The sequence below is a fragment of the Haliotis asinina genome, chromosome 11, assembly GCF_037392515.1.
Source record: "Haliotis asinina isolate JCU_RB_2024 chromosome 11, JCU_Hal_asi_v2, whole genome shotgun sequence".
Classification (NCBI taxonomy): domain Eukaryota; kingdom Metazoa; phylum Mollusca; class Gastropoda; order Lepetellida; family Haliotidae; genus Haliotis; species Haliotis asinina.
In genome coordinates, this window is record NC_090290.1 from 46,033,192 (window position 1) to 46,105,280 (window position 72,089).

Sequence of the window (72,089 nt, forward strand, 5' to 3'; positions counted from 1 at the left end):
TAAGACTAGCATAAGAAGTTAAAAATAACACCACTATTGGGACAATAGATAACATAAAAATAGGTTCTAGATCACCAACAACTGAAGATAGATCACCACACTAGGGACCAAGGGACTTACATTACTTTTGCAACTTGTATGGTCCCTAGCTGGATTTACACAATCCCATCAGCTGCTGGCGATTGTAGGAAAATGTAGCCGAAAATTAATATGACAAAAATACTACGTTCACAATATTGGTTAGTTTAAAATTTATCTAATAGTTCTGTTTTCTTCAAAAATTCAATGATTAAATGCTAATTAGCATTAAAAAGATAATTCATTGTTTTGACATTAAAATATTTCTCACTTGTGTTGGCAAAATTCGTGTGCATACCGCGTATGGTCAATACGGGTCAATACGGGTAACTAGGGTCAATGCTACATTTAGAACGTACTAAATTTAGACAAAAAGATCTGGAGAGTTATGCAGCATGTTACGCATAAATTGTAGTATATATAGTGGGAACTGGTTATAGCCTCTTGTCTTGGATGACATCTGAAATTACAAAAAGACAGGCATTGAATGTGATGATCCTGATCAAAGATGAATGATATATCGTACTCTATGGTACTGCCACCTGTAACAGAAACAGATTATCATTACAAAATCCTGTATATGATGTTTGTCTCGAGCGTCACCTGAGATCTAAATTCATGCTGCAATAAACTTGCATGTAAACACATTTGTATAACAAAGTTGTAATATACCTATTAGTAAAATAATTTACGGACAATATTCTGTCATTATAAATTCAGTTGCGAGTTGCATTACTTAAAGGTATACAAGCACATTAATTATAGCTACAATCTTTGTCTCTGCAATATTGTTTTAAACTGCCATTCTATTGTCATTCACTGTAATACCATTGAAAGAGTTATATTAAATAAATAATAGAACAAAGATGAAACATATATTGCATTTTGTTGTTTATTGATTTTTCAGAGTTAAAGAGTCCATAAAATCAATAATTTCATCATTACTTTGACCCATCGCATCCCAGTTGCGTAAACCTATGATCATGCTGTTGATTACTGTATCGTGTGGTCCAGACTCAATTATCTTCAGACCGCTTGTACATATAGTTTGAATATTGCTGAAGATGGCGACAACAAAAAAACCAACAAATCTTCATATATATGTGCAAAAATATCACCACCATATATATATATTGGTTAATTGATTATATTGGTTAATTGGTTACCAATACAATTTTTACTTAAATTGCACTGCCTGTTTGTTTTGTTTTCACACAGAATAATTTGATGATATTTAACCATATACATTGTACATTCATATCCATTAAAACCTCATTCCAGCATCAACCTCCCAGTAAAGATGCCGTTTGTCAGACTTCCACAGACTGCATTGGTTGCAAATAATTCCCGTGTCTATGAGTTGGTTGATACCGCTGAACGGAAGGTAGAAGTGATGTAAGTAATTAACCGACATGTAGATTTGAGGGTTTTTTGTTTTTCTGTTTTTTTCTTATTAATCAGTTAAACGTTGCACTCAGCAATATCCCTGCTAGAACTTGTTCAGCTTGACCTGAGCTACTCTTCATATGCATATCATGGGAGGTAAATTGGCACAAACGGCAGGTCGATTAGCTTCATTAAATGGGGGAGCAGAGAATGTTATGAATGTTTAGTTCGTGTGAAACATGCATAGATGGATTCGTTACGGTCAAAATAGGAAACATTAAACCATCTACAGCTTCTTTTGTAAGAAGTAACTAGGGACATTGCGAACAATTTCTCGACACTCGGATATCAAACAGCGACTTTGTCTCAGCTATTCGGACATGTTGGCAATCAACTGACAAAGGAATACCCCTTCAAAACAACATACCCAACCAGTTGTGACACGGTCACGCAATGCGCTAGTCTTCACTCGATCAGTCGCCTCTTCTGACCACCATAGGTTGATGATGACCCAGGAAGGGTAGATGTAGTCCCCGTATTTAAGGAGTCGGCAAAAACAGATGGAGTAACTAAAGATGGCCTGATAAAAAAGGCAACAAACTGATTTCTGGATGTTTTACTTGTCATCGTTTGTCTTCTGTCGTAACGATCTGAAACGGAACGTCCTTAAACACGTCACAATTTAATTCTGGACTCACAAAAGTCCAGAAACTCTCCGCACTGTGGCCACTCTCTCACAAGGGATTTGACAAAAATAAACATGCAGCTGTTATGAATATGTGCTAAAGATGAAAAAATGGAAAACATTTTTTTCGTTGACTCAAAATTAAGACTCACTCGTATATTTGGGTTATCTTCAGACGGGATCAGAGAACCTTTACTGAACACATTATGTGTGAATGTATTACTCAGTAGTTTTTTCATGTTCACCATTATCAGATTATCAACATCCTTGCCAGTAGAAGGAGTGGGGTCACATATTTGATGGATAGAATCATAAGAAGAAACGTCTTTCCTCACATAGCTCTGATATTTCGATTCAGCCTCTTCAAACCTAACATACAAAGAACAATAACGTGCCGTAAACATTTTGGCGTATGTATTCTCACTTATGGTATACGAAAAGCACTCTTCAGTTAGAGTTGCAATGAATGTTAAGATAGGTCCGGACTCCAACATTTACATAACGTTGCCATATTGTTGGAATATTTCTGAGTGTGGCTTTGGAAAACAAACCAGCCAACCAGGTTACGTACCATAACACCAAGTGACAGCAACGTATTCCAGCATTGTAAAGACAGCTACGACAAGAAGGCGTGGGCATACCAGTCCACAAGGGTCAAAATGTAGATTCCACCCTAAAATAAGACATCCATGTGTGTTACAGATTGATTATATATACCAGCACATTGCATAGCACACACCAAAGCCACGATGCAATACGATAACGTATCAATAACTACCATAAAGTACATATAGTCTGGTCTGTGCCCGAGAAAGGTTGAAATTACTTTATGAAATCTATAACAACAAGCTGAACATGAACATGAACAGAGCCTAATGTGTATGACACTAATGTTTCTAAGTTGTCCGCAGGGTAAAAATGATGTAGACGCATGATGCAACAATACGTATATGCAGGACGATGTCATCGAATGTTTTTTGCGTTAACGTCCTTTGGCATCACTTCAGCGATCCATTCGTTTGTTTCGTCGTATAAGCCCTCAATCCAAACCATCAATGTTAGACGGTCCCTGACTGGAACCTCAAAAGAGACATGACGGACAAGTTTACTATATCATGTTCGCACTTTTGATAAAACTATACGTGATCTGGTTCAAATGTTTCCAGATGTACCATACGTTTGTAAACTGGAAGTTGCTCAAAAGAATCGACGTCAAGGAAATATGTCTTCAACGGCTGCAAGTATGATCTCGAGCCTGAGTAACAATAAAGCGAGATCTACAGAGCAAACTCATTTGGATCCTCGGTCTTTTCCGTTTCAGTGAGATACACCAGGTCACTAACTCTGTTAAATCTTACAATGTGAATACTACTCAGCCATAGCTTCTTGTAATATGAACTAATCATGATCTTAGCTGTAAGCGTCAACCGTGACACTTTGGTATTCACGGTCATACACTGTTTATCATTTCAGAGTGTTTTCTTTAATCATCTTCACATTAGAAATAATTGAGCGAGCTGTGTGTTCCCCCAGTTTACCCGTATGGGGAACTGAACCCGGATATTTGGCGTGACGAACGAACACTTTAGCCGCTAAGCTACCCCACCGCCTCTCAAAATACAAATAAATTATATAGTTCACATGCTGAGTTGCTGCATTAGCCCAACAGCAGCGATACAACTGACTTCAAGCCAGTGCTAATTTTAAGACGTAATTTACCATCGAGTACTGGTGACATGAACAAAGGTATGTTATGGTACCCACAGATGTGTTTTTTACATTCATGCAAGACAAACATACCGAAGATAGTGAGTGAGTGAGTTAATATTTAACTTAACATCGGCAATATCTCAGTCATATCGTGACGAGAACATTCAGCAATGAAAAAGATCATATGTATATTATAAAGCCTGTCAACGAAGGACAGTAAAACAACTAGAATATCACAGTTAGAATTAAAACTAGCATGGTAAGTTAAAATTAATATCACTATTCGGACACTACAATACAAAAACATTCTATAGATTGCCAACAACTGAAGGTAGATCACCATATTAGAGACCATGGGGACTTACAGTGCCTTCGCTTCCTACATGGACCCTCGCTGGATTTACACCATCCCTTCAGCTGTTAGCAATTTGATCACATCTAGCCAAAAATTAAAAATACACGTATACTGCGCTTAAAAACAGTGGAAAGTCTAATTGTACTTGGAATGTTTTTGGACTTACGTACCCTCTCAGGAGGACAATAATTTTACATTACTTCAACCCCTTTGAGGGTACAATGACTAACAATTCAAGTTAAAAATCTAAAGTACCAATTATTAAAATACATCTATTTACAGAAACATATAGCTAAAAAATTCAACCATGAAATCGAATTCCTTTAAAAAACCAATGATTAAATGAGTACTAACGCTGCTAAAAAGATCCTTGATAGTTTTGAAATTGAAATATTTATGCCTTGTGATGGGGAATTCAACACAGTCAAGCAAAATATGCTTGACCGTGACTTACCGGAGATAGCTGTAGTATGAATAATATGTACAATGCTCCTGTAACAAAAGCAGAAATGTAAAATGACAAAAACCTGTATATGATTTTCTTGCTTGGGTGTACCTTGATCTAAATTCTTGCTACAATAAACTTGAAATCAAACGTATTTGTACAACAAACTTGCAATGCACAATACACAAGCACAATATATATATGGACAGTATTCTGTCATCATAGAATCAGAGAATTCCATAACTTGCATGTGGCTTAATGTAATGGTGTGCAGACTGCTTCAAAACTGGATCTTGAAATATTTTAGTTGCGCTTCCTTTAGCTAGGATAGCTCAACTACAGCCAACAGTCACAAAAAAGATATGTATCTAACCCACAACGACGACACTTTTAACATGCATCTCAGCGTTACATATTATCAGTTTTCATTGTGCTCTGAAGACAACAATGAAGACAGCAACTACAGTGAGCAAAATAGAATCATGTTAATTGTCCTACCGTTATCTTTTGAGCTGTATGGTCAGTATCAGCATAAATGCAAACACAAATGTTGGTCGAAATCTAGGATCAGGAGCAAACGGTTTTAAAGCCTATGCGATGGCTTAAAATCCTTCAAAGCGGAGCCCGAACACAGTTTTAACTCGCCGAAATAGTCATAACAAGAGTTACCCCCCTTAGACCACTGCTACACTCTTACGTTTTTCCATGACCAGAACGAATGAGGAGAAAGAGTTCCGGAGAAGAAAGAGCCCATTCTTTTACAGGCTGTAGCTGCGTTGTCTAGGGCAAAAACAAATACTGTTGCACACCTTCATCGTTATGACAGTTTCACGCCATCTCTTCTACAGTGTTCCCAGAAATTATTGAGAAAATCTTTGTTTTTTTTCTAATGATGCTAAGATTAGAAAAAGGGCTTTCACTATGCACTAAGCATACTAAATGAGGGAGACAACTCTTGAAGGCTTAGAAGGCAGCTCATTACGTCAAGAGTTATCTCCCTTGTCTGAGCAGACGGCTTCCTGTGTTGACATGGCAGAATTTACAGCAAGAGAGAAAAGAAAGCTCATTCTAGATGATTTTGAAAGGGGTGAGGCTGATGCTAAAGTGTTAGCTTGTAGACATGGTATTCCTCTGTCTACAGTATACAGAACTTTGAAGAATATTCAAACAGGAACCGGGATAGAGCACAAAGCAGGGGCAGGTCGGCCTAGGAAATGCAGTGTTGTGGATCGCCGAAGACTTGGGCAGATTGTGAGTAGGGGCAAATTGAAAAGTGTTGAGAACATCAGAAATGAAATGATTAGCAGAGGAAGTCCTCAGGTATGCAATGAAATAGTTAGGCAGGAATTACAGAGACTTAATTGGGTGAAGAAACGTGGAATTCCCTCGCCGTTGATGAAAGATGCACAAAAGGAAAAACGTTTAAACTGGTTTCGGACTCATGAAAATCAAGATTGGGATAATGTTTTCTTTTCGGATGAAAGTTCTGTTTGGCTTTTCCCTAACTGTGTGAAAATTTGGACCAAAGATACTGTCAAACCTATCTACCAGCGACCAAAACATAGCCCGAAGTTTCACATGTGGGGTGGCATATCGGCTCGCGGAGTGACGCCATTGTGTGTTTTCACGGGAAACTTGACAAAAGAAAGATACGTTGACATTCTAAATGGTCACCTTCTTCCGACAGCACAAACATTGTATGAAGATGATTGGATTTTCCAGCATGATAATGACCCAAAACACACGGCGCGCTACACAAAACAGTGGTTGTCGGGCGAAAATGTTCAAGTTTTAGTCTGGCCCAGTTACAGCCCAGACCTAAACCCAATTGAGAATGTGTGGGGAGTCATGAAGGACAGAATAAACCAAAAGGGACTGAGAAATATTGAAGATATGAAGGCCGAGGTGGTCCAATATTGGGATACCCTGTCACACGATTACCTACAAACTTTGATGGGTAGTGTGCCTAGGCGTATTCAGGCATGCACTGTTGAGCGAGGAGGTCTAACAAAGTACTAAAACAAGACTGAGACTGTAAAAGGATGATGTTTTAACATGTTTATGTAAGTAAAACGCCAGAAGTTAATAAGCGTAATGAGTTACATGACGCAACATGATTCTCAATAATTTCTGGGAATACTATACCGACGGCAGCTGTCAATAGTGGCGATTGAGTTGTCAAAGAGAACTACACTCTACAGTGGACTCTCGCTAATCCGACATTCCCTGACTACCGACATGCATATTTGGCCCCGAATGTGTCCCTACATGATATATAACTCTCTCTAATTCGACATATCCTATTCCGGATTCCGACTCTTTAAAATTAGATACAAAAACATGTTTTACTGCAAATTAACTGTCTCTACACCGGCATAGTAATTTGCATTGGTCAAGACATCGTGTGTGATTAAAGGTAAAGTGTAGACTAATACAAATAACGTTTCTGCTTATGTGAAACACAATCGAATTTTTCAATAAGCTAACAGCAGTGCTGCAAAGTATACTCTCAATCTGTCTTACAATCAAAGTATAACGACCAAAATAAATGATGAAACGTCGTGTCATTTAGTGCCACCAAAAAAAAAATGATTGTTTAGTTTTACGCCGCACTCAGCGATATTCCAGCTATATCGAGGCGGTCTGTAAATAATCGAGTCTGGACCAGACAATCCAGTGATCCATTACACGAGCATCGATCTGCGCAAATGGGAACCGATGACATGTGTCAACCACGTCAGCGGGTCTGACCACCCGATCCTGTTAGTCGCCTCTAACACAAGCACAGTCGCCTTTTAGGGCAAGCACGGGTTGCTTAAGGCCTGTTCTATCCTGGGACCTTCACGGGTGGCCACCAACACATATTATGTTCAAATAAATAGTCATGATCAGTTGCTGCTGGGTTGAGGATAGAGGTAATTACACGGCCAACATGTTCAGTGGAACAGGTTTTAAGTTGGGTGAAGACATGTCGGTGGTGTTTACATTAGTTGATAATTAAAACGTGACTGTGATTTTTTTTGTTTGATTTTTCTATAGCATAGAATCCATACCTGCAACTGAATTGAGAACCCAGCATCTGTCAACAGATTACCAGCCTATGCTCAGGCTGAATCAACTACACCTACCTTACTGCTCTTCCAATGACATAGACCCGTGAAGGTCTCGGGGTAGAATAAGCCTTCAGCAGCCCATGCTTTAAACGTCTCTGGAATTGGCTGCCAATAAACCTGATCTTGTTCTCTTTTTTTTGATAAAACCAATGAAATTATTTATATGATTGAATTTTCTGTCCCTTTTCACAGAAATGTGATTGGCAAGATTCAGGAAAAGTATGATAAATATGCGGACCTCGCCTATGTTTCTCCGCTTCACGCTTAGGTGGTAATGGCCAGTTACACATGTCGTAATTTAGAGTTGACAAAAGCTATAAAAGATGCATACGTTAAATACTTAATTAAGTGACTTGAACGCATATGAACCTGCGTCGAATAGACATAATGTGAGTCCAACCTCAGTATTAACTAATTAACTAACAGCATTTGCCAAATCCTGACTGTCTGAGGTTCTTATGCAATGGATTGCTAATTTATTCTTGGTTCGTTTTCTTCTCAAAATGCTCGAAAATCAATACAGACAGATCTCTACCAAATCACATTAGCTTGTTTTAAGTAATATTTTTGACAATAGCATAGTTTTCTTGTCAAATATTAATAACTTCAAGCTAAAATCGCCAAACCTCTCAAGTTGTTAGGACATATTCCTAAATCAAAGTGGGGAGCTGATCATACACACTTCTTGTACTCTTATACAGATCACTGACTCGCTAAACACTTGATAACAGCTCCCGCGTTTATGGTGGTTCATATACGTACAAGTAATGTTCCGCTCTATATGTTTATCATAAGTTGACGTCAAACGTTGAGTGCATGTAGTACTTTTTTGTTTCTATTATAGCTACATCTCATTGCATATACGGGGTTTGTAAATAACATCTGTCGACTAGTCTTGGCAAGTTGGCTGGTGTAAACATTGACAGGTGTAAAGGGATAACTAAAATGCAGCACCATAAAAATAATATAAATGTTTATATGATTGCATGAACATTTTGCTTTCGAAAAGTACATGTCAACAATTGCTTAACCTTTGGCTTGTAAATAACCCACCATGGACTTAGTGGAGAGGACGAATGTGAACAGATAAGGATTTGTGCTGATAATTGTGCCATTCTTTACTTTGTAATTCCCGTTTCCTGGCATTTCCTGTTTCCTGGTGAAACGTTTCAAGTAGGTAACGCCTTGATTTCTTAAAGGAGCAGAAATTTCATCTTCTGTCATCTCAGACAATTACCTCTTTCCCGAACAATCCCTTGACATGAATTCAGCGATCTGTGCACCTTGACACCCGACTTGGTATTAACGAATGAAGACCCAGCAAGTTAACAGATTGCTGTCTTCGGGCACATTTGGATCACTGCGAAATCTAGCTACATTCTTCAGTTTGAATGCTATTCGATACAGCGGAATGCCTGCTTTTCTATGGATGGCCATCAGCAGAAGATAGTACAGTAAACTTTGACAAAGATTTTAGCAGTACTTTAGGAAACTTCTTCATCAGAGGACAAAGATGCTACATGACGACGTTTATTTGTTTTCTGTGAACCAGAGTATTCAACACCCTTGATCCCCACCCGCCATCAAGTGTCAACGGCGACGGTGTTGCAGAGGCAACCACCTACAACGCCAGGGCTACAAGGGTGTTATACTCAAATATATTGAACTAGAATAGCCACATCTACTTACAATAAAAGACACACTATTGGCTCGTTCGACCCATAACAGGTAACTGGAGACATAATGTCAACACCGGTTGACATTACCAGATAGGCCCATGATCCACCACTTTCTGGCATAGGACTCAAAGCAATATAAGATCACGAATGATTGGAAAATAACTTGTATACTACTTGTATCAAATTCACGAATATCCACTAAATGACACGTTAAAAAATAGTATGTACAGTGCATGATTTGACCAGCCGATTGATAGTACCGGGCCAGTTCTATCACCCGCCTAGGTGAAGTCAGGGCAAACATGCTGGTGGACCACGTATAATCCGGGTCCACAAGGAGGGACCCAGCACCCACCACAAGGAGGTGGCTCATCATGGGTGCCTCGGACCTCTGAGGCCCATGAAGATGCAACGTTCAAGTCAAATGAATCCAGTGACTGACACGCACTTTTATATAAACACTGTTCATGCATGCACATGCAGATGGTGAAGCAATACGTGGATGTCTCATCAACATGTCAGTGTTCAGTGGTGCAGCGAACGGTTCTATATCAATGTGTTCACTGATGCCAAGCATAGTTTGATTACTCACACTGCACTTGGTAAGTATGATTAAACATTTGAAATATCGGAAGAAATACAACTTGCCAAGACACGTCCACAGTTGTCATTTACAAGGCACATTGAACCAATGACTGACTTTGTATTTTTCGAAACCATAAGGTTCATGCATTCATATGAACATTTAATGTATTTTTTTTTTATTGATTACTCCCTATTTAAATATCGACAGTCAACTTAACAAGACATGTTTATGTTCATATGTTATCTACAACGCCCATATAAGCGGTGAGATATAACGATCTCGTTCTTGTAAATTACTGATATGCTTATGTTTCACCATGCACGAGGGAGCTGTGATCGAGTGTTTCAGTGATCAGTGATCTGCACATGTATATGAAAAAGGGTGAACGATCAGCTCCCCACTTTGATTTGGGGACAAGTCCAAACAAATTGAGTGGTTTGGAGCTTTTACTGTTACTTAAATGGGGCAAGAAAATTATATGAGTGTCAAAAGTATTACTTAAAAAAAGTTAGTTTTAGATGATTAGGATGGGGATCTTTACTGTATTGCAGTAATCTGTATATATTCATTTTCGAGTATTTTGAGAAGAAACAAGAATATATTTGCAATACACCTTAACGCAATGTCTATTGTAGAACAACAACAGACTAGTAGGATTCGACAAATCCTCTTAGTCAATTACTTAAGAGTGAAAATAGCTTTATAGTGCGCAGGATGAATGTGCGCTCCAGTAACTTAATTATGTATTGCATGTGAGCATCTGTTGAAATCAATTGTTAAACATCTTTAATGGCTGCTATTAATTCTAAATTATGAGAACTGTCCAATACAAGCTAAGCTAGCAGGGCAGAAACACAGGATTTCTCGATTGTTCTAAATTTCGGCCTTTATCTCATCCTGGCAATGACACCTGAACGATGGCGGCATCACTTGGACTACCTCATCACCCTCCTTGGAGGCAGCATTGGTTCTGGTTCGCTCATCAAGTTCCCATACTTATGCATGCGGAACGGCGGAGGTAAGGGCCGTTTAAACAGTGAACGTTTTGTAAGAATGGAGTCCTCCGCTGCTGTTTTCGTTTCATGAAAGGTCATTCTTGAAGACCATGATACTTACCAACATCGACAATTCGTGTGATGATGCTTGAGTGACTTAGACCAGGCCTCGTGTGTCTGAATAATATATATATATGTCAGGGTAGAGATTGCGATCTGGTAGAATCTCCGTAGAATCAGAGATTCTACCAGTAGAGATTGCGATCGGAGTCTCTACCAGTAGAGATTGCGATCGGAGTCTCTACCAGTAGAGATTGCGATTGGAGTCTCTACTGGTAGAATCTCCGATCCTACTAGTAGAGATTGCAGTCGGAGTCTCTACTGGTAGAATCTCCGATCCTACTAGTAGAGATTGCAGTCGGAGTCTCTACCAGTAGAGATTGCGATTGGAGTCTCTACTGGTAGAATCTCCGATCCTACTAGTAGAGATTGCAGTCGGAGTCTCTACTGGTAGAATCTCCGATCCTACTAGTAGAGATTGCAGTCGGAGTCTCTACCAGTAGAGATTGCGATTGGAGTCTCTACTGGTAGAATCTCCGATCCTACTAGTAGAGATTGCAGTCGGAGTCTCTACTGGTAGAATCTCCGATCCTACTAGTAGAGATTGCAGTCGGAGTCTCTACCAGTAGAGATTGCGATTGGAGTCTCTACTGGTAGAATCTCCGATCCTACTAGTAGAGATTGCAGTCGGAGTCTCTACCAGTAGAGATTGCGATTGGAGTCTCTACTGGTAGAATCTCCGATCCTACTAGTAGAGATTGCAGTCGTAGTCTCCACTGAATTGTCAATTTCCAATTCAGCTGGAAGAAATGCTGATTTATCTGTGGGACAACAACAAAGACATTTGCTGAACAATAATATGCACTTTACTCAGGTATGGGCTGTTTCCCGTTACCGATACATTTATTGCTATATTTACACATCTTTCTTTCAAATAAAGTAACTATGAAGAGACTGAACAAATTATGCATTTTACTAAGGTATAGAACGTTTCCAGTTAGATACATTTATTACAATATTTATACATCTTACTTACAAAACAGGTAAGAATGAAGATATTTCTTCTAGACTGGTGACATCCATAATGATGGAAAGCAAACATTACGGATGTCAACCAGCTGCTCTGCACCAAAGGTGTTTCTCAGACGACCATGTGCTGTATATAGCTTGTGTGTTGCATCTTTCCCTGCACATTGAGCTTGTAGGACCTTGCATGGCAGAAGTCGAGGATCCACTTCGTGAATGTGTACTCAAACAGTGTCCCTTTCATTGAAAGAAGTACTTTTCACCTTGGCATCATAATGAACTTGCTGCCTGTTGGCTGCCTTCAGATAGTTATCTGTTGCAGTTTTCCGAACCTTGCTGTGTGGTGTGTCAGGTTCTAGTAGAACTGCTTGAGCGATGTCCCAAACAATGAACTGGCCAACAGAAAGTGGTTCATCAAATGGGTGACCTCCAGCTGCAATGAAGTCTGGATCCTCCACAGATGTTATCTGGAATACTCTCTGCTGTTGTGGATCGACTCTTTCACAACGTACTGTGGTCCTCCCAAACACTTCTATTCCAGTTCCGACTGTTCTTGCACCATCCAGAAGCTGGTACTCAGTGGTCTACTTTGTCAGTGGGCCGATGGGATCTTTAGCTTGTCTGCTCTCCAAATGGTTGAAAAGACCTGTTAAATCGTCCTCATTTTGAATGCCCTGCTCATCGAGTATTTCCAGCACAGCACAGTTAGTTCGTGGAGGTTGGCCGAAGACGACTTCATACGGATGTCAAAGGATGCGTATAGCTGAAGTGGTCACACATATGTAAGATCCACTTGAAGTCACTATCTGGTCTGCTGGTCATGTCAATCTGGACTCGGGTCAGGAATCCAAGTACGATAATGGGCTTCCTGATGCAGGTTTCTTGACTGGCATGCGTGTAGAACATTCAGGGCAAGTGCTGAGGAAAGTTTAACCAAGTCATGTCTGATCCATGAGTAGTTAGCCTTGATTTCATCCCATGTTTTGGCACGTCGTGAAACTCTTATGTGACATCTGCAAAGAAAACCAAGGATTTAATTTTCTGTTTCATTCAAATCCACATAAAGAGGGAAATGTATAAACTGTTGATTAAATAATGTATTAATCATAATGAATACTGTGAATGTATAACATACCGTTTAACTGTGTCAAATATATCCTCCTTGGTGATGACCCGTGAAGGTCCCGGCGTAGAATAGGCCTTCAGCAACCCATGCTTGCCATAAAAGGCGACTATGCTTGTCGTAAGAGGCGACTAACGGGATCGGGTGGTCAGGCTCGCTGACTTCGTTGACACATGTCATCGGTTCCCGATTGCGCAGATCGATGCTCATGTTGTTAGATCACTGGATTGTCTGGTCCAGACTCGATTATTTACAGACCGCCACCATATAGCTGGAATATTGCTGACTGCGGCGTAAAACCAAACTCACTCACTCACTCACCTCTTAGATCCTATCTGTTGTAGCTTGAAGTGCTTAGCACACGAGAACTTGAAATGGCTGCCTGCTGAACACTTTATACCTTTATCCAACTGTAGAGCTTCCACAGCTTTGTCACATGCTCCTTGGGTGATACAAAAGGTTTCTTGTTTCTTCTTGTTAAGCTGCGCTATGTGGTCATCCAGCAGTTTGTAAAACGGCCTTCTCTTCCTCCTCTTTCTCTATCTACAGCCCAGTATATCTACATTCCCTATACTGCAAACCCACAGACACACACTCCTATTTGCTGTACACCTCATGTCACCCGCGACATGTTAACACTAAAAGCCCCTATAGCCAGTTCTTGCGCCTAAGAAGAATCTGTTCCAATGACGCAGAGTACGAGAAACACAGCCTCAATCTTGTTAAATACTACCTCCAACGAGGGTACCCTCGATCCATCATACAGCAAAACAAACAAAATCTATCAGGGATCTCCTCCAGGCTGGGACTAAAGTACTACGCTCTAACACAAGTCAAGCACTTGTTTGCGACTATAACTCTCTGAACCTAGAGCTCAAACGCATTATTCAGAAACGATGGCACTTACTCAGTGGCTCAGAAATCTGCAACCAAATTTTCCCTTCACCTCCTATCACGGCCTTCCGCCGTAACAAGACTCTGAAAGACATCCTAGTCAGAGCCATTACCTCTTACCCTCGCCCCCACCCCTCCACCCCATCCCGCTGGCAAATCAGTCCAATTTACTGACGATGCATGCAACACTCACTCCTGCAAAGTCTGCAGAAACATTAACTCTTCCCGGTACTTTCACAGTACCCACACTGGCCGTAAATACACGTCTCATGAACATCAATATGGTGTACCTCCTAACTTGCAACACTTGCAAGAAACAATAGGTAGGTGAAACCAAAAGTGCTTTCAGAACAAGACTGTCTGAACATTTTGCAGATATTACACATAAGAGAGACAAGACGGTCGCTCATCATTTCAATCTCCCCAATCACCAAAAGAGTGATCTTCGTTACACCATCATCACTCAACTCAAGGCAAACCCTGAGCGGGAGACCATCACTAAAATCCGCCGCTCCACGGAACTTAAGTGGATCTTTGAGCTCCACACGTTCAATCCGCACGGTCTCAACGATAAAATTGTCGTTTGAAATTCACACTGTCGAAAAAGATCAATTTTATCTTTTCTGAGAATTTTCAACCACCATCCAGTGGACTAATCCGGGGCGTCACTCGCATCTTCTCACGTTAGCATCTCATTCACCTAGTCAGGCATATTGCGAGGTCACTCCACCGTCATGCCACCGACTTGTTCATGACGTCATAAGCACTGACGTCATATACACACTCTTCACAACGGTTCTTCAGTCTACCACCCTCACCATGGCAGACCGCTACCCGTGCACTATCTGCGGCACAAACCTAGGTCGCAAAGATGCCCTCACTCGACACGTCAGGACTCAACACGGGAACACCTCGTTCCAGTACATAATATGCAAACGGATCTATACCACTGTTCCAATGATTGTCGAAAGCATGTGCTCAACAAACACAGCATTGCCGGTAAACCCACCCAGTTTATCACAACAACCTCTCGCCGCAACCTGGACTTCACCGAAGCACCCCACAATGAGGAGAACAACTTCCTTCCGGCTGACAGTCTCATTAACCTTGCCACAGCCAAGCCAAGCAATGTCATCCCCGAGAATCTCTCCAGGGATCTCGATATCGACGCGGAAAACATCCCGCCAGCGGACAACTGGAAACCTCACCTTCTCCTCCAGGTAACTTCCATCGTTCATGGACATAAAAGATGCCCTTTTATGCTACTCAGAGGTTGCACGCCAATCCCACCACTATCTAATTGGTCAGTGGATATAAACCCATCACACCTGTACATTACCGCAATACAGTTTATATACTTTCGCCATTACTTGTGTCGTTACTGGCCCCTACACTCAAATCCTAGAGTGTCGGGGCCCCAGGTATTTATCTTACTGAACACCTGAATTTTAATTTTGAACTGTTTGAAGCACTTCTGTTGAATACGAGGCGAATCGCCATTTGCAGACGACACAAGGTAAACAGATTTAGAGTGATCTCCCTTCCGTCGATTTTCAATCGCAAAACATCGGTAATTTCCGTGCCTGGTGCGTGATTCAATGTTATTCGAGGCAAAGAGGTACTACCATGAAGCACCAGAAGAGTTCCAACTTCCCAGCGGTGTACATTGAAAATAATACATCACCTGTAAGCGGAGTACATTGGAAATAATAGATAGCCAATCAGAGAGCGACATTCATTTGTGAGGTAAGATAATGGGGATAGGTCACTCGCTTGATTGTGAATGAATGAAATGGATGAGAGAATATATGATACACCGCTGCCTTCCCTCCCAAAGAATGTCAAAAACCGCAAAAGTATCGCCAGACCACATGTTGTAACATCAGATGTCCTTTTTTTAAAATCTACATTGACACATTTTTTAAATTAATAATTCAGATATCTTACTGAACGAGGGCAGTTGAATGGAAATTAACAAAATGTTACTAAAGGTATGTTTCCCTTCTATAAATTAAACGAATGTGTGAAAAAAGTATTATCGACATAGTTTAGTATATCATTACAATGGAGAATGGAAGCCAGTGAGCTATAACATACCGACTTGAAACCTTACTACAGATCTTCTGTCCTAACACTGACACTAGTAACAACTATTTGATTTAAACTGAGTTTACAAAATAGTTAACTTATCTTCTACATGTAGGTTTTCAGTTGTCACAACACTCAGCGAATTTAATCAACCGGGCTCAATCTAAATACTAACCTGCCGCCATATTGGCTACACTGGTCACGTGACGAGGTGAGGCATGCGTTCAGGGGCTTTTTGGAGAGTTTCCTCTTCCTCTGTATAAAGTCTCTCTGGTGTATATAAAGACTGGTTGTTGTGCTGACGATTCACACACGGACTTACACATATAGTAATATTCGAAATGTGATTCGAGATAAAAACTACCACGGAGTACCCAACCAGCTGCTATTTTCATCGGGGTGTACTTCAATGCACCACACTTGTACACGGGGTACATTGAAAATAATAGAAGAGCGCTCAGAGGATTACATAGAACACGTCACAATTTAATTCTGGACTCACAAAAGTCCAGAAACTCTCAGCACTGTGGCCACTCTCTCACAAGGGATTTCGCAAAATTAAACAGGCAGCTGTTATGTATATGTGCTAAGGATGAAAAAATGAAAAAAAATTTTTTCGAAAACTCAAAATTTAAACTCGCTCGCCCATGGGCACGCCCATGGGCGAACAGTGGTCAGTGGGTAGGCCCATGGGCAGGCCCATGGGCGAAAGTGTTTCATTTCATCCAGAATAAATGTTTTGGAGGTTGTAAATGAATGAAAAATGTTAATAAGTATCATGACACAAATGTCAGCTTGTTGTGACTTGACTCTGCTAACTGACAGCGATTTTAAAAAATCTCGCCCATGGGTGAAAAACATATTGGCCCATGGACGAGAATAATTAATTACATTGAAACTACATGTTTTTTTCCAGGCTTTGCAGTTTTTCAATAAATGAACGTGTATTTATTAGTGTGTTGACACGAAATTAAGCTTAGTTTGACTTAATTCGGCTAATTAAGAGTGATTTTTCAAAAAGTCTCGCCCATGGGCGAAAACCATTTGGCCATGGGTGAGAATATTTACTTTTACTCAAAATACACCTTTTCCCATGTTTTGGAGGTTGTGAATGGATGAAAGTATGTTCATAAGTATCATGTCACAAAATTCTACTCATTTGAATTAATTCCGTTAATTTAGAGCTATTTAACAAAATCTCACCCATGGGCGAAAAACATTTTGGCCCATGGGCGAGAATATTTCCTTTTACCCCAAACACATCTTTTCCAATATTTGGAGGATGTAAATGAATGAAAGTACATTTATGAGTATCATGACGGAAATTTCAACTCATTTTGACTTAATTCCTCTAAATGAGAGCAATTTTGAAAACTCTCGCCCATGGGAGAAAGACAGTTTGGCCCATGGGCGAGAATATTTGCCTTCACTCAAAATACATCTTTTCCTGTGGCTTGGAGGTGTAAATGAATTAGGATATATTTATGAGTATCATGGCAGAAAATCCAACTCATTATGACTTAATTCTGCTAATTGAGACCGATTTTCAAAAACATCTCGCCCATGGGCGAAAAACATTGGGCCCATGAGTGAGAATATTTCCTTTTCACTCCAAGTAATCTTTTCTAAGGTTTTGGAGGATGTAAATGAATGAAAGTGCCATTATGAGTATCATGACACAAAATTCAACTGATTTTGACTTACTTTTGCGAGTTCAGGAAGATTTTTCAAAAATATGCCAGAATAATTACTTTTACTCAAAATACATCGTTTCCTGTGTTTTGGAGGTTGTAAATGAATGAGGATATATTTGTAAGTATCATGGCACAAAATGCAACTCATTTTGACTTAATTCTGCTAATTTGTAACAAGTACAAGAATCTGGACTTCCACTTAAATTTTCAAAGTTTTTTTTATTGTCTTGGGGGTTGTAAATTTATAAATGAAAGTCTGTTTATAAGTATCACGACCAAAAAAATGAAATCATTCCGGTCTAAATTCGACTAATCTCGCTCGTGGACGAAAATATTTTCGTTGGCTCGTTTTCTTTATTTTGCAAACATGTGGTTTAAAAATAGATGAAATTCTAATGAAAATTCAGTTTAATTTCGTGAGTTTAGTTTATGCAATATCCCAGGAATATGGCGGCGGTTTCTAGATAATCGAGTTTGGATCAGACAATCCAGTGATCAACAGCATGAGCATCGACCTGCACAATTGGGTACTGATGACATGTGTCAACCAAGTCAGCGAGCCTGACCACCCCATCCCGTTAGTCGCCTCTTAGAACACGCATGGTCGCCTTTTATGGCAAGCATGGGTTGTTGAAGCCCTCTTCTACTCCAGATCTTCACGGGTCCCTAACACAGAGCTTTACTTCCAGCAACATATAGGGTACACTTAGAATACTAAGCCTTGAGATTCTTTTGAATTTAGGTATTCTATAAATATAACAAAATTCAACCTATATCAATGAAGTTGAAGTTATTTGTGAAAGCCCTAATCAAGAGTGACCAAACTCCAGTGACTATGCTGGGACACATTAATAAACGGTGTTGTGAGATCTTTAAACTGTATTGAAATATGTCTCGCCAATTCCACTGACATTCGCCAAATGTACCTACCTAGTAGTTTTAAGTGTACCTACCCAGTTTAGCATGTTTCGTTTTAATAGTGTGGTCTCCATTTTTAGTAATTCCCGTTTGCCAGTCCCGGCTTTTCTTCGTCCGAGGTTTTATGGGGTATTCTCTTATTTGTCAGACCAGAAATTATCTACAACAGGGGTAGGTCACTCGCTTGTTTTCTTTACTATTTGTACTAATTAGTATGCGCCTCCTCATGCTCCAATGCACACAGTGACCTGATTCGTCTCCATCGCAACTTAGACTGCGTTTAACAGTACTTCAGCCAGTTTACTGTATCAGTCGAAATCTTACAATGAATGAATGAATGAAGAGCAAGAAGTATATGTGAATGAATGAAAGAAATGATAAAAGAAAGAAGTACATATGTGAATGAATGAAAGAATAAAAACATGCTAAAGAACGCAAAACTATCGTTAGATCACGTGTGTTAACATCAGCTTGTTATTGTCTCCCTGGTCAGACGTAACAATTGTCAGACAGGTTAAAACAACAAACTATCTGGTTGACTGCACAGCTGCCTGTTGACGTAGTATACCCACATCACCTACTTTTCCTGCGTAACCTTCATCTACATCACCACCCTTAATATATTGAGCAGAGAGCACAGAAGGCCGTATAGATGTAACCACTGAACCGTGGCGTCTCTCTGCTCCCAAGTTCCCAAGTGGGGGGTCCTTTTCTACCTATTCCATTAATCTTTAAAACATCTAACAAGCTCAACGCATGCATGTTTTTACTCAAATGTGATGTTATACATATCATAAGAGTATTTTTTATGTATTATTCAGTTGATAAATTATTATTTCATGATACATATATGTATAATGTTTTGCTTTGATTCTTTAACTACCCACATTATGACATTGAGACCATTCTGATTTATCGAGTAAAATACGATTGTATAGTTTTTAGTTTGAATCTTGGCATATTTTACCGGTTTGCCACTTTTGCACTCTGCCCTTTTAAAGGGGGCGTGCATATTTTGGTGGGTTTTAGTATTCCATCTATTCATTTGGAGTTATTAATTTATTTGTTGTTGTTTTGTTTTGTTTTGTTTTTACTGCTAGTGGGCCTGTTAGTCTGCTTTGATAACTGTAAATTTATTCTGACGTTTGACGAGTGGAACATGAAGTGTTGTTATCATGTATGTTATGTAATTATATTATTGGTATGGAGAGGCATTGATATGTATGTTTATGCTTGCCAATCCAGTCCCGATTACTTGAGGAGATTAGTTTAAACTATAGATTACCGTATCCATACTATTAATGTGTAATCATTATATCGGGCTATGAGGAATACGTAATGTAATCAAGATTGACTTTGCGTTTACTTTTCTATTTTTTAAATAAATTTTCACTATTTTTGCTACACTCGAAAAGATTTACTTTGGCTTTCGTGATTGTGGTCTCTAAGCATTTTAGAAATTATGTTGTTGAGACAACTAGAACTGTTGATCTGCAGTCTTTCAAAGTTCATTTTCACGAGATATATTCTCCCTTTTTACCAGTTCTCAAAATGAACATATAGCTGTTTACACAAAGGTATCTTCCCGTAAAATAAGTAGGACATAGCATAGGAGCGCATTTGCCATAACTGAAGTTGTTAATATGATCCTGAAAACTGTCACTTTCAACATTCACCTTGCAAGCAATTTTATCAAGAAACTAAATAACTCATTACTAATGGAAGGAGTGAACTGAAAACCCATTTTATTAACTGAAGTCTCTGATTGAACTCGCTAACATCGATTCACTTACATTCTGGTACACGTGTCTTATTTCGTTTCCTGGGGACACACATTTTACTTTTTTTTATAGAAAATCCGTGTCTAATCCCATAAAACAACACCGTTGTCACTACACCAAACGATTTTGACCTCGACCTAAAACAAAGGTTTAACTTACAGGACTACCTGTAAGATATCCCTTTCTTGATAACGAGTTTAACAGCTACGCCGAAATGCTACTTACCTTATAAGAAGTTGTATATCCATAGAACTTTCGTGTTTTTTTCCAAATGATCATGACCTGAACATATATTACTTTGTCAAAGACTTCATGAGTGATTTTCAAGTTCTAATCCACACACTGATTTCCACTTTTTCATCATTTTGACTTTTATCTCAGTTTGTTGAGTATCTCAGCATAACTCGCAAAGACAATGGAAACAGAGCGGAACGATGACGCTTTCTGTTTCTTCCGCGTTCACTTACGTAATTTCCGCAAAGCGCCTTCGACAATTTGCACCGAAAGTCATGTCTCGTCCGCTGGTTTGTTTATTGGAGTAAAACAGCTGCCGCTTTCAAGTGTATTTTACTTGTCATATACAAAATTCATCCATGGATCACATTAGGTCATTAGGGGACACCGGCTTTGAAATGAACAGGTGTTCGTGAGTGTATATGGATGAAAAAGACTGATTGCACAAGACGCGCAGCCAAATATCTCACATTCAAAGGAAATCTCGAATTGATTGTTTTATAAGGCGTCGAGCTGACCAGTTGGTTTTGGTGTTGTGTATAAACCTCCTTTGCAAGAACTTTGTCAAGCATACCTGCTTTGTCCTTTTGCAAGACCTGCACATATTAGTGTTTGAAAGACATTGACATTTATGTGCATGTGCTCTGGAAAACCTTGTCCGGCACGATATTCCTTCCAATTTAGTTATTGTGTGCATGCTGCATTTCAATTTTGGAAATGTGCTTAAAACATATTTTGATTCTCAAAGAACGTGGTTCGTTTAGCAAGTAAAATATTGCTTTGATTAACACTTCACCAGTACTATACAATATTACAGAATACACAAAACCGGATACACAAACACAACAAATTATAGCATTGTGATTAGGGGTATATGGGGTTATAGGAGTCCCTTTTTATCCACCGAGACAAGTCCTACGCGCCCTGGTGGGGTGTGGATTCGGGGGAGGGGGTAACGGAGGAGGTGACCAAGACACACGTACTCCATACGCTATCATGGTCTTCCTTACTGCTTGAAGATCGACCTTTTCTCACTGTGGTCTATGATGACTTCGGTGGACGGAAAAGAACGTATTCACTGAGAAAACCAGAAAATAGTTGAATCCGTCCACGATTTTATCATAAAACACAAAGCTTGATTTTTAATTTTTTAACAGGAAACTAATTAACATGTCAAAAACCTTCTCACAAATGTTCAGTGTTTCTACAAAGAGCTAGTCAGACACAACAAACCATAACTCTATTTTTCATGTTTACTTATATGATAGTTGTATGTTATGTAATGATAGGTATGCATATGTTATTATATGATAGTTCATATGGATGACGACACATGCTTCATTTATATGTTGTATTATATGCTGTATGGGTGAAGTACTGTAAAGCTTGTTCACCAGTCCCAATCAGAGTTCCAAAACACACAAATATACAACAACATGGAGATGTGTGGAGAAAATAGAGACATATGGAGAACAGCAATGTCATAACTGAACAGAAATCATTCCCTCTATTGGTGAAGGCCGTGTGGGATTAGTTAAACAAAGAAATCTAGTCGACCATGTCTCCTTATCCTCTTACTCCTTAAACAAACGACTTGCCTGGGCTGTCTAAAATTGAACTGAAATTTTTGTAAATTCGATGTTTCGGGTATTACGTGAGGAGATAAGCAGGTGTCAACACTATGGCGTTCGACGTTCCGGACATGAAGGAAAACCAAATACGTTATAAAGTACAGTAATGTGGTCACTATGAGCGAGGCAGACGGTCTGATGAGCACAGCTCATTACGGAAATCTCTTGTCTTTGGAGCTGCTCGTTGAGACGCTGAAGCCTTCTGTCAAGTTCTTCTTTATTCTTTATTGTGGCCACTGTGTCACAATATGCTGTTTACAATGCTCACAGACCCTCGATTCACGATGACGCCAACTTTCTCGACTACTGTTCGTGCGACGACTATCTTTCAGGAATTGGTTCCACAGCTCATTCTTTCACCGATGTCTTTGTGTATGTGTTTTAGCTCGTTAATTAGCGTAGAGACGAGTCTTCTGCTATTCTCGGGCACAAGTTCTCCAAGGCAGTCGACGCTCCGGGTGTCATTAGAACAGTGTTGAGCACTGTCACACTCCACTGCTTTTCGACAGTCCTGTTGTGTATTTGATAAAACAATCGACAATCCGGGTGTGAACCAAAAGAGGATACCACCATTCTCATCGGTGGATGAAATGGGATGAAGAAAACCCGCATACTCTTCATCACATTGCTACACCGTATTTACCATAACGAATGTTTAAATATCACTTTATGTAAATAGAGCATCAAAACAAGCTGGAACCATGTATTATATTAAGATGGTACTAACTATACTCGATTCGAACCACTGCTTTACAGTTCACTGACTGCCGTGGATGCAGGCTTTTCCCACGTGGCGGGGAAAACTTAATGAAATGTGCCCTGTACGTTCTTATGAACCTTGATCTTTCAGGTACATTTCATCAGTTGTGTACAAATACTGGTCTAGAATAATGTTTCAAACGTATTGATGCAGGGGCTCATTATATATGGTCTTGTTTACGTCCGGCTCGTCAAACGTCAGAATAAATTTACAGGTACCAAAGCAGACTCACTCGCTGGGCCACTAACAATAAAAAAACCCCAAACAATGCAAAAACAGAAAAATCAATTAATTTAAACAAATAGATGGAATACTAGAAACCACCTAAATATTAGCATGCATGCATCATTTTATAAAGATAGAGCGCTAAAGTGGCAAGATTCAAACTCAAAACTATTCAATCGTATTTTACTCGATAAATCAAAATGGTCTCAATGTCATAATGTGGGTAGTTACAGAATCAAATCAAAATATTTTACATGTTTATGTACGATTTATTTAGCAAAGCCAGAAAAATCCCCGACAAACACGGCCGCTTCTCCTCAATATGTGGGTTTGTGAGAGTGAGGGTACTCCCTACAAGGCTCACTCCCATTAGTTAACAAGGCGTCCTCCCATTTTATGCATTTTTAACACGATAGGTACGGAACATTAATTAGGCGATGTGGGTATGTCATGACTGGTTGATTTCTCAGGATTAGGTGAATTGGGTATGGTAGAGTCGATATACTATGATCATAGGGGATTTAGCAACCATGTTGGAGTGAAGGAATGACAAAACTCTGTGATAGATTAATGAGTGTCTTTTTTAAGCATTATGAAAATGGTAATGGTAAATTAACACAAGATGCCCTAAACCTGCCCAGCGTGTCATATATATATATATATATATATATATATATATATATATATATATATATATATATATATATATATATATATATATATATATATATATATATATATATATAATAATTTATCAACTGAATAATACATAAAAATACTCTTATGATTATGTATAACATCACATTTTAATAAAAAGATGCATGCGTTGAGCTTGTTAGATGTTTTAAGATTAATGGAATAGGTAGAGAAGGACACCCCCACTTGGGAACTTGGGAGCAGAGAGACGCCACGGTTCAGTGGTTACATCTATACGGCCTTCTGTGCTCTCTGCTCAATATATTAAGGGTGGTGATGTAGATGAAGGTTAAGGAAAAGTAGGTGATGTGGGTAGACTACGTCAACAGGCAGCTGTGCAGTCAACCAGATAGTTTGTTGTTTTAACCTGTCTGACAATTGTTACGTCTGACCAGGGAGACAATAACAAGCTGATGTTAACACATGTGATCTAACGATAGTTTTGCGTTCTTTTGGACGGGATGGCCGTGGTGTATCATTTATTCTTTCATTCATTCACATATGTACTTCTTTCTTTTAGTATATCTTTCTCATTCATTCACATATGTACTTATTTCTTTTATCATTTCTTTCATTCATTCACATATACTTCATTCATTCATTCATTCATTGTAAGATTTCGACTGATACAGTAAACTGGCTGAAGTACTGTTAAACGCAGCCTAAGTTGCGCATACTAATTAGTACAAATAGTAAAGAAAACAAGCGAGTGACCTACCCCTGTTGTAGATAATTTCTGGTCTGACAAATAGGAGAATACCCCATAAAACCTCGGACGAAGAAAAGCCGGGACTGGCAAACGGGAATTACTAAAATGGAGACCACACTATTAAAACGAAACATGCTAAACTGGGTAGGTACACTTAAAACTGCTAGGTAGGTACATTTGGCGGATGTCAGTGGAATTGGCGAGACATATTTCAATACAGTTTAAAGATCTCACAACACCGTTTATTAATGTGTCCCAGCATAGTCACTGGAGTTTGGTCACTCTTGATTAGGGCTTTCACAAATAACTTCAACTTCATTGATATAGGTTGAATACCTAAATTCAAAAGAATCTCAAGGCTTAGTATTCTAAGTGTACTGTATATGTTGCTGGAAGTAAAGAGCTTCAACAGCCCATGCTTGCCATAAAAGGCGACCATGCGTGTTCTAAGAGGCGACTAACGGGATGGGGTGGCCAGGCTCGCTGACTTGGTTGACACATGTCATCAGTTCCCAATTGTGCAGGTCGATGCTCATGCTGTTGATCACTGGATTGTCTGATCCAAACTCGATTATCTAGAAACCGCCGCCATATTGCTGGGATATTACTGAGTGCGACATAAAACTAAACTCACGAAATTAAACTGAATTTTCATTAGAATTTCATCTATTTTTAAACCACATGTTTGCAAAATAAAGAAAACAAGCAAACGAAAATATTTTCGTCTACGAGCGAGATTAGTCGAATTTAGACCGGAATGATTTCATTTTTTTTGGTCATGATACTTATAAACACACTTTCATTCATATATTTACAACCCCCAAGACAATAAAAAAAACTTTGAAAATTTAAGTGGAAGTCCAGATTCTTGTACTTGTTACAAATTAGCAGAATTAAGTCAAAATGAGTTGAATTTTGTGCCATGATACTTACAAATGTATCCTCATTTATTTACAACCTCCAAAACACAGGAAAAGATGTATTTTGAGTAAAAGTAATTATTCTGGCATATTTTTAAAAATCTTCCTGAACTCGCAAAAGTAAGCCAAAATCAGTTGAATTTTGTGTCATGATACTCATAATGGCACTTTCATTCATTTACATCCTCCAAAACATTAGAAAAGATGTATTTGGAGTGAAAAGGAAATATTTTCGCACATGGGCCCAATGTTTTTCGCCCATGGGCGAGATGTTTTTTGAAAATCGGTCTCAATTAGCGGAATTAAGCCATAATGAGTTGGATTTTCTGCCATGATATTTACAAATATATCCTCATTCATTTACAACCTCCAAACCACAGGAAAAGATGTATTTTGAGTGAAGGCAAATATTCTCGCCCATCGGCCAAACTGTCTTTCTCCCATGGGCGAGAGTTTTCAAAATTGCTCTCATTTAGAGGAATTAAGTCAAAATGAGTTGAAATTTCCGTCATGATACTCATAAATGTACTTTCATTCATTTACATCCTCCAAATATTGGAAAAGATGTGTTTGGGGTAAAAGGAAATATTCTCGCCCATGGGCCAAAATGTTTTTCGCCCATGGGTGAGATTTTGTTAAATAGCTCTAAATTAACGGAATTAATTCAAAATGAGTAGAATTTTGTGACATGATACTTATGAACATACTTTCATCCATTCACAACCTCCAAAACATGGGAAAAGGTGTATTTTGAGTAAAAGTAAATATTCTGACCCATGGGCCAAATGGTTTTCGCCCATGGGCGAGACTTTTTGAAAAATCACTCTTAATTAGCCGAATTTAGTCAAACTAAGCTTAATTTCGTGTCAACACACTAATAAATACACGTTCATTTATTGAAAAACTGCAAAGCCTGGAAAAAAACATGTAGTTTCAATGTAATTAATTATTCTCGTCCATGGGCCAATATGTTTTTCACCCATGGGCGAGATTTTTTAAAATCGCTGTCAGTTAGCAGAGTCAAGTCACAACAAGCTGACATTTGTGTCATGATACTTATTAACATTTTTCATTCATTTACAACCTCCAAAACATTTATTCTGGATGAAATGAAACACTTTCGCCCATGGGCCTGCCCATGGGCCTACCCACTGACCACTGTTCGCCCATGGGCGTGCCCATGGGCGAGCGAGTTTAAATTTTGAGTTTTCGAAAAAATTTTTTTTCATTTTTTCATCCTTAGCACATATACATAACAGCTGCCTGTTTAATTTTGCGAAATCCCTTGTGAGAGAGTGGCCACAGTGCTGAGAGTTTCTGGACTTTTGTGAGTCCAGAATTAAATTGTGACGTGTTATAGCGACAATCATTTGTGAGGTAATATATATATATATAAGTATGTATGTATATGTATGTGTGTGTGTTTATTGCGTGTGTGTGTGGGGGGGGGGGGGGGGGGGGGTTGTGTGTGTGCGCGCGTGTGTGTGTATATGTATGTGTGTGCTTGCTGGTGGGTAAGCTGGCGTTGGGGGACAGTACTGCTTTGGTTAACCTCACTCATTATTAAGTAACGGTTCATATGGTGCCTTCTTCATATATACTGAACAGCAAAAGAAACGCAATTCTGGCTCAAATTGTTAGATAGAAACATAAACTTAAACTCTACTTTTATGAGATGTTGCTTTTTTGAAACTTGGGTGTTTAGTATATATTCAAGTGGGTTAATTACATTTTCTTAATTTACAGTTGAAAGTATTAGGACCAATGTCAGAGTCAATCAATGATAATTAAATTTTTATTCTGTTCATTAAAATTCTGGCAATCTGATTGGTTAACTGGGAACATTTCTTATGATTTCATTTCCCAATGAATCTGAAAAAAATAAGCCACGCCCCCCGAACCGGACTACTTTCGGACCTGAGGAACGTAGGGGAATACCTTTACACAGCGAGGGAATTCCCTTGCACCCGGATACCTTAATGAACTTTGGGTAAACATGGAAGTGATACATTGTGATTAACATAAACAAACAACTCAAAATTATCCGTGAACGTTAATAACGTTGCAACGCCTCGACAAGAGCATGCGCACGTTGGAACATCAGTTCATGGCATCGCAATCCCAGTCACGTCACAGCCTCTTTCTACTTGCGCAAATACTGTTGCCACTAACAATCTCAGTTCCACTAACTTCATATCATCGGGTTTCATTTCCACTTCTCACTTTCCAAACTGTCTCTTTCAGTTCGCAGGTAGTAATTCAAACGTTTGAACTTGAAACTTTGCCGATACCGGGACGCGTCACGTTGAGTTGTTCCACTCTGATTCGCCGACCGATGTTAGCTTTGTTGATTGACAGCTGTTTGGGGGTGCTCTATGCTGATTAGCTAATGGTTTGGCAGGCGTGTCATTTTATGTAAATGAGTCACCTGAGTCATGTCACGCCATTACCGAATTCTTACAGCGAAAATGTTAATCGGTGGTAACAAAGATATCTGTTTCGATGAATTTGATTATGTTTAAAGAAAATATTGTTGACAGGGTATAGTATTTGTTTCTGAATTTAATTATAAGGATTGACTTTGTATTTCTTTCGTTGCATTGAAGTATGAAACTAAAAACCAATGTGCAAACTTTTGTAAGAATCCGCTACGCGGATGTGCATCCCCACCCTCTCTCAAGAGCGTACACCCTATCAACCCCTCTTTCTCAAAAAGCTGCATCCACCCCTGATGACGACTTTCAAAATTAATGGTCTTCAGTGATTCATCGACAGCTCTTGAAAACCACCCAAAGCAGGAATAACACCCTCTATCGAAAGTGAAAGTTCAGACTCATGTAACGTTTTCTAGTTGGTCAGAGAGCTTAAGAGATAACGATGGGATAGAGAACCCGCACTTGCTGCAATAAGTAATTGTATATTTCGAGAATTACCTGTTTTGTTTATGATGGGACGGTTTCAATCTGTGCATGTTATCTTACGTTTCAAATTTCTTTTCGCTTTCATTTCGCTAGAGTGAAAGGTAAGTCCACCACATGTCAGTGCAGGCATGTTGAGTTGAGTTATAGATAATAAAAATAGGCTGGCAAAATAAACACATGTTGTTACTTTATGGTCACTGTCTTCAAAAGATTTGTTATGGCCTAAACGTCCTATCGAAACTGAAGGGCCAGGCACCTATAATTTTTTGCAGGAGTATATATGAAAGTTGGTCAAAGAGCTATGGAGATAACGATTGGATATTGAGACGTCGCACTTGATTCGGATTAAGGAATTTGTGGCTTTACAGTAGTATATATTTTGTTTTTGCTGGCATGGTTTTGCATGTTATCTAACCTTTGAAATTGCTTTTTCATAATATATTTATGTTGCTTGAGTGAAGGGTAATCCCACCAGACGGTTGTTTGCGAATGTAGGAGTGATATTAAATTATGTTACAGATACATACAAAGGGTCAGGGAAAAAGCGTATGTTTGTTACTTTAACATACTTCTGACATTAGCTTTCGTTTGGGTCGGTGTATCTATAAGTGTGTAAGTGTATCAAATTGCCATGGTTCGCTTGAAATCAGAGCTTTATTCTCACAGGTGCATTCCTTATACCTTACGCTATCTTCACATTCCTCGGCGCCATTCCGTGTGTGTTTTTAGAGATGGTGATTGGCCAACTCTCTCAAAGTGGACCTATTAACGTCTGGAACTTATGCCCATCATTTAAAGGTAATTTAACTTTGTGTCATATAAGTTTAGGAATGTGTGACGGACTATATATATTTGACCTTCTAAATGTACGTCCACTGAGTACTACTTTATCCAACGGCACAATGAGCACAGTGACTTTACAACCCGCAGCTTTACATTGCTGGATATAACAAGTTTGGGTCTACACACGGATGAATGTTTCTGGTGTAGTTAGTACACTCTTCATTATTTATCAGAACATATTCTATATGTCAATGTCGTATGATTCCCAAGTTTTATAGTTCGATGTCATGTTACCATTTTGCATAAACATCTATCGCTACTAACAAATAAAATCAACCCGTTTTCAAAGTTAAATATTGTGCATTGCATCAGGTGGCATTAATGTTTTATTCAAACTACTTTAAGACTGAACTCATTTTCTCACGTGTCACAGGAATTGGTTTCGGGATTGCTACAGTGATGTGGCTATATGTGACCTACTACATGGCCATATTTGCCTGGTTCATGTATTACTTCTACCACTCGTTCATCGGCAAGCTTCCCTGGGCCAGCTGTGACAACTCCTGGAACACCCCTGCCTGCATAAGAAACAATAACAGTAGTATCCTAAACAGTACATCAGCTAATGGTACTAACATCACCGCCGGTGCTATTAATGCCACGACTACTGACAACGTCACCAACGTCACAGTACCAGTCACGGGTATGACAGCAGGGGAAGAGTTCTGGAAGTAAGTTACGTTAATTATATATTTAGGTTTAAACAATTACTGTGGACAACATGCATCTTACATCAACGGTAATGACGACAACTCAGAGGCTGAAACATACTCCAGTGGACAGGCATCACTCAGAATCAAATGTAGTTATACAATACACAAACACATCACATTCCTTGGTAACACATACACCATACACTCTGTTAATGTCAATGAAAGTTCATCCCAAGAGTTGTTACATACGTCCTTTGAACCCTTCACATCAGCTTGCATGGTTTTTGTTGTTGTTGTTGTGTTTCAAGTTCGACGCTGTACTAAACATCTGTTGTTGTAGACTATTTGTCTGTTCATAGCGTATTGAGTATGCCCCAAATTAACAATATCATCCGCGCTTCATTTATGTTACAAAATGAATGAGGACGGCTTGTGGGATACTGACTTAGGTCTGTTGAAGTTGAACAAACTCCAGCAAGTTGTTTGGAATATGCATACACTGTGTGTTCAATGTGTGTTCTATTGGTGACACATCATGCCTGTGGCGTGGCCATATTCTACTGTCAACGTAGGCTCATGGTCATATGTCTAACGTGTTTTCATATGTCTAACGTGTTTTCATATGTCTAACGTGTTCATTTCACACATTTCTTGCGTTAATCGTTTCACGTTCAGACATACTACAGGTTATCAAAGGCGCAGGCTGGAGGCTAAGTAAAACCTTCATGTAATTCTGGTTTTCAGCAATTTAATTATGCAGTTACAGATAGGTTTGCGAGGTTTGGCCGAAGCAAAATAGCATTTCAGAGTTGAACAAAATACTCTTTATCTTGGTACTTGATCCCATGCACACTATGAATGTAAACCTTTGTAAATTCCTATCCGTCATAGTTCTGAAACTTCTTGTGATTCCAGTTGGGTTTGTTTACGATATATATACATTTTTCAGCTGGTACGTTTTGCTTTTTGCAAGGCATGCATATTACAAAAACAAATCACTGGTGCGTGACCTTGTCTGATCATGGTCCCAAAATTTGTAATTTGACCAAAATTTGTATTACAGTCACGTGTGTTGTATCCCAACATTGCAACATTGGGGGATTAAGAACAAGCGTGAAACTATATCATGTGCTCGCCTGGAATACGTTTGTATTTCAAATTGTCACTGTCGATTCAAATTATGTCCCCAATATCTCTTTCTGATTCCAGGTTTCAGGCATTACAGATGACTGAAGGATTGGAGCACCTTGGGGGTATACGATGGCCACTTGTTGGGTTAATGGCACTTACCGGTGTGATCATGTTCTTGGTAACTTTTCAAGGGATCAGAGTGTCAGGGAAGGTAACTTACTATCATCGTGCTTTTTGAATGCATGAACTTATTGCTGTATCATTGCATATATAACAGACGAGACGAGTTGAAATGGGGTTTACCGCCGTACGTGAGAATATGTCGCTCGTATGACGATGTGCATGCCTGTGTACGTGTGTCTGTTTGTACTAGCCCAGGCTTAAGCTGGTTTTATAGAGCTAGCTCTCTGAGATACCTTGCTTCAGTGAAACACGAATACCCCACTCAAACATACTCAAAGATAATCAAAGATCAAATGTGCCGACAATACTTTATCAGACGATAATGTGCACGCGTCCTCGTGCTTTAACTATAATAGTTCAGGTCGAAAGTGTGCTTTATTACACTATATACATGGTGGTACAACGAACTGTATTTCATAATTATACCGACGACTCTGAGCCGACCAGTCTTTGTTGTACACATTAATGCCGAACTCCAGGCAGCGACCAACAGGTCCTATGTTTTAAGGTCTTTTGGTTTGAGGCAGTCGGAGATCGAATTCGCGACCTTCTTTTCTCCGAGTGGACGATCTAACCACTACACCAAGGAGGTGGTTCTTCAACAGATTAAATGCCAGCTACTTTGGGTTCGTCTGGTCAGGAGACTCGATCATTTACAGAACGTCGGCATATCAGTGAGGAATTGCTTAAATTGCTGTTAAACAACAGACATCAAAATAACACCAGTGGGACAAGGCCCTGAAACCAGAATCAACAGATCTGATGTTAACGATTGGTGTCAATAAATTAACATAGCCAATTCCTCATTTGTTGTAGGTGGTGTACGTTACAGTCGGCGTTCCCATCATCCTCATTTTCGTCTTCCTCATCCAAGGATGTCTACTTCCGGGTTCGGCAGATGGAATTTATTTCTATGTACATCCAAAGTTGGAAAAACTTCTTGAACCAGGGGTACGTTTATGGGTTTATATGCAATGAAAATGCAAGATTGCCTTTTTCGAAGATTTCAAAGTAAATGAGTGCCTGCCTACCTACACATTCAAATTGTTTCCATTTCACTGTTTCAGTTAAATGACTCAATTAACTTGTTGTGCACGTGGTACCACTCTTGCAAAGGTTTGTGGAATGTAATTGTAGTGGAAGATAAAATGCTGAGACCATTTGCAAATGCAAAAGATGACTTGTTTGCGTTTTTGCAGATGTGGATTGAGGCATGTAGTCTGTCCCTGTACTCTTTAAATATAGCCATGGGAAACATCATCACTATGGCTGGACACAACAGAGTTACCAACAACTGCTTCAGGTAGGTAGATGCAGAGCATTTTATATCATAGATAGTTCCACACTGACCCAACAGAGCACGTTTTTCCTAGCCGATAGATATAAATAGCAAACATTTTTCTTAACATTCATTTGCCTCACTCGAACCTGATAAGATCTGAGGGACTCATCACCTCTAGCACTTGTCTATTAATGCTGATTCACTTCTAAGATCGAAGCCCAACCATCACTGATGCCATGTTGTATTGTCAGTTGCCGACTATTACTTAGGAAATTAGCGTCTTCTGTTTCAGGGATGCTCTGATAGTTAGCATTGCCGATATGTTCTCCCTTATCGTTGTTGGGTTTGCTTTCTTTGCTATAATTGGACATGTTGCCTACCTGCGTGGAGTTCCTGTAGAACTTTGTTTTTCAGGCACACAATTCATTCTTTGACTATTCATATAATATGAGGATCTTCTTCTGAAGTAGTCTACACACCTTTACATTCAGGTCATGGATTTATCGAATGTCAGACTTTCTAATGACTGTCCAGAAAATATGTTTAAGTATAATGCAGGTTTGCTGTTGAAATGAGTTTTATTTCAAGTCTATTGTAGCAAGAATCCCTCAGAACAAAAATCTTTCTTTCATATTGTATTTCTTTTATTATTTGTTATATTATACCACATGTTATTGATCTATTTTCCGGCTGCAACTATGATTTCATAGTCCTGCATGTACCATATGGATTTAACATGTATGTCTGTGGGTACCATAATATACCTTTGTTTCTGTCACTGGTACATTTTAAGATGCACTATGTATATATTTCAGGTTTCAGTCTAGCCTTCATTATCTACCCCGAAGTGCTGACGTATCTACCCCTGCCACATGTTTGGTCCGCGTTGACCTTCCTTGCTCTTATGACCCTAGAAGTCGACTCGATGGTAAATTAAAATTGTTATTTGCTTGGTGTTAGTTGTGTCGATGCTGCTGGATTATGCAGCAACTCAGCTTTATTTCCATTTATTTGTATTTTGAGGGGAAGTAGACTTAGTGGTTAAGTCGTCCGTTCGTCACGACAAATATCCGGGTCCGATTCCTCACATCGGTACATTGTGGAAACATCCAGCTCACTTACTCACTCAAGTATTTTTAATTTGAAGATGAATAAGGGAAACACTCTGAAATAATAATAAGAAGAATGGATTCTGAAGTCTCTTCAGTGTATTGACCTCCCTGAGCGACTACTTCATTTACTCAAGTCTTTAATGAGTTGCTGGTCGACTCAACTTGAGATGTACTCGCAAGGAGAGGTGCAGACTTCGGAATCTATTCCAGTCAGAAGAGGAATATTTCAGGGGGACTCATTCAGTCCTTTGATTTTTTGTCTGTCTTTAAATCCTTTGAGTTTTCTGCCTTATAAGGAGGAGAGATACCATCCCGGACCTCCTCAGCACAGATCCCCAACACTTCTTACCCATCTCTTATACATGAGATGACATCGAACTCCTTGCCAAAAGAGAGACCAATTTGAAAGAACAGGTTCTCCTTGTCGAGTCCTTTTCTAATGATACTGGCATGCTATTTGGACTCGACAAATGTAATACTCTTCATTTGAAACGTGGCAAGGTAACTAATGATGGATCGGTCAGGTTACAAGATGGAGGAGTTATTGAGCATCTTGTAGAAGATCAGGCCTACACCTATCTTGGAATGCAAGTACGAGACAAGCTCCAGAATGCCCAAATTCAAGATAAACTTCTGGCCGAGTACAAATCTCGTTTAAAGAAAATCTGGTGCTCCGAGCAAAGTGCTCGAAACAAGGTCAAAGCCACCAATACTTTTGCTGTGCCAGTCCTTTCCTATTCCTTTGAAGTAGTTGATTGGACAATACAAGACATCCAGGGTCTTGATCGTCTGACCAGAAGGATCATGTCTGATAACAGAACACGCAGCCCTCGTTCCTCTCTTAATCGTTTATAGATGTCAATCAATTCTGGAGGTCGGGGTTTGATTAATGTGAAAGCTCTTCATGACAAAATTTTATTGTGTACTTTTGCACATGTTTATTTATCTGGTGATGCACGTCAAGACTCACGATGAAAGCAAGGGATTTCACAGCTATTTTAAGCGTGCCAAGGTTGTTGGACACGATTAGAAATTGATTTTGTTGATGGCGATGTACTGCTGGACGTTACAGTGATGGGAGTAAACCAAGTGAAGTCCTTTACCAAGTCTGCGCAGAGTCGGTCCTTTGTGGAGAAGGTGTCTGAGAAGCCATTGCATCGTGTGTAACTGCAGTGTGTGGAACAGAACAGCAATCCAACGGACTCCTTCGCCTGGATGAAGTCGGCTGGTCTCAAATGTGAAACTCTTTTGCTGTTCAGGACCAGTCACTTCCCACTCGCAATCGCCAGAATGTCATTCTTAATCAAAATGTGAACGAATGTCGTCTTTACAATGAATTCACAGAGACTGTGCAACACCTTGTTAGTGGATGCCCTTCCTTGGCACAAACAGCATATCTTAAAGGACATGAGGGAATGGCTCGCTGTTTTTACTATCGTCTCCGCCATGCCTGTGGCTTTGACCCCGAGGTCCATCCGTGGTACGACCCTGAACATGTTCAGGGCGTCCTGGAGAATGATGCTTTCAAACTTCTCTGGAATAGGCCAATACAGCCTGAGACGAATTTCAGCCAACAACCTGATCTTGTTCTTCTTGATAAAGCCATGGCCAATGTAATTATTAATATCATTGAATTTTCTGTCCCTTTTGACAGCAATGTGATTGCCAAGATTCAGGAAAAGCATGATAAATATGCGGACCTCGCCTTTGAAATGTCTTGCTTGCATCCCAAGTCGTCAGGCTCCCCAGTGTTCTCGGTGCCCTTGGTTTGGTACCTCCTGATCTCTTGGCGCAGATCAGGAGAGTGCCCGGGTTCTCCACTGGGAGCACAGCCCTCCTGACAATATGGGTAATGCAGAAGGCTGCAGTGTTGGGATAGCATCCATATTCTCCGGAAAGTTCTTGGTGGGTTCGACTGTTTCCTGGGAGAGGTTCCATTCGCTGTCTGGGCTGCGTGTAGAGGGGGCGAGGGCCCTGAACTGATGCTGAGCTTTACCAGCCTGACTGTGCCAGGATCATTCAAACCTCTCCGCTGCATTTCAATTCTAATCTGTAAATAATAATAATAATAATAATAATAATAATAATTCCAGCCAACAAACCTGATCTTGTCCTTTTTGATAAAGCCAATGAAATTATTTATATCATAGAATTGCTCTGTCCCTTTTGACAGCAATATGATTGGCAAGATTCAGGAAAAGCATGATAAATATACAGACCTCGCCTTTTCAAAGTCTCGCTTGCATCCAAAGTACACGGTCGTTAGGCTCCCCATTGTTCTCGGTGCCCTTGGTTTGGTACCTCCTGATCTCTTGGCGCAGATCAGGAGAGTGCCCGGGTTCTCCACTGGGAGCACAGCCCTTCTGACAATATGGGTAATGCAGAAGGCTGCAGTGTTGGGGAGCCTCCATATTCTCCGAAAAGTTCTTGGTGGGTTCGACTAGGCAGTGTTTCCTGGGAGAAGTCCCATTCGCTGTCTGGGCTGCGTGTAGAGGGGGCGAGGGCCCTGAGCTGATGATGAACCTTACCGGCCTGACTGTGCCAGGATCACTCGAACCTTCTCTGCTGCATATCAATCTTAATCTGTAAAAAAATAATAAATCTAACAATGTATGACCTTGAATACCAAAGCGTCATGGTTTATGCCTACATCTGAGAACATGGTTAGGTAATAAATATTACAGGAAGCTGTGCCTGAGTAATATTCACAATGTAAGATTCGTCCTGAGGTAAAGATTTTAATGGAGGTAGTGCCCTGTATCACCTTGGAAAGGAAAAGACCAAGGATGAAACTGATTTTGGTCTGTAGATCTCCTATTCGCTCCACAGTTACCCGGGCTAGAGATCATACTTGCGGCCGTTGAAGACTTGTTTCGTGGACTAGCAAAGCGCCGATGGGCTGTGATTTCGACGATCCTCTTGAGCAACTTCCTGTTTGCCCTTCCCTGCACGACACAGGTAGGGAACCACTTGACCCAGAGGCTTCATCTATCGTTTTATCCAAAGTGCTGGAATAATGTCATAAACCAGTCCATCATGCCTCTCTTACGATTACCAGCCAGGAAATGTCTGACTTTGATGGTTTGGATCAATGGCTTATAACACGAAACAAATGAATGGACAATTAAAGCGATGCCACCAGATGTTAACACATAAAACATTAGAGACGTCATTTTACATATACGTATTGTTGAACCATTCGTCTTAAATTTTGCTACTGTACAAGAACAGCATCGTTGTCTTGGTCATAAATTATATTCTGTTCATGTCAGATAAATGAATTACTTAAGTGATGCCACTAGCTGGCAACGAAGAACAAAACCAAAACAGTTGAGACATTGTTCTGCTTAGACGTATTGTTGCATTATAAGGCTAAAATATTTCTACTCCACAAGGCATTTAAGAAACATTATTGTCACATACATAAGGCTCTTAGTCTGTTCATGTATAGGTTGTTTTTATAGAGTTCTTAAAGTAATTTCAACTTTTCTCTGTTACAAACCAGTCCATATGTACGCAGTGATAGTTCATACGTTATCGTAAATGCGATACATATTGTATCGTGGCTTTAGTGTCACAGCTCTAATCAGTCAGCATTATTCACGCGAATGTCTTATTTTAGGGTGGAATTTACATTGTCACTCTGGTGGACTGGTACACCTACTTTCCTGCCGTAGCTGTCTTTGCAATGTTGGAATGTGTTGCTGTCAGTTGGTGTTATGGTACGTAAGCTGGTTGGCTGGTTTGTTTTCCAACGCCATACTCAGAAATATTCCAGCAATATGGCAACTGTCTTTAAATAATCGAGTCTGGACCTATCTTAACATTCACTGCAGCTGTAACTGCCATTTGAGGAGTGCCTTTCTTATACCATAAAGAACAATGCAAAAAGGTGCTTACATTTATTTTTCTTTCGTGTGTCAGGTTTGGAGAGGTTGAATCGAGATATCAGAGCCATGTGGGGAAAAACGGTTCCTCAAGCTATGATGCTGTCAATCAAATACGTGTGCCCACTTCTACTGTTGGTAAGGATGTTTGCAATTTGACAATGGTGTACAAGAACCAATACTGAATAATACATTCACAGACCCGTGAAGGTCCGGGGTAGAATAGGCCTTCAGCAACCTATGCTGGCGATAAAATGCGACTATGCTTGTCGTAAGAGGCGATTAACGGGATCGGGTGGTCAGACCCGCTGACTTGGTTGACATGTCATCGGTTCCAAGTTGCGCAGATAGATGCTCATGCTGTTGATCACTGGATTGTCTTGTCCAGACCGCCGCCACATAGTTGCAATACTACTGAGTGTGGCGTAAAAGTAAACCCAATCACTCACACAAAATGAGTTTGCTTTACCTGGTCCCTTCTTACATCAGATACGCCATATATCTTGCAATGTTAATATATATTAATATGTATCAATCAGTGTTACGTTTCATGCCGTTAGAAGACGACGAAGACTAATAAGTAAAGTATTCAGATATCATTAAGTTGCCATTTTTATCAGGCCATCTTCAGCTACTCCATCTACTCCTACCGACCCCCCAAGTATGGAGACTACGACTTCCCTGCCTGGGCCGCAGGTGTCGGGTGGCTGATATCAAGTATTTCCATAATACAGTTCCCCATTATTTTTATCTGGACTGTGTATCACGCACAGGGGTCTACACTCAAGAAGGTACTTGAAAACATATATGTCCATGTTTATTTCTCGCCGATTGTTTGAATTTGTTGAAGGACATTTAATGGTATCGATGAACCGGAAATACCCAAAATATTCACCTTTGTGCATATATACTGATGGACTCAAATAAGGGAACGCATGAAAGCAAGGTGTTCTTTAACATCACGCCTTATCATGTCCCATGGCATGTTCGGCATGCACTGTGTAAATATGGGTTTATGCAGCTGTACTTTCATATTCGTTAACGTCATTGTGTGGTCATTGTGTATTGTCTGCTTTAATTTCTAGAATGTTATGCTTTTGCATGCTAGTTTTACATCCTTATCTGTAGTACGCTATATATCGTGAAAGGTTATATTCTTCAAAATGTTTTCACTTTTCTCATATAACTTGTTTTCCTCACGATATGGCTTAGACATTGCCGATGTGACGTTTAATATTAACTCACTCACTCACTCTCTCAGGTGGTCAGAAGAAACTATTCACAGTCAGTAACCATATATTGTTACACGTGACGTTAAGCAACAATCAATAAAACAGACAAACAAACAAAAACAAACAAAATCCGCCTGTCCGTTAATGTCGTTATGCACCACGGTTTCAGAAATTACGGACATCACTTCTGCCTTCTGTTCAGTGGCAGCTAAGAACGGAGAGACATGGGAATCACTTGCAACCGACGGAAGCTATGGAAAACTGATGGGAAACATCATCTTAGCTGGGAAAATTGACGCAGGAATGAGATCTATATGGATATCAATGTACATGGTGACTGAGATGCTTACGAAAATGATATCATGCAATTATTGGGTGAAATACACAAACAAAACGTCTATGCAATTTAAGTAACAACTGTATTCGTAACCAATTAACCGAACTTACAATTTATGTGTACAGTAGTGATGTTTTTGTAATCATTTAGTCTGTAAACATTTGCTTTTGTCTTGTGTAACGCCGCTCTCAGCAATATTCAAGCTATATATCAGTGGCATGTAAATATTGGAGTCTAGATACAGTGATCACCAGCAGGAACATAAATCTACGCAATCGGGATACGATGGAAAGATGTACATATAACGATAAAATTTCTGATTTTATGTATTCTTAAACTCAGCGAAATCAATACACAAGGCCCTGCGATATGGTTTTATTTGTATTTTGATATCAAAGTTTAGAAATTAATATCACTAATTCAGTGGTATTACAGTGACAGTAGAAATGGAATAGTAGTTTAAATTCACTGGAAGAATTTGCAAAGACAGTTATTGTAGGAATAATGAGTGAGTGAGTGAGTGAGTGAGTGAGTTTAGTTTTACGCAGCACTCAGCAATATTCCAGCTATATGGCGGCGGTCTGTAAATAATCGAGTCTGGACCAGACAATCCAGAGCATCGATCTGCGCAATTGGGAACCGATGACATGTGTCAACCAAGTCAGCGAGCCTGACCACTCGATCCCGTTAGTCGCCTCTTACGACAAGCATAGTCGCCATTTTTGGCAAGCATGGGTTGCTGAAGGCCTATTCTACCCCGGGACCTTCATGGGTATGTAGGAGTAATGAATGTGATGGTATACCTTATAGAAGCAATAATCCAACTCACAACTGAATTCATTGTGACAGAATAATGCCCATAACGTATGTTAGGTATATTACAAGTTTAGTTGCATGTTTGTTGTTTATTGTGATGAGATTTTACGTTGTGGCGATGCCTTTCTAAGCCTTATAAGAGAAATCACCTTCCAGTTGAAATTGTGCAGCAAAGAGCATTCACTATCTGGCAATAAAAGTCCAGATTACTTTCAGAAACTGGCTTTCGTTGTGAACGAGTTTCAAGGTAAAATCATTACGTCACGTCTTTTGATACGGAACATCGTCATTGAAAGAATGCATGATAGAGATTAGCATGCACGTGTCTGAATGTTAGTCTGAGCAAGATATCATGGCTTGTAGCTCTTTGCAACCAAACAGGTATAACAAATGACCGTCAGGCAGGTCTCGAATTACCACTTCTGCCCAAGATCGATGCCTACAGGTATTGCAGTTGCGTGATCGTTATGCCACGGGTGAGTGCAAAGCAGCTAGTGTGCCTGGGCTTCAGAGGATACCCGGTCAAACTGTACGGAACAGGTTGAAAGAGATTGATCTGAGGGCCAGGAAACCCGACGTCGAGGTCGTACTTTTCGTCGTCATCATCGCGCGCAACTTGTCTAAAAGTATATCCGCCTTGGTGTAAAGACATCACCTTCTTCTCAACTTCTGATAATTTCATGCACTTACGCCTGTTTGTGGACGAGGAATAGTGGGCTTTGTCTCTAACGGCAACTTTGACATAATTGTTTACACAGGTATCACTGAGGCATTTAAAATTCTTGATTAGAATCAAAAGTTTAAGTAAATGGAATGAGAAGATAACTAGATTGATGTTATATTTATTCTATATGTTTCGTTGTATAAAGACCTGGTAATGGTGCAATCGCAAAAATAGGAGGTGTAAATGTATTTGGGGGATCGAGTAACGTATACTGAGGGGAAAAAATAAGGGATCATTAGCACAAGTGTTCCTTTATTTTTTTTCCAGGTTTCATCTCAAGCATTGTATCGCACAGTGTGTCAAGAAACAAATAAAGGAACACTTCTTTTTTTCCCTTCAGTATATGTCTGTTCGGTTGAAGCACGATTAAACTATCAATGAATACTTACCAGGAATATAGTCCTTCATAGCGTGACCTTAGGTCAGCACCATGGAGTAGAGAATCACTTGATTAGACATCGATCTCACACACGTGTGGCTCCCGTTTTCTCACCCACGGGTGTGTAATAAACACCTGTTGTTGTTTTTCTACTTTGTTCTTTATTCTTACTGCTAGACACATATTAGATGATCCTGCGCACTAAACGCATTTGCGACAAGAGAACCGGTACAACAATTGGGCGAGTACACATGGCTGCTACAGGTAGCTTGACGATTATGCACGTGCAATACATGCTAACCGTGACATGAAAACAACACCGCATATTCCTTCGAATGATAAGACTGCAATTTCAGGCATAAGATACTAACCTTTAGTTAAGAAAAAACAGGAAAATGTCATTTGCTTCGTGAAATGGATCGGTGGTCCTAAACACATTTGCTCAGTATATTGTGTTGATTCAATTCGTTGAGATTGTACCTGTTCCCAAATCGAGTGTGCTATAACAATTCATGCGTGAAACGCACGGGGAAAATGAACTTCTCGATATTTATCACACACCCTGTCTCCCTCTTGTTTCAAGTGGATCGTTCTGTGGGGCGTTCTCAAGTATGCAAATTGGGGTCATTTGTCAGGTCGTGGATCATGCTATATGTGTTTGCCAGTATAATACCAATTTCTCTTCGCCGTCGCCACATTTCCATGCTAATTGCATAACATCAAAAGAGTTCTCACACCCGTTCCGCTTTAATTGCAAACACAGTTCAGTATACCTCTTTTTTCAGAGTTTCATGTGCAGAACCACCGAGGGCTTCAACGGTTCTTCCTACACGATTCGGTCATACCAAGAATCACTTGAGTACTCTTATTCAAAACTATGTTGACATACTCAAAGTAGGCCATGCGTCACATTTAGGATAAAGAGCGATAAAGAGCTCCGATCTGAGGTTAAAATGAGACGTCTCGTGGACTACTCCCATCTGACATAGAAAACTGACAGAACGTTTGAAGGAGCGAGACACCAGCAGATCTTTCGGTGGAAGTCTTCCTCTGAAATGTCAATGAAAAACATAAAACTGGACGGAATCAAACCCATTCTCTACGATAAACTCAGGATCTTGGACTAAACCTGAAGTATCAACTTTCGGCAAAACTTTCTTGGGATACATAAGAGATAGGTCTGAACTACTTCTCGTAGGAGGGCCAAAAACAGTCGAAGGGACACTTCCCAGATAAACTGAAACGAATCACCAATGCGAGATTTTACAATACTGCTACTAACACCTAATAGTTACATCGTACATCAAGAAAATTAGAAAATAAAACCCTTTTGACGAGGAAGGGAAAAAAACACTTATATATCACAGATACATTTAAAAGTAGCATTTAAATCTAAAACAGTTTAACTACAGAGGAAAACAGGGTACAACGGGCTACAGATTGCCAACAACTGAAGGTAGATCACCATACTAGGGACCATGGACGAGTTAACGCACATTTGCTACCTACATGAACTCTGGTTGGATTTACACCATCCCCTCAGCTGTTACCAAATTTAAATACACGTATCCCTACATTAAAAATATTCATATGATACGATCAACATAGTGGATGGTTGTAATTTACTTTGAATATTTTGGAACTTCCGTACCATCCCAAAAGGACGCTTATTGGTGTTAATCAAAGATAACAATTTCCAAGAGTATTCTGCCCACTTCGCCCATAAATATAGTTCTGTTTGTGTCAGAGCCATACATATGCTGCGTGGTTTAACCATCCTTGACAAAGTTTTCAAATTGTGCTCTGCAAACTGAGCCCATTCCTCCCATTTGAGACTATGACCGAATCGTTTCCATGGAAACCAGGAAAAGTATCAATGACAAAAATCTGCAAATAGCAAAAGGCACCACTTTTATCACAAAACCTCTAAACAGTAAAAAGCACCGCCTTTAGACTAAGACCAAAACGTTCCCAGGAAAAAAATATTTAAATGAAAATGACAATAATCTGCAAAACACCGTATGGGTGTGACGAATATTCAGAACAGCAAATTGTTATCGCATTCCGTGAAGAGGCTGTAAAATCATAGAAATTACGTTTGTCTGGCCACTAGAACATACAGCATGAGATTACCTTGATTTCCCCTCTGCACATAGGCCATACTTCTGAAATGTATGTAAGGTTTGTACGTGACTTCATATTTGTGTTACTATGTCCTTTAACATTTGAAAGATAGCTACACTTTTCCATGGTTCGAATTGTCTCATCCAAACGTTAACACTAAGTGCAAATGACATATTATGAAATAATTCCACATTAATGTGAATTAATACACAAGGTATTAAGGCATATTTTAATGAAGTTAACTTGCATACAGTCGTACCAAGTACATTGTAACGCAATGTACATGTACTGTAATAGATGTATGTCTCTTTGCACACTTCTCAGTACGAAACCCATGAGACTCGTATCAGACGTTGTGGTCAGATTCTTTTTGTTTTTAACTTTAATACTCCTGTTGCAATCAGTAGATTTAAATGCAGAAACACACACCCAGGACAGCGCTTTACCCATAACAGAGTAGGTGAGTGAGTAAATATTTAGCGTCACAACGGCAATATTGCAGCCATATCGTGTCGAGAACAATTTAATTTATATCAATATTAAAATCAACAAATTTACAATCTAATACCTTCGTACGAAAGCCAAAATACTTGCATATCGTTGCTGTTGATGTAAAAGTAGTACAGTGTCAGACAAGTGGATTCTAGAGACAACAGTACAATATAAAACAAGCATTGTCTCAAAGAAATCGACTGGGCCCTGCACCTTCCCTGGATAAAGCATGGCGTCAAATAAGAAGAAAGTCCAGTGGGGTGTTCTTGAGGTATCAAGCAGACAAGCATAACACACAGGTTATTATGCTGAAATTTTCAAAGTCTCGCCATGAACTTGCAAATTAATTGAAGGCCACTAAAGTCTACCAAGCCCTGTGCCTTCCCTAGATAAGGCGTGATTTAAATATGAAGAAATTTAAATGGACGGTTCTTGATATATCTCGCTGCCAACCTCCCCATACAGGTTAGCATTTTGTCGCCATGACCTTGAAAATTATAAGAAGGTCACCAAAATCGAAGTGATAATACACGTCCTTAAGTCATTATGTACTTTACAGCTTTGCCTTGATAGGCGAGGCGTCTGACGCAACGACTCGGAGACACAAAATGCATTTGCAGTTAGCCGAAACACGTCACTAACGAACATTATGTTGATATAAATTATTCCAGAAATGTGATAACAAATGAATCCTAAAAAAGGGCATTTTGGAACTCTGCAAGTAACATATTACAGGAGAGTATTTTCCCTCATTAGTTACCTCTGGAAACTCTGTTTTGTAAGATAAATGGTTTCTGACAGGCAGAGTGAAATAATCTAGTTCTTTCAGTTTGACATATATCATTAAAAACAACTCATTGTGAGATAAATGTTAAACTGAGAGATAACACAAATGACCTCTGAATGTTTTTGCCAGGTTTGGTAATAAAGTATACGTGTAATGAGACGAAACTATTTTATTGGATGACACAAACTTTAACACTTGTACTTATTAGTCGTATTATACATGTAAAATTACCCAGCTGAATTTTCCGATCCATCCATCACTTGACAGCCTGGTTTCTCTCCAGGACCAATCATACTGCAGGAGTAATCCTGTGTACAAACAGTGTTACGAGAGTGTATTTTACGTGATTTGAGTTGTTATTAATTATTATTGCTGTAGTTAATAATACAATAATAAAGGTTTTAGTGTTAGTTATTTTTGGTCACATTTCCTACAGAAGATTATGCAAGCAGCACGCCTCTAAGGCAGTACTTTGGAGTTATCTGCCCTTCGGTTTCTATTTGTTTACTTCCGGGAGACTATTCTAGAGCTTACCACGTTCGTGGCGATGGTCGTATGTGCTCGAACTTTCGGGAAATGACTGAATGTATTATATAAAAGCGAGTTGCCGTGTGACACGGACACACATGACTGGATCATACATCATCAATCGCTTTATCTTCATAGCCGCCGTCAGACCCCTCACTGTCTTACATTCTGCATAACTGTTTCTCTCTCGCACTAAGACTTTGGTGAGTTTGCCATATAATTTGTGACCCGTTGCCTTAGATTTTGTCTCATTTGTATTGTATTTGAATTCGGCATTGTCAAATCGACTTGTGACTTTGTATGACTTGCTCTCTTTGCTTATTAATAAAACAATATTTGAACGTTTATTATTTAATATTTGTCCTGTTTTGCTGGTTCTCAGGGGATTTCTTACACCTTTTGTCTTGGCACATTCTGAACCGTAACAACATGCATACAATCCTTGCATTTGTTGAGTAAAATGGCGAAATGGAGTAAATGGCCAGTGATATGAGAAGGGCAAGGTATGCTAAGCTAATTCAAACGACGAAGACCTGTTGTCGTCACTGACTTTTGCGGTTTAGAATTTGCCGTGAAAACAGGTTGTGAGTCCCCTCTAAACCAGCAAAACTATAACACAGGTGAGACTATGACATTCAATAATATAATGATTACGATCAACGATCATGGTTAGAAGGAATGACAAAACAGGCTTCTAATACAAGCCTTGAGTCTCAAATCTAATATATTCGACCGCAAATCTAAGATATTAACTAAATGTCTATAGTTAGCGAAATGACGGGAGATTATTGACGCCAGCTGAGACGAGGTGAATGGATAATGTTAGCAGACAGGTGACGGCAAATCCAAAACAGTCCTGAAAGTCGAGTTGAAAGCTAGCCTCCTCAGTTCATTTATATCACAGTAGAATCACGCTAAAATCACTCAAATGCCGCACTATTACACATGACTTGGGAGCACAACAAAGAGGAGGTACCTCCCGAGCGCAGGTCCTCAGCCCACTCTAAACAGGCTCACATAGCCTACACAAGATTCGAGCCCAAATCACATTCACGGCCTTAAACTTTCGAATGAAAAGTCAATCAATGTAACGTTTTAATTATCAAAAGCACACTCTCATTACACTCGTTTCAGATACCTTCACAGATGATTCATCTTTGCGCCAAACGAATTATTTTCTAAGAATAGTTCACCTTGAGAATTCTTTTTCACTGACGTTCTGTATCTGCGAATGTCCCATGTATAAGTAACGTCAGCAGTTATATCATATAACGCAAATACCTCAGGGGCCCAGTTACGGGCAAACCTCATACAAGCTGAAATATATACATACATACATACATACATATAATATATAAATACATACATACATATGTACATACAACATAACAAATCCCACATTGTCAGCCATACATTATGTATATTACACAAGCACTGATGGCACTCTGAATTAATATACATGTACATGCACTGGAGTTATATCCGTCTTCGACAAAACAAACCTGAGTTAGCATTATGAAAGCTGTACCATTCGACAAAAAATTCAGTGTAATTACACTGTCACGCAAAATATTATTTTCTTCGTTACCACAATGTCCGGTGTCTTATAACTACAATTGGGAGTATGTTTTATCATAGCAAGGAAAGTAAACCATTATCTTTTAACACAGAAAAACAAGTGGTGACAATATGATTCTATTACTGCTCCAGACATTACCATTTTTCTCCCATATGAGCTGGAACACAGTTCCAGTTAATACCATAATTTGGTCGCAGTGTTGGATGATTTGGGGGAAAAAACTGCGCGAAAAACACTTTTCTTTTGTCGTCCTGCGTTTCCTTCTGATGAAACGTGCACAAAAGCGAGAGATGGTCTCCACGTCTGAAAAAATGTGTTCTTAGAAATAATGTATTTAGTGTAGTTGACGTGTTCTCTGTCTAAAAAACGTCATTCACAATGGCACGCATGTTTCAAAGTGCTTCAAGCAGCAGTGAACCCAGCGTCTAATAATTCCAGCGTCACACAAGCTATAATGGTCATTAATCAACTACTGCAACCAACATGGAAAGCATTACATTCCAACACTGTAGACAGCCTCCACACCCAATTAGCGCTTCTACCACCGACCAATGCGTTCTCTATCCACACAGTGAATGTCATCGTGCATTCAGGTGTCTAGTAACAATCCAATTTATGCCAAACATTTTCAACAGAAGATGTTGTTTTTTAACCAAAGTGTTTTGAATGAATACCAAGTTACCATCTGCTCACGTCAATCGATTAAATGTATACTCACTTTTGTCATTTTGGTGTTGGAATAACGCTGATGACAAACATCCTTGTTTTCATTGTGGACAAAGAAAGGACTGGCGGTGTCAAATACGCAGTAACTATTTAAGGATGGTTCATAGGAATGTCAGAAGGGACGTCGATTCGTTAGTTCAACATCTTTAAAGATGGTTGTACTGACTTCTCTTAATGGGAATTCGACACATTTTGTTTTTCCATTAGCTTACTACGTGTGAGTCAGAGCCCGCCACGTATATTGCCCAAAATGGAATACTTGCAAATGTTGTTGTTTCCAAACGGTAAAGTGAGGGAAAGGGAGGCAAGAAGTATGAAACGTCACTGTCAAAGGCTAATTTATCTCGATTATCTCGTCAAACAGATTCCGTTGGGAATGTAAAAGTGATAAATATTATATGACTGGATCTGCCCAAAGCTGTGATGATACTAGGTATTCTTGACTGACAAGCAAATTCTACCCTGCTCAGCCCTTGTTGGCTTCGCTGATCTATACACGCATGCTTTAGATAGTCTGACACTTGTTCCACTGTCTGGAAACGCTCACAGCGAATTCTTTGACTTCAAGACGTCCATTTAAAACTGAATAAGCAGCTTGGGAATCATTCGCAAATATTCCAGATCGTTTGGTTTTTGTGTGAGTGTCTCTCTAATAACAATTCGTATGTTATATAAATAAATAATAACTCTGGTGTGAGGCTTTTCTCTTCTGTCATCCCCTACTCTGCGATTCCGCTAATAATAGCAGCTGCCAACACACACAAAAAGTTAGTCTAAGATCAGGCAAAGTTAACTTAAATTGTCGATTTAACAAATCACCATTTTATAAAACATGATTGTTTTACATGTAAAACAAATTTGATAGATATCTTTGGTAGGATACTAGAAGCATGAAATTAACTTTTGTTTTACTTGGGTTTCTTTTGTTACCAAATGAATCTTACCCACGTCAAAATTTATAGTACGGCGGGTTAGTTAGTTGTTGATCAGGCAGCTGCATGAAAATGTATTTCTTTTTTAAAACTGATTCGATGATCTATATATCACATTATACAACAGTGACACTGGTCAGTTTCAAAAGTCGTTCCCAAACATATATTCAGTGACACATTTGGCTGCTGGGTCAGTTTTACCCATGAGTGTAGCACGATGTGTTCCATGTTATAATATTGGGTGAATTGCCAAGGGGGATGTTCACCAAACTACAAAATGTGTTGCCATGATATACATAACCAGCTCCGATGACAAATACGCGCGAGCGTATGTAGTGATCTCGTGATATTAATGTCAGTACATCACATTTGGGAATTGGTCCCTAGTGTCTTAAGCTTGTCTCACGAGGCAGGAAATGGCAAGAATGGTCAGTCATAGTGAGTCAATTGTGCGCCATCTCAACGTCGCTTATATCATTCTTTCTTTAGTCTAGGTGTCGACTATGGAATGACATTTCCTGTTTGAAAAACGCAGTTAAGCGTTACACTCGAGTGTGCTCAGAAGTCAAGAGCATACCCCAAGACCGAGTCGCAATGTTCCCGATGTGGACACCCGCTCTGTCATTTGCACGCACAGACTGTAGTCGAACGGCGATTTTTCATCGTCGACGTAGTCGTTGGTGAGGTGACGGCTTTGACCGATGCCCAGACTAACAGCACACTCCGACCGCTTTTGCCCGACTCGTCTACCTGACTGGTCTCTCTTGTTGGTCTTCTGGCTGGTATCCTTGACTGACTATATCAGTCAGGCTTTATACACAGGGCCCTTACACTACATAGTGCAAGGTTACTGACCCGTGCACGTGTACATACGTAAGATCCCCAGACGTAGGGAGGTGTCAGTCAATTGAGAATTAGGAGTCCTGCCCGGACGAGAGTTTATGATAAGAGGGGACACAGCGAATATTTGGTGAATACATTAAACAGAAAATGGGGACAGAATTTCGGTGCACCTTGGACATGTGTTGCAACAAATAGATCGTTCATGAATATATAAAGTTTTCAAAGAATCCTATTGAAATGGTTTACTCTTTCGCATATTAGTTGGCTTGTATTAATTTCAACGTTGAAAAACAAAGGTTACCTCAGAATCATGTATGTACAGTCCTAGACTGAAATGAAGCCAATAAATACACCTACAAAATCAACGATATTTTGATAAATGGGAACACGTAAATTATAATGATCCGGGCCCCTATTCTCGATAAGATCCTAAGATATCCTAACTGTGATCCTAGCGTCTAGGATAGGTGTCCTACCTTATTCTTGAAAAGTATCCTAGCACTAGGATATCCTAACTTAGGACAAATACTAGGATAGATTCCGACTTGTCCTAAGTCCATCTTAGTGGAAATCAACTTGTGGGGCACATGTTTGTTCACCAATTTTTTGACGTTGTGATAGCTTAATTACAGCTGAATTTACAACCGCATGCAGTTTTTATGAGTTGAGAAATTTTGAGTTTATAGCATCAATTTATCAATTGTGATTACGACTTTCTTGCTGCAATACACATATACTTTAGATCTACAGCCGATACGTATTTTTATTCTACCTATTCTATCCCTTTTTATTCAGAACATTTTTTCTGTCACATTCCTCTGAAATGTCAATGTCAAGGCCAACTCGATAAGGGAAGTAACTTCTGTTTATTTCCTAAGTGAATTTTCACTTTGTGAGATGACGCATTATGAAAGTTCAAGTCATGATAATCAGTGAGAAAATCCAATGAGACTCTTTTTTGCACGTCTTAATTGTCTTTCCGGCAGACCTTCAAAATATGACGACAAATGTTATGTCCTAGTTTAATAAGTGAGTTTGATGAAAATATTGAGTATGTTAAGATGTAACAATACTTAGATCTGATAAAATAGTTTAGATCTATTAGAATACAAGTTGACTCTATTTTTTCTGGATACAAGGTATGAATTTTTATTATAAATATACCTAATTACAATTTCTTCTAGATCAAGTAAATCCACCAAAAACTGAATTTCACCACTTTCAAACCTTTTCCTTCGATTTCTAGTCTCACTATTTGTCTTGTAAACGAGATAGTAGCTGCCCTTACATATATGATTTTCATGCAATGAATTAAAGAGAATATTTAGGTGAACTTGATGAAGAGCTTGCTATTTTAGCTAGGATCTGTTACTTAACTTAGGACAAGGATAAGGGCGTTTCGAGAATGGGGCTTATCTTAACAGTAGGATGTCATAACTCCTGTTCTAACTAGTTAGGATCTGTATTAGCTGGGACACTTTCGAGAGTTGGCACTCTGGCTAACATTCGTACAAGTCAATACCATTGGTTTCCATGATCTTCAAGGAGACCGCTATCATTCAATCACCTAAGACAGTAGGAATTTTCAGTATCACGAAATGGACGTCCCCACTGTACCGAGCTTCTTCTATGTCAAGATATACAAAAACATTATGAGCATGGGAAGGAGCGCATTTGTCAATATCATGTGCAGTTAGCAGTGTGATAAATGAAGTGCGAAGAAGTGTCACTCATCGTTTGTGTTTACGGTTCTATTTGCATACCCAGTGACAGGACCAATATAAAGGTAATGTTAACTTACCGTTATATACACAAAAAAGACCCGTGAAGGTCAGCAAGCCATGCTTGCCATGAAAGGCGACTATGCTTGATAGGGTGGTCAGGCTCGCTGATTTGGTTGACACGTGTCATCGGTTCCCAAATGCGCAGATGGATGTCCATGTTGTTGATCACAGGATTGTCTTGTCCAGACTCGATTATTTACAGAGCGACGCCGTGTAGCTGGAATATTGCTGAGTGCGGCGTAAAACTAAACTCACTCTCACTATATTCGCAAAATACAATCGTGTTTGTGCAGTTGGAGCAAGGCAATTGTAAGGTGACTGAACTTGTGAGTGTAGGGGCCTAAGATCGATTGTATGATTGTTTTGTCCAACTGGGCCAAGGTACCAATACAGCAAAGACAAATACGGCATCATTTTATCGGAAACGTAACCCATGAGATGCCATGTGACCTTAACTCAAAATGACACTGATTAAACCGTTCGAACAAAAGAAGGGCACCCAAGACCGGAAATACAACGTCTCCTGCTTGACAGGAGAAACCGTGATAACTCTAAAACCGGATGTCAAGCCCGGTGCTCGTCTGGTACATGCGGTTCTTCAGACTACCTGTCCGCACGCTCACGCTACTCACAGCAAAAATAACTTCGTTTCCGTTTTAGCGGAAACCTTATGGATACCGGGTAATGTAGGTGTCCGCTAGGTTTCCGGTTCAGGAAACGCACAATGAGAGTTTCTGCATAGTTTCCACAACTGAAACTAACAAGTCTTGGTTTCCGTCAAGTTATTTTTGCTGTGACTGATTTGTGAGTCATTAAATGATGCCCAGTGTGAAGAGACACACATACTTCCCAAACTCGTGGATTTGTAGGCCGTTTGCCCATGTACAATAAGGAAAACAATTTACAACATAAAGAGTAGCAAATTACATAGACGGAATTAAGTTAACTTGTAGCAGAGGATGTAGTGGAATTTCTAAGAGTAAGGGCTTCTTTAATATATTTAGAACCGTCAGAATGTGTGTGGATAGAAATACTACTTATGAAACAAAAATATTTATAACTACAGTGGAAACCTGATAAGTAAACTTTCAAGGGACTCGTCAAAATTGTTTACTTATCAGGTTTTTTACTTATCTTTTTACTTACTTATCAATATCCGCAAAGACAGTAACGGACAAGATTTGTAACTAATATAACATGTTTTATTGCACCGGTCTACTCACTGATACTCCCAAGCTACATATATACATATACCAATGTACGACTCATCAAGGCTGGCCTCCAGTTGCCAGACCATTGTAAACTGCTTACGCCAGAGCAAGCTGTAAGTGGGATGTTTATTTACCTGGTGACTGACACATGTCCCTCATGTCGGATTATGTGGTGATCACTACTTTAGTTATCAGGTCTCGCTTGGTCAGCAATTTGTAATTTGTTATATTGTAACTATAACTATATTTTGTTGTAGTCGTGGGCGGAGACGTTGCCATTGTACGACATTGCTGTACAGTCTACGACTCCAACAAGCAAATCCACCACGACCAAGGTAATGAAGCCTCCTATCCCCAGTTGAAAAGCATGTTGTCACATTTAGATAGACTACACCGTTTGAATGTTGAGAGTGGTAACATAGAAATGTATAAGCACTTAATTTTCACTTCGATCAGTTCCAAAGACTTGATTCGCCCCGTTTGATTCAGGCACAGCTGCTATTGCCATACAACGGGAGCAAGGTATTCGTGATGCCATTTTCAATGTGAATGTTGCCACTGTCAGTGGGAAAGTCAAGAATTTTTATAGAAATACAAACCATCTTTACTTCACTGTCTCGTAACACTGTTCTTTACAGTATGGTCAAACTGTATTACGCAGCAAAATCAGATTGCTGCTTCTGCGATCCTCTGAGACGCTGGAGAAGTCTAATGGTTAAATGTTTTTGCACGTCACTGCGATTTCATTTCTCACATGGGCACAATCTGCACAGCTGATTTCTCGTATATCCTGATCTGATGCCTGTAATATTTGCGTAAAACCATACTGACTCAAAGACCCTCTCGGTTAGACACTCCGAATGGAGTCAGAGAGACCCAGTCAGTTTTGTTGATTCAGTCTGCTAAATATGACGAAATGAAGGATATAATTATGCTGTGCCCATTCGTGCTGGGCTGAAAACGATCCAACGTATTTCCTGCATACCGGGCAGATGGCGACCTTCATGGAAGTGAACTGTTAAATATGTGTTTCTTGTTTAATGCCGCGCTCAACAATATTCCAGTTATTTGGTGGTGCTCTGTAAACAATCCAGTGATCAACAGCATGAGACGATGTGTCAACCAAGACAGCGAGTCTGACCACGAAATCGCCTCTTACGACAAGCATGGGTTTGTGAAGATCAATTCTAATACCGGAATTCGTACCCAGTTATGCCATCCTCCATTTAGGAGACATCATGTGTTGTTCAATTTCCGGGTGTTATTGAGTCTTTGAAGCACGGGAATGCATTTGGAACCGACGCCGTCAGCCGGAGGTTTCCAATGAAATATTCCCGTGCTTCAAATACTCAATAACACCCGGAAATTGGCCAACACATGATGTTTATCGACATTGTAAACAAAAAAGTAAACCAAAGGGGTTTAACTGTCTGCACTCGTTTACATCGAGTAGGGGTACAGCAGTGAAGTGTCATCAGCTGGCCGTTTCAGCTGGTTCCCATGGTAGCATCTGGAGTTGCTCATTTGTGACGTCATTCTAACTTTACGTCACAATATGATTTGAATGACGTCCCCACTGTTGATGACACAACACAACAATTGTTTACGTGTCAATACGCAGTGAATAGTATTGGAGTTTCTGGGAATCTAATACCATTTCATCATGTTTTTCAACCAATCAGATTGCAGAACACAGTGACGTTTGGTTTACAGTTTAGATTCACAAAGCATATATAAATGTATGGAGGCACTAATCACGAGGTACGACGACGTGCTTGGGACTTAACTGTAACTGTACTTACGTGAGCACTAATGGACACCATTGATAGATTGTGGACATCATCCATAAGTATCACGATTACTGTATGCCGTTTAGATTTTCATCTAAAATCAATCTTTGCAATGTTCCTTACATTATGACATTCATGTCATGGCAAAGCAACCCTTGGGTCTGGTACCAAGTTATGCATGCCTCTCAAATATCTGTTAACAAAAACTGTACGCAACCAGATACTCTAACTTATCAGTTGATAAAGATTGTATCGGCAGTGACAAAGGAAAATACATGTACAAAGGATACGCTTAGATTCTTTTGCTAGATGTGGCTACAATCTGTCACCACTTTACCAAATACCCTGGTGAAATCCACTTAGAAAACGTATTTAGGACTTACGGTCTGATCAATCTTATTTTTCCCCAACTGCACCAAATACTATAGGCGGGTGGTGGTGGTGGTTAAAGTGTTCGCCTGTCACAAGACGTAGGTGTCCCCTACCGTGATGGTGCTGGAATATTGTTAAACGCGGCAGTGTACTAAATTTTCTCACACAGAAAAACTCTATGTTCACCTCTTTTGATGTCTTGTTTGGCCGATAGAATCACTGACCGTCATATCTTGGGACAAGAGGATGAAGGCGGTCTACACACAGCATGTATCACAGCACATCAGATCATTGAAGACGAAGGTTATCTAATACATCAAGGGCGACGGAAAGAGGAAAGTTCAGTCCAATGTAACAAGGAAATCAACTGTGCGTGCATTTTTACAAGTCAGCTTTTCATTTCTTTTCATCAAGAAAAGGGTCCCTTTGCACCGTTTTTGTGTGTGTTTAACAGGGATCAATCACCTTATATCCTTAATCATTAGTGTACTTGTCAAGCAAGTTCCGTGCTCTAGAATAGCGATCCATTACGTTCATTTACCAACTCGAATCTTTTCCACAAGTAATGGCTCAAATAAGAAAAGTTCTTCTGGAATTTGAAATCTCCAGAGCCAAAATGTCATCGGATGAATCAATTATTGCCGTGTCATCACATTCTTCCAGTTCAATAGCAGTGAGTGCACTTTCATGCCGCTGTTAGCAATATTCCAACATTATCACGGCGAGGGGGGGGGGGGGGGGGGGGGGGGGGACCAGAAAGTGGGCTTCGCACATTGTACCCATGTGGGGAATCGAACCCGGGTCTTCGGCGTGACGAGGCTAGGCTACACCACCGTCCCCAGGTCAAAGGGATGGATAAAGATCATGTAAAGTTTAAAGAAACAAAATGAAAGAAATGGAGCACAAATACTGGTATATACAAATAAGTAGTGATGGCTCTTGTGATGGCGTCCGTCAAATCCCTTGAAACATTCACAACAGAGCAGTGTTACATTAGGCCGAGCCATGTCTTGGAGCAAGGGTACCCAAGTCATCTATGTGAGAGATACATATAAGCAAGGAGAACCAGCCACATTGCAGACGCAGTTGCTACCCTTGGATACAGCTGGATACTCTTGCGCGCTGAGAAAAGTATGAGACTTCATCATCTCGAGTTTTCTTTGAGCATTTAGCTGCGAAGAAACTGGAATACGGCACAAAGATGAGTTAAATCCAACTTACTCACTCCATTATTTGTTACGGGCTTATGGTTTCATCATTCAAGGAAATGGTTCATAAAACTAAAAGACGAGTGAGCATAATTATTTTCTTTTACATTCTCACATTTGGGATTGGTGAAGTTTTAACTTTTCAACGTCTTGCCTCATAAATATCGTTTTAAGAAATCTTTATTGAAAAAGGACGGATCGCATACATGGGACATATTCAACATAGAGCCCTACTTTTGGAGCCGTAAACATCAACAAAGAGCTCTGCTCCATCTACTAACCAAAGTTTTAGGGACTGTTTCCAGCATAGACAGATATGGCTGCAATATTACCGATGTGACGCTTAACAAACACTCACTCACTCACTGATGCTGGACGATAGCCTTCATTTTTGTCGATGTAAGCACTGGTGTTTTTCGGTTCACTGAGCGGTTCTGATGACTGCAAAAAGCCCTGCAGAACCTGCTAATCAAATGTGATGGGACTACTTCCAATAATCACCAACAAAAGGCCATGCTGCACCACCTAAATAAATGTGTTGGGACTATTTCATGTGAAGAAAGGACAACGGATATCCTTGCTACACCTCCTTGTCAAGTTCATTTGATTGCTGGTAGTCTTGGTTAATGCCCCTATTCTTCCCACGCTTTGTGACTGATAGGTTATACGTGTCTGTTCGTCTTTTCTATTTTCCTTTGAAATTGTTCTGTCATGTACTTGTCAGATGTCGAAACCCTTGCGGGCATGTCCTTAATGTTGTGTTCTGACAGCTTGGCAATTTGAAGCCACAGCTGATGCCAAGGGAGGATTTTCCTTTCACGTAATTCATTTTTATCTCTGAAGCATACTTAACAGATTTTTCACCGACTTCCTCTGTAAACGATGAGATTAGGAAATTAAGTTGCATCGCTGCTGATTCCATATGTCCCATTTTGTCTTTAACGTCACATAGCTGTTCTAATCTCCTTTTGTTAAAAGTTAAATTTGTGGTGGTCTTAAAACCACAGAATTCGCTATGAGGATCCGCTACCGCTTCCAATTGTGTCAAAAACATACTTGTATAGATTGCAGAGGCAAACTGGGTAGGGCTTGCTTGTCAGTCAAGAACACCTGGTGTTCCACGCATTATAATATTCATCACTATATTGTTTTACGTACCAAACAGAATCTGTTTGGGTAGATAATGGAGATACGTTAGCCTTTGGCAATGACGTTTTATACTTCTTGCCTCCCTTGTCCCCAATTTAACGTTTGAACACAGCAACAACTGCAAGTAATGCATTGTGGGCAATATGCTTCTTGGGCTCTAACTCAAACGTGGAAAATGGAAAATCAAAATGCGTCGAATTCCCAATAAGAAAAGTCAGTAAAACCATCCTAGAATATGTGGAACTAACGAATCGACGTCCCTTCTGACATTCCTATGAACCATCCTTAAATAGTTACTGAGTATTTGACACCTCCAGTCCTTTCTTTGTCCAAAATGAGAACAAAGAATGTTTTGCATCAGCGTTATTGCAACACCACAGTGACCAACGCAAGTATACATTTAATCGATTGACGTGAGCAGATGGTAACGTGGTATTCATTTAAAAGAGTTTGGTTTTTAACTCAGTTTAGTCTCTCCGGTCCCTGGTACTCGAAGCACTTTTAAGTGTGTCTGTCACTGTGAATGGAGAAACCAAACGTTTTTAGGCCTGAGAAAATGTCAACCGCACTAAATACATTCTTTTCATGAACACATTTTTTTGAGACGTGGAACGTTTCAGTCGACTAATTCTCCCCTTTTCACGTTCGGTCAGAAGACAAAGCAGGACAGCTAAAGAAGATTGTTATTCGTGTAGGTGTTTTATCGAGCTTATCCAAATTTGCCAGTGAATTACTGAAGGAAATAATTGTTTTACATCTCACATCAGGGAACAACGAGTCATACTGATTGTTTGATTTTTTTTATGTCAGAGGGCAATGGTATATTCCCATGGGTATTACAAGACATATTTCCAGTTACAAGATTTCTTAAGATACCTGACACTGTGGTAAACGAAGAATACCTTATTTTGTGTGACAGCGCAATTTCACTGAAGCTTTTGTTGAATGCCACGGTTTACACAATGTGAACTGTTATTTGTCTAGTGACAGACAGATATAACTGCGATAGTGACAATAGCGAGTGTTTCTAGTTACAAGGACATTGCATGTATTGATCAGCGTCATTTGAATGATTCTCGAAGCCTTCGTACCCAAGATTTGACAAACGCAAGTGTTCGGATTATTGTTTCCATTGACTATTCAGAAACGTAAGCTCCTTGTTTTCCAGGTACCTACTGTAGGGGATGCCATCGACGTTGTCATTTGTTGGGCTGGTTATGTTATGATAAAGCTTCAACTTACAAAATTTTCCCATTTCCTTAACCTATAATTGTATCATACGGTACCCCATAACCTGCACTCAACATTACACGTTGGAGATCTAGAATGACCCTGTTTATTTATTTCTGGCTTTATGCTCAGTTTGTCTGTTTTAATTTTTGTTTTGATTATTATGGGATATTTATATAGTGCACATATCCATGCAACATTTGCTTGCTCAAGGCGCTAGTATATATATGGATGTCAATCTCAGCGTCACATCGTATTATCAACCTCAGGTCCCTGGGAAGTATACAAACACTTGCTGGCATCTAGGCGCAAAGAGTTTATTGCGGCTCTCTCATCCTAACGAGTCACAGTACTTTGTCCACGTTTGCTGTACCCGCAACTAGGTGTTTCCACGTATTTATGTAGCCACCATCTGGTCATATACCAACGGATTCGTGGGTTCACGGGATTGTGTGTTGTACACTAGAGTTTGTGACCACACTGAAAGAGTCTGCACACAAACTCGACTCCAAGGATCACTAGCCTGGCGCTTAAGCCAGCTCGTCCCCCGCGCCCCCTGTTCACCCACCGCGCCCCCTACAGTTAATGCTACCGAGTTCAGTTGAAGTTTTGACATATGACCCCAGAAATACCAAGATGGAATACACAATCCCGACCCATATTTGCAAAATCTATGCCATGAGTCATTGTTTGCTATATTTCAATACTTTGCACACATGCAACATGGGATGTACCAGAACATGGAATTTTGTATTTACTTTGATACAATACAGTGTCTGAAAACTACACGTATATACTAAACTACACGTTAGTTTAGATCAATGTGTACCCCTAGTCAGCAACGAGACGAGATATGCATCCAAATCATTACTTTGTAAATCATTTCCTTGTCACATCTAACTCAATATCACGGATATACGTACACACCTTTTGCCCTTCATATAAAGACAATGTTGAAGGTTTATGTTCTGATCTAAATCCCTACACACCAACGATAGCTATATGGAACCAAATCTTCATTTGTTGGCATGAGCTCCCCAGGGCACATACCATGACATACAGACGTAATCGATTTCAAGACAAGTTCTTAACGTTCTCAGTACATCCAATTTCCTTACCCTCTTAACAACGTCCTGGCTCGTAACCATGTCCAACGCAGTACTTAACACCTGAATTCTATGTATGAGGTGTTGTCGACTTAAATCTACGGGCAGTTCATGAAACCAGACAAATGGATTTGATTAGAATCATTAACTCCGAGGTATTGGACGCCATTACTGCACAACAGTGAGTTTGGAATGCAAGTGATGTCGTGGATAACCAAGCGGATGTAACATATAGCATTTAACCCTCCTATCAAGGACATTGAAAGCTGAAAGGATCAGCCGAATATTTAAATTTAAATACACGCAAAATGCAAGTCGAAAATCGGACAAAGTTAATGTACATTTTCCATTTAGCAAATCGCCATTTGATAAATAACATACACCTCAACAGCCGTTTGCTTTACGTGTTTAAAATATGTGACAGATATATCTTCAGGAGGACACTAAAAGAAATATCTTTAGTTTTCCTTATGTTTGGGTTGTGTGTGTGTGTTGGTACGGTTAATAATTTAACAAAATATGTAAGAAATCCCCTCAGAACCAGCAAAATATAACACAGACAAGTCTAGCACGTTTTGCAATATCAAAAGAGGAAAAATCTGAGGACTGAGATGACTTTCCAGTTCAATTTCCTTTTAATAATTCTATTTCCTTTCCTTCTCTTTCTCTTTCAGTTTTTCTCCCCATTTCAAAACTTTCTCATTTCATTTTCCATTTCCATCCTTTTCAGTTCCAGTTAATCTCCAACCGGTCTGAACATTCCTCCTCAACCATGTCTAAAGCTTCATGTCCAAAAACTCCCTCATCAATAAAGTTATTCAAAACAACTTTCAAAATATGAGATTTCATTATTGCAGGTTTGGCTTCAAGTATGAAATGAGAAAACATCTGAAAAAAATGTGACTTTCGCAATTCACTGACTGTCTCAGACTCAGGGGACTTAAGAAACTATTTCAGTTTAAGCATCATTTTGCTGGTTCCACAATTAACATGTTGCAAAAGTGAAAAAAATTGAAATGAATTTCACAACAGGTCTCAAACGTCAATTGAATTCTATCCAGGAGCCCCCAATTTTGTTATGGTTAATACTTTGCCATGACAAAAGGTATAAGAAATCCCCTCAGAACCAGCAAATGTAACACAGACAAGTCTAAAATTTTCAATAATGTTGTACTTAGTAAAATCAAAGGCAAGATATAAAGATCCACAATAGAGGTTTCATGTACAATTCAACAGAGTCAAATCTAAAGTAATGGGTCACAAATATAATATCAAGTCTTGGTTTGAGAATGAGAAACAGCAATACTGAATGCAACACGGAGAGCGGTCAGGCAGCGGTTATGATCGTCAAGTGTTGACGAAGGCAGGCTGTTTCATGTACTCCGGTTAATAGTGTGTGTATGTGTGCGGTCTTGTGAACACGACTACCAGCCTTTATATACAAAGTCACTGATTCCTGAACATTCGAGCACATACGACCAGCGCTATTAACGTAGAATTGTCTCGTAGCATCCCGGAAGTACGCACATATACTCAAAGGGAGGTAAGTCTAAAGCGTTACCTTAAAGCCTGCTGCCAAAGTACGAAGAGTGCCGAAAATTTATGATACGAAATGTGACACATAATAATTATCACTCAACACTTCAAACATTGAGACCCAAACAACAATTATCACTTAATATCAGTAATGCAATATACAGAAAATACACTGTCGTACCAGTGTGTTTTGTTTGTTTGTTTTTGTTTTTGGTTTGTTTTTCTTTTGTGTGTGTGTCCGGGTTATAGTATTACTAATGTTGTCCAAAGGAAGATAATATGCGTTTTCATGATATATGTCGAGACCAGCTCCGATGATAAATACGTGTGAGTAAACGTACTCATGTCATGAAACTAATGTCAGTATTTGCAAATTGGTCCCCAGTGTCTCACGGGGACGGAAATGGCAATAATGATCAGATAGAGAGACTTAACAGTGCGCCATCTGAAGGTGGCACTGAATGACATTTTCTCTTTGAAAAACGCAATACAGCGTTATATTAGAGGGTGCACACGAGTCAAGCTCAAGCATGCTAAGACTGACGTTTTCTGTTTTTAAAACGTCTTAAGTGCCTCAATTCACACTCGAGTCAGTTCACAATCACGTTTAAGTATGGTAGACTGACATTTTCTTCTTTTCTGGAAAAGATCTTAAGACCCTCAACTGAGCGTACACTCGAGGCTGCTCACAGTCAAGTTCAAGTATGCTTGACACGTGTCCGCAGAGTTTGTTTCATTATTGGTATGCTTCCCAGTAGCTGGTGTCAATGCTATGTACCTGATTAAGGTTTTCATGGCTATATTCATATTGTTCCATAAATTACTATACACGTATGGTACTGTTTCCTGGTAGGTCGAGTGTAATGATACCTCCGTTATAGAATTAGAAGAGGAAGAGGACTTAGCCAAAATATGGCTGCAATATATAGTACTCACTCACTTTCTGAAGAATTTACTATTTCCTTAAATCGTTAAAAGCTTTAGACAAAATACCAGATGATACTCAAAATTATTGAATGATTTGCAATTGACTGTCTATTTATTGCCTCGTGTTATCAATGTTGTTCTAAATATTTAGCTTGTAATGTTTGCTAATGTTATAAAGGCGGGTCAAGAAGCAAACAGCATTAACATTGAATTGATGTTAATCACCTTGTGTTACGAGCTACAATATATGTTATTATTCATTTATGTACCATGTATTTTCTGTTCATTTATATGCAGTATTTAGTTTCTATAGTCCCCGTGCTGAATGTTGATTCAAAGTCATGTTTTAACTTCTACAAAGGTTCCAAATATGTTGCATCAGCAGTAAATAGCGGATCATACTGCACATCATTTTAATTGAAGACACGTGGACCCTTCTTGAACGGAGGAAACACTGTTACCAGCAGATAGTAAAACAAACGGTTTCAGAAGTCCACTCTCCACTGGACATGTACAATACAATGCAATACAATACAATACAATACTGTTACAATACAATACTGTTACAATACAATACTGTTACAATACAATACAATACTATTACAATACAATGGTAAATGTTAAAGACCGCGTCCTCATGAGACTGCTCAAATCATGGAAATGATAAGTTTAACTGAAAAAAGCACCACTATGTGTGAGTGTGTGCGCCAAGCACACCACTTAATCACCCAAGACAGAAGGCATTTTCTTTGTCACGAAATGGATGTCCCCAGTATACGGAGCTTCTTCTATGTCAACATGCACAAAGACATTATCAGCTTTGAAATGAAGACATTTGTCAACACCATATGCCGTTAGCATCGTAATGAATCAAGAACGTAGAAGCATCACATATCACCTGCGTTAAGTTTCTATTTGTATATAAAAAATACCAGCAACAACTGCTACAATGACTGCACTGACAGGTCATATGTAACGGCAACATTTACTTACCGTTATATACGCAAAAAATGTACAAATGGAGCGAACCAATTGCACAGTGACTGTAAAGAATATTGTAGGGGCCTAACATCGGTTGTAACTACGATTGTTCTGTGCAAGTGGGCCCAGGCAACAGTACAGAAAAGTCAATTACGGCATCATTTTATTGAAAAAGTATTGCTTGAACTGCCTTGTCACCTCGATTTACAATTGAGACTGACTAAACCGTCCGAACAGAAGTCAATAACGTGCTTGACCTGTTGCGGCCATACCGGAAACACAATATCTCCTCATTGACATAAGAACCCGTGAGACCACTCAAACCGGAAGTCGTCACCGGTGCTCGTCTGATAAACACCTGTCCTCATACTACCTCGACTACTCACGATCCTGATGTATGAGTCGAATGTCCAAAACGCATCAGATTATGCGCAGTGTGAAGAGGCAAATATTCTCTTCATACTAACGGAGAGTATGTTTTCATATTGTATTGTCCAAATAGTGATATTAGTTTCGAATTATTTTTATGCTAATTGTGATACTCTAGTTGTTCTACAGTCCTTCTTGGACAGGTGTTTATAATATACATATATTCCATTTCAGTGTTAAATGTTCTCATCACTATATGGCTGAAATATTGCCAATGTGGCAATAAATATATTCTGACTCACTCACTCGCTCAAGTTAATCCTCCCCGCAGACTTGAAACGCTGTTCACAGCAGAGAATGTCCTACGACCCACTTTGATTCCGATAGCAATGCTATTGCCATACGGCCTGAGGTATAGATTGATGTCATTTCGGGTGGAAAGTCAAGCGTTATTAGAGAAATCAAAACCATCTTTACTGCTCTGTCTCGCAATACGGTTCTATTCAGCAGGGCCAAACTTTATTCTATACTGTTCATGTCTTGTATCTCCTGTTCTGATGCCCGTAGTAATGTTCAGAGTGGAGTAAAACCATACTCACTCATCTATCTCATTGTCTCGGGTAGACAATGTGTATGCAGATGGAGAAATCGGTTTTGTGGATTCAGTCTGCCAGATATGTAAATATGATAGATATGATATGCAGCACCCAAACCAACGAATTTCATGCTTACAGCCCGATGCGAGCGGGCCTGACCACCCGATCATGTTGCCTGTTATGAACAGCCGGTGATGATCAAGTCTAACCCAGATCTTCAAGGGCAGTCAGTTCCGTAGATCGTATCCAGTTATGCCATTATTCATCATAGGTACAAATATCATTCATAAATGCATGATGGCACTGATCACAAAATATGACGAGCTGTTTGAGACTTGCCTAGCCCAGATTAGCATTTGGGACGTGGGTGCCGCCTTTAAGCGATTTTTGTTGAATACATGATGAAACGTTCTATATCTGTCTCTGTCAACCTGAAACTTTGATCTACTCTCTTACCCTTTTTGGATCCTATAACTGATAAAACCTGAGACCTCAGCCGACACTTTCTTCACAGGAATTGACATGTTTACACAGACAGCAGATGCTGAATTCAGATGTCCTCGTTGTAGCTTGTTTCCTATGTCTTTCGTTTTTCAGACTTGATTTCCTTTCGTTTGTTGTGAACTGTAAGAAAAAGTTAAAAGTTGATTTTATCTTAAGGGGTCGTATGTGTTCATGCGCTGTAAGGAAACAGAAATTCGGAAATACCTTAAGCTCAAACAGCAGTACATTTTCGGCTGTTGTTAGTCCATCACGGTAAAATGGGGCCAAAAACTCAGTAAAGTCAGTATACTATTAATTTATTTTGGTTTGCTTAGCCATGGCATTGTTTGTTTTATGTGGGGAACAGAGCTGACTTTAGTTGACGCCGTATACAGCACACATTAATCCTGATGGTATTTTTCATTGGCATTTTAGAAGTTTAGGAGATGGAGAACGAGGGTATTATATTGTTACGGTTAAGAATTTAACGTGACAAACGATGTAAGAAATCCCCTTGTGAAACAGCAAAACAGACCAACACAAGCCATAAACGTTCAAATTGTATTATTATGCAACGAGAGCAAGGTATGCAAAGTCACAATGCTGATTACAAATTCAATACACGTGAGACAAAATCTAAGGCAATGGGTAACAAAATATACATAGTAGCAAACTCACCAAAGTCTCAGTACGAGAGGTAATCAACTATGCAGAATGTGAACACAGCAACCGGTGTGACAGCAGACAATGTAGGTTAGACGTTGACCGGTTTTGGCAGTAATATATCCAGTTAATATGAGTGAGTGTCGCCCTCCACACGGCAAGCAATCTTTTTATATATTTATACAGCCATTTCCCGAAAGTTCGGGCACTTACGAACATCGTCAACACTGTAGAATGCCCTCGAATAAGTCTCCGGAAGTAAAAACATAGAAAATTAGGAGCAGATAAATTCCGGAAAACCAGAATCCTAAAAGTGTTGACCAGCTATTAAAAAGGAATGTGACCCATCATAATTGTCATTCAAAACACTAAATGTTGTGACCCGATAATAGTTATTACTGGATTAATAACAAAATATACAGAAAATACACACTCCTAACAATACGGATATGCAACTTCTATATTCTCTAAATGCGACATTTCGACATAGATTCTAACGTCACACTTGCTTGGAAACGACATTTGAATCTTTATGTTAATATGTTGCCTATACAGAATAAAGATGTTGTATATCCACAAAACCTGTCATCATTCTTAATGATGATGAGGCACCTGTGAACGGCCACGGCCTCGTGGTGGGTGCTGGGTAACGCCAAGAGCCATTCATCCCCGTCGTGGTCCCGGGGGGATATTTGGTCCACCAACCTGTTCACCGTGAGTTGCGGCCCCGTGTCGGTGCTGGAGGGGAGTTGAGGGCATAGGAGCAGGACCAGTGTTCCTATTGCTCAACACACCACTTCGGCCCTGACTTCACCTAGACGAGACGTTGAATGGGCCCGGTTCAACCAATCAGCTGGTCACGCCAAGCCCTGAGCATTACATTTTGTAATGTTTTAAACATTTTGAAATTTTGTATTGTGCTATAAGCCTTGGCGATTTCTAAAAGGTCAAAATTTCAAATAGTCTCACAATTTTGCCTAGAGTCGTATGCCCAGAAGGCGGTGGCTCATGGGCCAATCTGGTGGAATAATTAACCTTTTAATTTTTCTGCAGGAGTATATAATCCGGGTATCCTTGGTGCTGCAAGCTGGAGACCCGCTTGCTCTAGCATTGTCCCTACGATACTCCGTGGTTGGTGGGGAGCTCGGATGATGAAATTAAAAAACAATAACCGTGGCGTATGAAACCCCCCACAAAAAACAAAACGTCTGCTTAAAAAAGACCATTCTGATACTGACCTTAGACTGTCCAAACCTACTGCATATTGACCACGTTTTCTAGTTATGTAGATTGAAGACAGAACACCCTTGAAATTAAGCCCTTTTGCTGTGTCGAAGGGTATCCAAGGCATTGCTGCAAAGAATATCAGAAGATTACGTTTTGGTGCACTCCTGATTGAGTTGAACATTTGTCGGCAATCCCGTCACCATCACGGCACACAAAACGCTCAACACGAGTAAGGGAATTGTACGGGACCGCCATAGATTACTCGCTGACATGTCAGAATTAGATATTGCCTCTCAAATGAAAGATCAGGGTGGCTTTTTTATGTGAAACGGTTCTCAACTTGCAAAAATAATGAAATTGTCAAAACCAACACTTACCTGTTTTCCTTTTCTCTACCGTCTGCTCCAAGATCAGTCAAGGCCGGCTATTGCAATTGACACATACATTCCGAATCCTCTCAGATGCTTCAAATGCCAAAAATTCGGACAGGGAGTAAATTCTTGTACATTGTCTGTTGTGTGTGCTCGCTGTGGTGAAACGACACACACAACAGAGGATTGTGACGGTTCTGTTACAAAATGCACCAACTGCTCAGGGAATCACCCATCTTATTCTAAAGAGTGTTCTGTTTGGAAACAGCAAATGGCAATAAATATATTGAAGTTAACACAAAACATCAGCTGCGTTGATGCAAACAGACAAGTACTAAGCTTAGACCAAACAAAAAGCTATGCTTCCATTGCCAGAAACAACATCTCGAGAACTTACAGTATCCACTAGCTGTCAGACAAACTTGAATTGGGTCAAAACGGATTCCCCTAACCTTTTGTCACCCGCTGCATCTACACAATCACCAGAATCACTTCCTGGTACGTCCCAAATACAATTAAAAACATCCCCTGATCTAGAACCATCATCGACAAAGTCTCAGCAAAGTCTCACTAAAACCAAAGGTAAACAGCAAGATTCTTTTTTAAAAAAACTCAGTGGGAGAACCCCGAAAGGGTCACAAAATAAAATTCGGTTATTCAACAAATACGGATCGCTTGAGGATATGGACGTGTGTGAAAATGTCCGTTCTAGGGCACACAGCTTGTCGCCTACCAAAACATTGCAGGGTTAAAAAGATAGGTTCTCAGAATAATCTTATACAGTGGAATTGCAGAGGTCAAAGGACTAATTTTAATGAGTTGCAGCTCTTTGTCCAGGATTTAACATCATCAGCTTTCTGTCTGCAGGAGACCTATTTAAAACAGACAGATACTTTTGACCTGCGTCATTACAAGGCATGTCGTTGCTTTTAACCTCTAGGTGACAGGACAACAGGTCTTCCATCCTAGTCAAACAGAACATTATACAGAGCCCTGTTTCACTTACTACTGATCTTCAGGCCGTTGGAGTGCGACTAACTTTTGCATGTTGCATTTACATTATGCAACACTCTGTATCTCTCGACCTGTCACTCACAAATTCAGACTTACTAAATGAATTCGAATGGTCAGTCCACGATGACCTCTGTGGAAGTGACCATTTTCCTACTATTCTAAAACCTGTAAGTCCATCAGATGTACCTCCATCGTCGAGGCGAAATTTTAAAAAAAAGGCTAACTGGGTTTTGTTTGCAACACTGTGTGCTGAAAAACTCTAACCGGCCCGTTTTATTGACGCTCTCGATGCTATTGAATGTGTTTTTCGGATGAACTAAATTCCATAGCTGATGAGTGTATACCAAATTCCTCTGTAGTTCCACACATTCGAAAACATGGTTCAACGATGACTGCACACAAGCTACGAAGTCAAGGAAAAAAGCAGATGTCATCCTATGGTGCATAATTTAAATAAATTTTAAATGTTAAATGTTAAAGCGCGGCGTACTTTTAAACAGAACAAACGCCAATCTTGGCAAAATTATGTATCCAAAGTATGGAACATGGTTCAGAGAATCAACGGTAAAGGTACTAAATCTAGTGTCCATCATCTGAAACATGGAGATCAATTGTTTATTGATAAATCAGATATTGCAAATAAACTGGCTGAAACTCTCGCTAAACACTCTTTATCTTCGAATTATGTACCTAAATCCCAGCAGTATCAAAGACAACAAGAAAAAAGGACTATTACTTTCAACTCAGATAATGGGAAAGATTATAATGAAATATTTTCTATTCATGAACTCCATACTGCTCTTCATCAAACTCATGACACTGCTACAGGAGCTGATAACATACATTATCAACTCCTGACGCACTTACCAGAATCCTGTTTAGAGACGTTTTTTTATATATATTTGATGATATTTGGACTTAACTGAAATTTCCTTCTTCATGGCGTGATACTGTAGTAGTACCAATACCTAAGCCTGGGCGTGATCATACGGATCCATCCAATTATCATCCGATTTCATTGACTAGCTGTGTTTGCAAGACCATGGATAAATATTTGTCTTGTTTGATACTTGGAAACAAATAACCTCATAACAGATATACAGTGTGGTTTCCGTAAAAACAGAAGTACTGTCAATCACCTAGTGCGACTGGAATCATTTGTGAAAAACGCACTAATCAATAAACAACATGCTGTGTCTGTCTTTTTTTATCTCGAAAAAGCATATGACACAACCTGGAAACAAGGCATTTTGAGAGATTTACATGATTTCGGTTTACAAGGTCGTTTGCCTGAATTCATAGCAAACTTTTTAAATAACAGACAATTTCAAGTCCGCGTGGGTTCTACCCTGTCTGATCATTACAATCAGGATCAGGGTGTTCCACAAGGCAGCATTTTGTCTGTCACACATTTTAGTATAAAGATAAACAGTGTATCAAATGTTTTAAATGATTCAATTGATGGATTGTTATTTGTGGATGATTTTAATATTTCCTGTCGTGGGAAACATATGCATACTATTGAACGGCAACTGCAGCTGTGTTTAAACAAAATTAATAAATGGTGTCTTGAAAACGGCTTTAAATTTTCTAAATCCAAAACTAATTGTATACATTTTTGTATAAGCCACATAAGGACCCAGAACTATCTCCACATGGTACTCCCATCAAAATTGTAAAGGAAGCCAAGTTCTTTTGCCAAATCTGTGACTCCCACTTAACATTTCTGCCTTATTTTAAGTCGCTTAAAACTATATGCCTGAAGGCACTTGACTTGTTGAAAGTTGTTTTTAATTCAACGTCGGAAGGGGATCAAGCGAACCTCTTACACCTATATCACTGATCAAAAATCAAAACTTGATTATGGCTCCATCGTATATGGTGGAGCCTGTAAAAGCAAGCTTAAACTTCTTGATTCTGTCCATCATCAAGGTTTAAGATTTTGTCTTGGGTCCTTTAGAACTTCACATGTTGACAGTCTGTATGTCGAGGCTGATGAACCATCTTTTGAGCAGCGACGTATAAAATTAGCTTTACAGTATGTAACACAACTATATTCGAATTAGTCGAACCCTGCATATAACTGTATTTTCAATTCTGTGTGTGAGGATTTATACAATAAGAAATCTTCTCTTGTTCCGCCTCTTGGCTTAAAAATAAAACCACGTATTTCTGCTGCCAGCATTGAGCTGGACAATGTAGCCCCTTTCCGTCTTCTTTCTTCTCCTCCTTGGCAATTGGTTAGGCCCCAAGTGGACCTAACATTAACGACATTTGAAAAATCAGAAACAAACGAATTACAATATAAACAAGAATATAATCAATTAAAACATAAATATAGCAATTATAATCCTCATTTCCAGATCCAGAACAATATCTTCTAGATTACCAGACAACAGTTCTATTTTTACAGCTGAAGCTAATGCCATATTAACGGCCCTTAAGTATATTCAAAGACACCCTAAACATAAACAGTATATAATCTATTCAGACTCTCTTTCTTGCCTTCAGGCTATTAAAAATATTTCTTGTAAACATCCACTTTTAATTGACATTATTGAATTGTATGATAATCTTGCTACTGGCCAAGTCGACATCGTCTTCTGTTGGTTACCAAGCCATGTAGGCATTTACGGTAACGCAATGGCTGATGTGGCAGCACTGAACAAATCTGTGACACCTCTTCTTATTCCATACACCGATTATAAACCTACCATTAGATCCTATATCCGTGATCTGATGCAGAAGAAGTGGGACACCCAAGTGGGTGTAAATAAATTACATGAAATAAAGCCGTATATTGTTTACACCTACTTGGGCTGTCAGTACAGGTTTGAGGAGGTTATTTTACGACGATGCCGTATTGGCCATACTAGATATACTCACGCATGCCTATTGAAAGGTGAGGATCCTCCGTTTCGTATCCCTTGTGATGAGAGAGTCACGGTCAAGCATATCCTGCTTGACTGTGTTGAATTCTCCATCACAAGGGATAAATATTTCAATGTCAAAACTATTCAGGATCTTTTTATTAACGTTAGTTCTCATTTAATTATTGGGTTTTTTGTAAAAGATTTTTAAAAGAAATTGATTTCATCGTTGAAGTTTGATTATTATGTTCTGTAGATACTTGCATTATAATTATTATTAGTTTGAATTGTTAGTGGCTGCATCCTCAAAGGGGGTTGAAGTAAAAGTATAGTCCTCCTGTATTTAAGTCCAAAAACATTCACAGGAAATTTAAACTTTCCACTGTTCTTAGTTGTAGGATGTGTGTATTTTTAATTTTTGGCTAGATGTGTCTAAATTGCTAACAGCTGAGGGGATGATGTAAATCCAGCTAGGGTCCATGCAGGTAGCAAAGGTACTGTAAGTCCCCATGGTCCCTAGTATGGGGATCTACCGTCAGTTGTTGGCAAGCTATAGCCTGTTTTTATATTGTATTGTTCGAATAGTGATATTAGTTTTAAGTTTCCACACTAGTTTTAATTCCATTTGTGATATTCTAGTTGTTTTACTGTCCTTTGTTGACAGGTTTTTCTAGTAGAAATACATTTCATGTCAGTATTAAAAATTCTCGTCACGGTATGGCTGAGATATTGCCGATGTGACGTTAAATATTTACTCACTCACTTAATTAATGATGACGATACCAATGCATGCTGTTGTCATTCACTGCCAGCCAACGAACGCAACCCTGCAGCCAGGAACCAATAAACCTTCGGATTATTGCGAATGCGTTCCGCCTCTTTAAAAAAGACGTTTCAGTGTTAATGAACCTTTAACACGAAATGAATGTGGTTTTACGCCGTATTTAGCAATTTGCCAGCGATATCACAACGGGTAACACCAGACATATATTGTACCCATGCTGGAAATGTTACCTAATATCATGTTTGAACATACACAGCGAATTTGCTTTTGCATGATTTGTATCAATGGTTAATTTATGCATATGCATCAACTTGATGATTTGGTGTTACCAAGTTCTGCACAAAGTACCCTTCGTCTCCCACATAGACACTAAAAATATTACATGTACTTTTCTCTACCACTTGCATTCTTTTGCTAAAAGGTTGCTATAAGTTTGTAATCACTTTGCCAATCCATTTAAGACTTCCTTATTACTCCCTATGTACACCTATTACTACCATGCTAGCGGGTATCCTAATGTTTAAAGTATTCGCTTCTCACAGAGAAGACTCGAGTTCCCATATGGGTACAACGTGCGAAGCCCACTTCTGGCTGATCCTGCAGTGATGGTGCTGACATCTTACTACAGACGGAAGTAAACTAAACTCACTCACTCACTCAGAAACACTCCATGTTTACGTCTTTTGATGTGTGTTTCCACCACCCACCTATCTCGAGACAAGACGATGAAGGCGGTTTGCAAACTGCATGTCACAGCACATCAGGACAAATATGATCACTGAAGACGAATGTTATCTAATACATTAAGGGCGGCTGCAAGAGCAAAAGTTCCGTCTGATGTAATAAGGAAATCAGATACGCGTGCATTTTTATAAGTCAGATTCACGTTTCTTTCCATCACGAAAAGGGTCCCTTTGCACCGTTTGCTGTGTTTCTTACAGGGATCAATCACCTTACATCCTTAATCATTAGTGTACTTGTCAAGGCAGTTCCGTGCTCTGGAATAGCGATCCATCACGTTCATTTTCATGAGAAAATACTGCACAACTACCAACTCGAATCTTTTCCACAAGTAATGAATCAAGTAAAACGTGTTCTTCTGTTACATGTTCTGAG

At 39.5% G+C, this 72,089-nt stretch overlaps 1 protein-coding gene across 1 annotated transcript; it reads left to right on the forward strand.

The window, feature by feature from the left end:
- The first annotated feature begins 10,940 nt into the window (after positions 1 to 10,940).
- Positions 10,941 to 39,300, forward strand: LOC137255473 (sodium- and chloride-dependent glycine transporter 2-like). Its single transcript, XM_067792909.1, has 13 exons — positions 10,941 to 11,055; positions 29,379 to 29,510; positions 29,929 to 30,226; positions 31,418 to 31,550; positions 32,339 to 32,473; positions 32,722 to 32,825; positions 33,097 to 33,199; positions 33,598 to 33,732; positions 36,746 to 36,874; positions 37,539 to 37,638; positions 37,841 to 37,941; positions 38,424 to 38,594; positions 39,205 to 39,300. The coding sequence occupies exons 1-13, from the start codon at positions 10,941 to 10,943 to the stop codon at positions 39,298 to 39,300; spliced, it is 1,752 nt and encodes a 583-aa protein (XP_067649010.1).
- Positions 39,301 to 72,089: the final 32,789 nt, after the last annotated feature.

Coding starts and splice junctions, on each gene's coding strand:
- LOC137255473 (XM_067792909.1), top strand. CDS start 10,941: ATGACACCTGAACGATGGCGGCATCACTTGGACTACCTCATCACCCTC. Junction 33,200..33,597: donor CCTACCTGCGTGGAGTTCCT/GTAGAACTTTGT, acceptor GTACATTTTAAG/ATGCACTATGTATATATTTC. Junction 33,733..36,745: donor CCCTAGAAGTCGACTCGATG/GTAAATTAAAAT, acceptor TTCGCTCCACAG/TTACCCGGGCTAGAGATCAT.